The sequence below is a fragment of the Lepisma saccharinum genome, chromosome 16 (assembly GCF_977018435.1).
Source record: "Lepisma saccharinum chromosome 16, izLepSacc3.1, whole genome shotgun sequence".
NCBI classification, from domain to species: domain Eukaryota; kingdom Metazoa; phylum Arthropoda; class Insecta; order Zygentoma; family Lepismatidae; genus Lepisma; species Lepisma saccharinum.
Window position 1 is genome coordinate 47,217,218 of NC_139244.1, and position 65,569 is coordinate 47,282,786.

A 65,569-nucleotide genomic window follows, 5' to 3' on the forward strand; every position below is an offset into this window, starting at 1 on the left:
TTACATGATGTAACAAGTAAGAATGGTGAAATATTATGTGAATTTGCAGCTGCAAATAACCTGATGGTTATGAGCACCCAATTCCAGCATAAACGAATACATAAAGGAACGTGGATATCACCTGACTAAAGTACTATTAATCAGATAGACCATGTCCTGATTAACAGCAGCAAAAAGGATTTGATAAATGATGTAAGATCTTTAAGAGGCCCAAATATTGACTCTGACCACATATTGGTGCGAGTAATCCTAAAACAGACTATCCCTGCAATGTATATGATAAAATCTTCGCCAAAAAGCAAATGGAATAAATCAAACCTACAAAACCCGAAAAAAATGAAGGAATATCGAGCAGTATTACATGAAAAATTGAAAAATCTCCAGAGAAGCAAAGGTGTTAACGAAGATTGGGGTAACATGCAGACTGCGATAAATGAGGCAGCTAAAGAAGTTATACAAAATGAAAGAAATACCCCCAAAAATGAATGGTGGGATGAAGATTGCAGAAGGATTATTCAAGAAAAGAACAAAGCAAGAAGGAGAGCAATGCAAATAAAGACCAGGGCCAGCCAAGAAATATATAATATATAAAGGAAAGAAGCTAATAAAATGTGTAGAGAGAAGAAGAAGAAATGGTTGAATGATAAAATAAGGCAAATTGAAATTAATCATAAGAAAAATGAGACAAGAAAATTTTTCAGAGATACAATCCTTTAAACAACAGCAAACAGTATCGCCAATGATGTGTAAAGATACAGAAGGCAACATCATCTCAGAAAAAGCACTAGTCCTAAATAGATGGAAGGAATACTTTAAAAAGATTCTTAATAATAATGTAACAAGTATGCAGGCACCAATAGAACAGAATGACAATAATCAACAAGAACTACATCCTCCATCGTGGAACGAAATAACCCACATAATACAAAATCTAAAAACAAATAAAGCTGCAGGATCAGACAACATCCCTCCAGAATTAATTAAAAATGGAGGAAGAACATTGAAACAGAAGTTGCACAAGCTGATATTAAGTGTATGGAATGATGAAAAGTTACCAACTCAATGGAATGAAGGTATAGTGTGCCCAATTTTCAAAAAGGGAGATAGATTAAATTGTGATAATTACAGGCCAATTACACTCCTAAACATTGCATATAAAATACTTGCTATAATACTAAATAAAAGGCTATTGGAATGCACTGAATACAAACTTGACGAATATTAAATGGGATTCCGAGCCAACAGATCAACTATAGATAATATATTCATAGTAAGACAGATTTTTGAAAAAAGCTATGAATTTAATATTGGACTCTACAACTTGTTTATAGATTTTACCCATGCATTTGACTCAGTGCACAGGAACAAAGTAATAGATGTTTTAAAATCATATGAAGTGCCATCTAAACTAATCAGACTAATTATGTTAACCTTAACCAACAATAAAGGAAGAGTCAAAATTAACAGGGAACTGAGTGAAGAATTCGAAGTAGAAGGTGGAGTCAAGCAAGGTGATCCCTTATCTGCAACTCTGTTTAGTATAGTGATAGACTCTGTATTGAAACAGATGAAATTGAGAGGAAACATATCAACAAGATTAAAACAATGTATTGCATATGCCGATGACATCCTTATAACAGCAAGGACAAAAAAGACATTAATAGAAACATTTGAAGAACTAAAAACTGAAGCTTTGAAAATGGGGCTCGTAACTAATATGCAGAAAACTAAATATCTCAGATGTGTAAAAGGTAAAAGCAGCTTACAAGACCTAATTATAAACGACGAGAGAATAGAAGAAGTGAGATCTTTCAAATATCTTGGATCAGTTGTAAATGGCGACAACACAATTGAAGAAGAAATTAGAGAGAGAATTATTCTAGGTAATAAAGCATATTTTGCCAACTTAGCTCTATTTAAGAGCAAACTAATATCTAAATCTGCGAAACTGAGACTTCATTATAGTATAATAAGACCCATAACCACATATGCATGCGAAACTTGGACCCTCAAAGACTCCTGTAAACAGAAACTCTCAATATTTGAAAGGAAAATCTTAAGAAGAATTTATGGCCCTCTGAAAGAACCTGATGGAAATTGGAGAATACAAACCAACGAAGAACTCAACAAGTTAATCAGGAATGAAAATATCATAAATTTCATAAAATCACAAAGACTAAGATGGTTTGGGCACGTAAATAGAATGTCTGATGAAAGATTAGTAAGAGAAATATATAAATGGAAACCACTTGGGATACGAGCTATAGGCAGGCCAAAGAAACGGTGGGAAGATGAAATAATTCAAGATCTGAAAGACATGAAAGTAAAGAATTGGACGAAGAGTATCCAGGATAGGAAAAATGGAGAGATGTTGTTGAGAAGGCCAAAACTTTCAATACATGAAGTTGTAGCGCCTCAAGAAGAAGAAGAGACAAAGCGCAAGGAAATGGAACAAGATGTGAGAATAGATTAGAAAATAATAAAGAGGAAAACAAGAAAAGGAAAGGGAAAATAAGTTAGAGGAAATTCGGGAGTGTAAGAAAGAGGGGGGATACATACACACATATACTATATATGGTCTTACATTTATACTGCCCACCCTAATCTATCAATATGGAGCATCTGCCCACCCGGTCGAAAATTTCTGGCGCCGCCCCTGTACGTAAGGTTGGAATAAAGAAAACATATGCTTGTATCCTTGAATTTTTGGAAAGTTCACCTTGAAAACCAGGAATTATACTTCAATTTTATCATGGTCCTAGTGACCACCATAAATCTTTTTGCGTTATCCACACTCAAACTCCACGTTTTGTCTGTGAGGATCATTTCATGTGCTGGAAATTATCTTTTAACAGAAACATAGTCAGTGGTGCTAATTTGAATGCTGAAATATTACTTCGCTTGTTTCCCACTTAATTTAAAATAATTAATTTCTTAAACAAATTGGAAGAAATATAAAATATTTTACATTTAAATAATTTGAATTTAATACAGGAGTCCTACAAATAATTTTCCCGCAATGTTACCTTATCCGGGCAAGCTATTTTTGTAACGTGTCCGGGCAAGCAGTGCCTGTAGGACAATGCATTGTTTTAAGTGAATTTTGCCCTTCTAATGCAAGATTTTTATGTTTCATCGCTGTGGAAACAAGCGAGTGACATGATATTTTACTAATCATCATTGTTATTTTTATAATTCTTGTATTCATCATCATCATCAACGTAATTACATATTTTGCAGCATAGTATATGAAACATGTTAGGCTAGAAGGTCGTGTGAGTAAATAGTTTTATTTGCTCATATATTTTTCATTTTTTCTATTTTAGTATTAATAATATTTTTATGTGATGTCTTATTAAATACTTTATTTTTTATTAAATATTTGTTAATACATATTCAAGTAGACTTCTTTACATATCAATTGTTCACTGTGTGCGACAGACACTGCTTGCCCGTTTACGTGAGTGAAATGGAAAATATTTTTGTACACCTGACCCTCTTTATTAAACAAAGTCAAATATTGTGATATGAGAAAAAAAAGTGAAACAAACAAAGTCAAAAAATATCATGTTCGCAGGAAGTATCGTTTGGAGTATGTGACAAAAAATATAAGCAAAAGTGTCTGATAGACACTGGTTGCCCGGTTAAGGGTTCATAAAATTGTCGTTTTCCCTCTTTACCTAAAACTGGACCTGGACTTCCCTGCACCAAGGGGAGTTTCCCTTCATGTAGCAACACTGCCTCTGCCAAGCGAGGCATAGTAAGCTAGAAAGAACAAGCAGTTTTGTCCTGGCAACATTGTTTGCAGCGATTGAACAGCTTGTAGGTTGCGATTTGAAAGAGGCACTCGTGTGAATGCGGTTTCATTTCTTGCTCCCTCATTGGTTGTTAGAAAGTTACGGTGCTATGATTGTGAGAATGTCTTATTTCCTACTTTTTAGCGCAAATTTGCTGCTTTCGAATCTAATCTAACCTAACCTAACATAACATAACCTAACCTAACGTACAGCGCAAACAAGATATTTTCACAATCACAGCACCGTAACTTTCCAACCAATCAGAGAGCAAGAAATGAAACCGCATTCACAAGTTGACTGGAAAAAAATGCGCAACCGGGTCGTCAGCGCTCTGCGTTGGAGGCAGATCAGTGGCGTACATAAAAAATCTAAGTTCTTTGAATAGCTTTGTTTAAATTCGGCTTTATTTTAATAGCTTATTATTTTGCATATTATATAGTACAAAAAGCAATATTCAATATGTTAAAATGAAATGTATAAAAAAGTTGGTTTACCGGTGGTAAACGCAGTAACATGGAGAATACACAACTGCCCAAAATGCGTCTCGGATGTAACGTGTAAGTTCATATTTCAGGGTTTGTAAAGTACGTACATTTAAAGCCGAAATGACAATAAATTGGGCCTTTGTGAAAAATTTAGGGGGTGTTGATGAAATTTAAAGGGCTGTTGGGGGGGGGGGGTTAATGGCAAAGCCGTCGCCTTGTAATCAAAGGGTCCCAGGTTCGATCCCCGGTGGATGCATATTGAACGGTGGTTCGGGTCATACTTTCAACTGTAAACCCAGTCCCGATTAGCCTATTTGAATAGTGGACTCAAAGCAAACAAACAACAGATTGGTCCTCCGAAGTCCGAGGAATCTTTCTGCTTAGGAGATTTCACCCCAGAAGTTCCAAACATTGAAGATTGCCTCCCTCCCACCTTACCCCTCCTCAGACACACATATATTCATTGGAGCTCTTGATTACATTATGATAACGTTATTGCTATGATAATAACGTTAATTCACACCAGCAGACAGTGGCGGCAATACGAGTATTGGTTTTGGGCCGCCAGTTCAGTACAGGCCCGTAGCTAGAGGGGGGCAACTGTCCCCCCTGAGACCATGCCTTGCCCCCCCCCCCCCAGTGAAAAATATAGAACACATTCCTATCTGGAATTCTCACTGTTCTTTACAATTATATCCTATATTGCTCTAGGAACTTAACAAAGACACTTATGGATTTGGTGATTCATTAAGGAACGTGTGTTGGATTCCATAATGTCGTACCAGAATTGGGAAAAAAAATCTTTCCAGATTCAGATTTCGGAAAATGATTTCACGATTTTCAGTATCTAGACATTCTGAGTGGCCTTATATTATTAAAGATGCGTAATGTGTTTGGATATGTTTTCTTGAATGTATTTCTATGGAGTTTGAACTGCTTAATTTTTTGTTTCCCACATCTACCTTTTGCTAATAGTGATGTATGTGGTAGAGAGAGGGAGAGAGAGAGAGAGTGGATATTTTATTTTATTTACTTAACGTCTCTTTTCTGCTACTTCTAGTTAATCGTGACGATGAGAACGAGTGATGATATGAAATTGATTTAGGGGCACTCATAAACAACATCCATGCCCAGGCTGGGTTTTGCACAGCGACGTCGCAGTGCGTTGTATAACCACTCCACCATGGAAGTCGGCTAGTGAAAGATGTAGGACAGATTACTGGGTCAGTTATCAAACATGACGAAAATGTGATAGTGTTTCATATTTATTATTTCTGTTAGAAAGCAATAAAAATTGTGGTGTGATGTCGGTTACACCAGGTATCTTTTGGAGTGTAAATAGAAAAGGTTCTAGGAAAGTTTTGCAATACACCTCTCATTTTCAAAATTTTTGAAAATACTTTCCACCACTTCTTCAATCTTCAAAACCATTCGTCGAACCAACTCTTCCATATTTCCTGAGGGAAGTGGGTACACTCGTCATCCCACGGCCTTAGAAGGTTCTCTTCATTGGAAAACCTATTCCTTTTAGCCTGTTATTGACGTGAGGAAACAGTGCAGAGTCGCATGGCCAGGTCTGCACCGTAGGGAGGATGCTCCAGCACTTTCAGTCCCGTAGGTGCCAAATACTTGATGCCAACTAAGCGTCTGCCTTCGAACGTGGACGAGTGTTTTTGAGAGCTTGAACTACTTGGGCAGGCACTCCTCGGTGTACCACTTCGCGGTGACGGTCTTCTGTGTTAATAGCACCACGTGCTCCACAACTCGCCTTACAGTATAGGCGACCACCATCCTCTTCTTTACTGATCGAGATTCTTGCACAGACCTTCTGATTAGGAGGGGCAAAAGCCTTGATGCAAGTTCAGTCGGGAAAGAAAATCCTCATTTTATTCTCTGTTTAGTTTCATTTCATTGGTGGGTATATATAATGCAGTAACATAGAGGCACCATAACGAATAAATAAATTATCTATGAAATATGCTGCCCTCCTTTTCCTTCAAATAATTGTGTTCATGCATTTAAGACAAAATAGTTTAGCAGTAAGAGTGTCAAGTACTTAGTTATAACTTCCTTCTCTGGTAATTTACAATGCATTAGAGAAAATAATAAAATTGCGAGCGAAGCGAGCAAGAAATCTTTTACATCCAAATTTTTGCAAACTGAAAACAATATTGATTTAATATGGCACTAAAAATTCCATGGGGCGCCATGGCATTCTCTTTTACATTTTTTTTTCATTTAGATCGTTCGGCACCCAGGGCCAACTCCCGCCTCCCACTAGCTACGGCTCTGAACTTGACAAAACTGCAATAAAAGCAGAAAATTTTACGAATTGTATCTTTATCTCTATAAAATTTGATATCGAGGGGGCAATTGCCCCTTTGTGTCCCCCTGCAGGTGCTCTTGGCCGCCTGGAAGAAATAATGTAAGAAAGAGTATCTTGAGTATTATTTTGTCCTGTTACTCTTAGATTCTCCTAGTCTTGCTTTCTTCAACCTCAATGTTTGTCCCCCTAGAATTGATTTCTGTCCAAGGTTGGGGAGGGGCAATGCCCTGTGGTTGCGCCACTGCACCCTCTTCCCCCGTAGTGCTTTGAACTTTAATCGCTTGAAAATACTTGATTTTCTTTAAGAGTCTAATGTTGTCTAATATCGGTGATAAGATTCCTCTACACTAAATTTCTAGGTGAAAGTATAATAATGTAGGGACATGGAAGGGGGGGGGGCAAAGCCACCACTCCCCCTTAGAAATCAAATGTCAACCTAAAATAATATATTTAACACGTGTAATTTGATTTTTCATAGTAATTTACATTAATGCGATGATTTCAAATTCAAATGGAGTTTTTGAGGGGGCAAAATATGATAAGCAACATGGGTGTGTGATATGATAAATGTATTTTATAAAGGAAAGGGTAAGTGTTGACTTCCTGTCGGCATGCTATCATTTCCATAGTATTCTATTGCTTTTAGAATTTTTAGCGGCAGTAAAAATAAATGCCATTTGCAACCGTGAAGCTAATTGGGATTGCATACATTAAGGATGGCAGATGATGCCATTTTTCGATGGCTTGTATTGTAGCATCGAAACAAGAACTGGACGAGCAAATATAAGAAACGTTGTTCGCCTTGATGTCCTTTACACACTGTGAAAATTGCCCTGCGTATATAGGTTCAAGAAAATGACGCTGCGTTGCCAGAGGTCCTGGATTCGAATCCCGGTTTGGACATGGATGTTTGTGTTTGTCCAAAAATGTAAAAAATGACAACATGAGAGAAAGTGAATAACAGGGCATACTACCGCTTAGGGGTATTCCTTTAAGAAATAAGAAAAGTCGGTACGGCGTTTGTATGCCACGTGGGAGACCGGGGTTCAATTCCTGGGGTGGGTGATCTAAGATCGGAATTTTTCCGGTCTTGACCGGCATAAAACAGCTCTGGGGCTCATCCAGCCTCAAATCAATGGGTCCCTGGCGGTAACTCTGGGGAGTAAAGGCTGCCGGAGCATGGTGCTGATCACATCACCTTCAATGTTTGTGGATCTATCCCCACATCCCCTAAATGTGTCTTCATGGCACGGTGCTATATACAGGAGACCTTGCCTTTTTTATAACCTAATTTTTTGCCAAAACATTCTGTCAACTCTTCTGCTGTGGAGTGGATTTTCCTAATTTTACTCATCTTAAGCCATTCTGTTTTTCACAGAAACCAGTATCAGTATAAGAAAACCCTGATTTTTGGGGTTTGTACGCTTTGGTGGTGACAGGTATCCGTGAGACCTCACTCAGCAAGGATGGAGTAAGGTGAAGGAGGCCCCTTATACACTGTATAGTTGATTTCATATTATAGTCATAAAGGAACATTTTTATTATAATGTAAAGAGGATACAAAATTCCCCTGTATGCAACTTAGTATGAAATGACACCGTAATTCAAGAAGTCATTGATCAATCAAGGGGTTCCCATTTGTTTGTCGTGTGTCAAAGAAATGTGTTTTCAACAATAAAATAATACAATTCACACAATATTTTGTAAATTGGTTAACGTAACCAGTAAGCCAACATTTTCTGTAGTGATGTAAGAGTCTCCCCTTTGAAGCAAATAGGATCCGTGGTAGTCCTAAGAGACCCATATTTTAATGTACAAAAAATGTAACAGACGTTGTACGTTACAAATTTTTACAGTATCCATCAAAGTGTAGATAATATGTAACCACTATTATTCACTTTATTCGATTTTTATTGCTTAACACAACACATTGGTGTTATTGAATTCTTGTTAGATCCGTTTATACGTAAAATTCTTGCATACTGGAATCTAGAGGGAAAACTTATGAAGCACGTTTTATAAAGTTGGTACGTGTTAATCGACTATTAACATTATCGACCTGCAATCTAGTTGCCTCAGATTCGATTTTCGGTGGCAGCACACTTAAATTTCAAGTAGATACAGTCCTGATTAGCCTATTTATCTTAAATTTTGTCCATATTTGATGTTAGACTTTTTTTCATTTGTTCGTTGGAGTTTTACAATATCATCCCTTTCCGGTTAGTAATTGCTTTGTGTGGGGGGGGGGGGGCAACGCGTCCTCCGATGTACAGTGGGATCCATGAGTATTGCCGTGCAAATTGTCCATCACCATGTTCGTGCACTTTATTTGACCCAATAAGACCTTCAAGAATTAAAAGAAAACTCAAAACAAGCTTTTGACAACTTCTGCACAAGCATACATAAAAATCCATCGCTTAAAAACACATAGGATGTAAGAGAAAAATTAATGAAAATAGTCATGGACAATTTGCAGAGCAATACTAGTGGATCCCACTGTACCCCACTATATCTGCCAATGCGAAATAATATATTAAAAAATTGCCCCCTCAAGAATTGACTTTGCCCCCCCCCCTACTAAGAATTCCTGGCTACGGGCCTGAGTTCAGAACTGAATACGAAGTACTACCAGAGTAGGCACTACTATGTATACATATACATAGACATTCTGAACTGTTACAAAAAAGGGGCTCTTTCCCGGTTACTATCTACAGTATTAACAACCACATTTAACTTATGACTAACGCAATTTTGAGGTGCAAGTTGGGTCCTTCTCGTACTACATACGTATTTTTATAAACAGATTTTCCGGCCATCGTTGCAATCCTTACCTAATTGTTTAGAGCCTTCATAATTTTTCCCCGCTCGCATTCTTTGTTTAGCATGGTGAATCGTGGCATAATTACTGCAGACGTGCAACTAGACGAAACCAGCAGCTTTGGGCCTCACACGTCACTATAAACTGCAGCGGGCCAGTCTAACAAAAACACAAGTCAGGAAAATCACAGTCTTCGGATTTTCGGGGCTCCTTTACCTCGTGGGCACAGTCCCGGTTGCCCCAGCCTAGTTACGTCCCTGGGAATTGTTTACATGCACTTTACATTTTGGAATATACGTTCCTTAATGACTGTGGTGTGAAAACAAATTTTTAGAGCCTTAAACCACAGGATCTCCCGTACCCTTGCCGTCAGCATTGAGAAGAAGCCCACAAAATCTCCGAAATAGCAAGGTCTTGTGTAATTGGTGTTGATTCTGCCGGTCCGAGAATGAATTAGGATTAATGAATATAAATATGAGCATCCACTTCAGAACAGAAGAGTTGCAAGGCCGCTCATAACGGTAGAGAAGGGGAGAAAGCGAGTGGGCAGAGCAAAGCAGTGTGCACTGCTGCAAACGACTCGTAGCGTTCATTGGTCGAGCCCTCTCGAATCACTACTTGCGCCGTTCGCTTTCTCCACATACTCAGACTAGAACAGAGAAGTTTTTCGTCATAAATTTAAGAGATTTTGGTTGAAGTATGATTTATCATGCACATTTAAAATACACGATTTGACATGAATATAAGAAACTTAGCACGAATATATACCGAATATAAGAGACTGTGTCATTGGGAATTTATTTTGCTGCAACTTTTTCGCAGAGGACATCAAGCGAGCGAACCCTCAAGACTCGTCTCGTCGTTTCAGCAGTAGACGATTGTCACCTAATCGTGTTTTCTTTTTTTCCATTCCACCTCTATTTTGAAACTGGACTCATCGGTGCAGCACAAGCACACTTACATCAATGGCATTTGCGTCGCCAGAAATTTCTGTAGGGCTAATAATAAAACTTGAATAGTAGATATAATAACAATAACAATTATTTTATCATGGTTATTATTATACAATAATAACTGTTACAAACTGTAAAAATGAACCAATTAAGTGTTAGATTATTATATCCTGGGGAGACTTTTCCACTCAATTCACTATTAGAGTGAATATACAGTGCAACTCATTTTCTTTATAATTTTTTTTACATTATGTACAGTTAGTGTACTCAAATGTACAGTTTAGTACTGTCTTTAGACTGTACATCAACAGTAGGGCTGCTGTACTGAAAAATAACAACTTGTGAATAATAATGCATAATACTTGTTACAATATGTTAAAAAATCATTTATTTACTCCAGGAATAGATAGTTTTCTTGATACCACATTTTCAGTGATTTAGAAGTGCATTGGATTGATTGATTGATTTAGTTTATTTTTCTTCGTGTTTTGTGCCTCTTGGCTAATTTGCAAAGATGGGGATGAGTGATGAAATGATGAAATTGATGATATGATATGATATGATATGATTTATTTGCATCCAAGGACTACAATTTTGTACAAATAGATACATCTGTAGTATAGGACATGTCAAGTAGAAGTACATGATAATAATATTTGGTAATTTTAACATAAGATACATTGCATATAAAATATTATACTTGAAAAATTTCAGTTTGATGTGCAACAACAAGCTCTGCACGTATGGTAACTAACCTAACCATACCTTTTAAAATTTATTCTGGTTACAGATACACAAGACCTTCAAAAGATGAGTGTTGCCTCTGTATATTCTTGTATGCTGTAAAATGAATGTTTAATTAGCATGGTTTTGATTTTGTTTTTAAACTTTTCCACTTTGGGTTTGTGTCTTAACTCTCTGGGCAACTTGTTAAACAGGGCAACTGCTGAGTTCACAAACAACGAAGCCCGAGCGGGATTCGAACCTGGGACCCTTGGAGAAATGCATTGGAAAAACAGTACATGAACTGAATTTCTACTGTTTTTTCTAATGAATACTGCTAAAGTCAGATATATCTTAATGAATAAGTTAATATAATTCTTTCTTAAGAAATAACTTATTCTTAAAGCAGCTAGTAGCAGAAAACAGTAGAAAACATTAGTAGTACAGTTCAGCTACTGAAAACAGTAGACACAGTTGGGCTACCAAAAACAGTAGAAGACAGTAGCAGTACAGTTCATATACTGAAAACAGTAGACAGAATTTTCAGTAGGGAAGGCACACAGACTGTAACAGCATTGATGTTTGGACCTGCTACCAGTAACCTACAGCCAGCGGCGGCTGCTTAATACGTGCTACCGTGCTATAGCACGTTGCTAAATTTGTTAAAATGAAAAGAAGAAAAAAGCAAATCTCACAGATGCAAGAAGTTTAATGAAGCCCCAAAGTGAAATGAAACTTCTCATGTTAAGAGCCTCAACATTTACCAGCGGCGCCACGTATTTCCCTCGCGCTGTTGGGGCTATAAGGAATACCGCACCGTGCTAGAATCTCAACAGCACGTTTTCGCCCCTTTTTCATCACTCCGCGCATTAATACTGTACACTCCCACTCGTCGATTTGTACGGGGGATAGGGTCTCGGCTCGAAAAAATCGTCTGCTAGCGTGCTACAGGAAGAGACAGCACGGTAAGTGTGCCATCTCAGGATAAGAAGAAAGTCTACGACAACCTATTGCCTCTGTCAGAACAACGTTTCTTAATGTCATTTTCAAACGTTCTGTACGTTATCAGTGTAGACTTATGCAATGTTTGTAACATGTCGTATACATTAGCAGCACCTGCAAAAAGTTGGAACGCGAATTGACACTACCCCTTAGCGTTTTATCTATTTCGGTGGTAAGTTGTAAAGATTGCAACTCTGAAACTATAGTCCGTGCCTTTTTTGCTTCCGAAAGTTGATTCTGCTATGTAATTTATGTTTAGAAAATTCTAATTTTATATTTTATCTAAATTACCTGTTTTTAAATGCTAGAAATATATTTCCTTGTGTTCATGTAGCACTTCAATCGTCAAGAAACACGTCATTTTCCCCTGGTTTCCAGACCCGAAAATTTTCCGCGCGGTTCATTGTGTTAAAATCGCGTGGCGTGTGAAGGGGTGGTCATTGTTGTGAAGGATTAGCTTTTTGTTGTTGTTAGAAGTGAAAGTGAGTGTGTGTGTGTGTGTTAGTGTACCATGAATTCGGTGGATTCTTGGTTGCAGCGACCTTCCTCTTCAAGAACACTTGAAGAAAAGTTGGAAGTAAAAGCGCTAGGACGGCCGTTGCCAGATTTGGATCTATCGCAAAATGCAAAGGGAGGTAAGAACGCTACGCATAAAAGGCGATTTAATAGAAAACTGTACGATAGTGAACCATGGCTTTGTGGGTGTCAAATGGGTATTCTTTGTAATACTTTGTAATAATGAAATTAATGAAGGAGCATTCACAAAGAATACCCATACCCGGGCCGAGACTCCAACCCGGAACTTCGATGGCGAGATCGAAAGTCGACCACTTAACGTTCGTGGCCACAGAGCCGGCACGTATGGGTGGGTGGGGGCGGGGGTAGGGGTCATTATAAGTACATGAAAAACAGCATCAGTTGTAGCACGCATCTTTGAAAAGTCACGAGCCGCCGCACCAGTCATGAGAACATCATCTGACCATTCAATTGTAAGCTTGCCTCCTGGTAAATATACAGAACCTTCTCGAGTACTGACAAAGTTATGAAGAACAGCTGCAACGAAGGTTGCACAAGCAGCACTACCACATGAGGCAGTAATGCCAGTGCCTCGCTCCCAAACTCGTAGCATTATTTCCGTAGAACTTTTCACATGCGCAACACTGACATTTGCCTTCTGAGGAAATAGTGGATGGTTTTCAAGCTTAGGTCCCAACACCTCAAGAGGTATTTTATCAACATCATCAACGAAGAAAACCATGTGAGGATTACCAATGTTCACTGCAACAGGATCCATCAAACCTTCAAGATCTATTGGTAAGTGAAGAGTGTCACATTCTCTAGAAAGAGGAATCATGTCCCATTTTGTAGATGGCTTGCCCATATTGACTTTTACAGTTATATCCCCAACTTTTAAACATTCTAGAACACGTTTATTTGCTGTTTCTATGCTCGCTTGTTCCAGCTCCTTTTCTGACATCAGCAAATGTCCAACGCAACGTGCAGCATTTCCACACACTTCCCCTTTACTTCCATCACGATTGTACACGTGCATAAAGCAATCTGCTATATCAGAGTTGGCTGTCACTATCACCTGATCACAACCAGTTTGTCTTGCCAAACTTTTATAATCACAGTCTGAGTCATTTGTCACACGCGAATCTATGATGACAAATTTATTGCCAGTTCCATGCATTTTGATAATTTTTTTAGTAGTTTTGTTTGCCATAGCAACGAATAAGAGTTTACATTTATATATTACTGTTCACTTTTACCATTTGAATCACTTGGCAGAATCTTCATATATATTTCATTATTCCAGATCATTACCCTAACACATATTATTAAACATCAAGTATGCTGAGAACATAGTTTATTCACATAAGTTGTAGTTTGTTGCTATTATCCCAGAACAATAGATGTGACTAAATCATCGTAACACCTTCCTACAAGAAAAGAAAACACTAAAAGTTTTATCAACATAGAAAAGGATGTTTCCACATGCATATCAGTAAAAAATTTATATATACCTCAAAGGGAAACAGTTCACTGTACACTGAAGCTGTACATCACTATTTTTTTCTTTATAAAAGTAACCAATATTCCATAAATTCTCTGTTGTTCCTCATACCATCCCTCCAATTCAGAAGAAGTCATTCTAACTCAGCTGTTGAATGGACATAGCCATCTCAACCATGGTCACTTGCTGCAAGGGCTAGACCTTCCAATGTATTTTGTCTGTAATGTCATTTTAAGTGTTCAGCATATTTTTTCAATGTGCTGATTTTGTGCTCAGACAGACTATTACGAGGTGTGTAAATAAACTAATGAGACTGGCAAATCTGCGCATGAAACGGCGACACTGGTGACGTGGGACTTGGAGGGGAGGCGAATGAACATGTGACCCCATCAGTGCAAGTTGGAGCTCGCTAACGTCACGTTGGTTGTCCGTAGCGATTGTTTTAGTGAAGCAGGTTTTGCTTGTGCGTTCGGACAATGAGTGACATGAACATCGAGCAACGGTAAGGGATGAAGTTTTGCTTCAGACTTGGACACAGTGCAACGGAAACTTTTGCAAAACTGCAACAGGCCTACGGAGACATTGTTTTGTTAAGGGCCCAGGTGTTTTGTTGGTTTAAGGCATTTGCAGAAGGAAGAGAGTCAATTGCAGATGAACCTCGCAGTGGAAGAAGTCCTTAGGTTGCAAGAACTGATGCAAATGTCGACAGAGTCCGGGAGCTTGTGCGTGCCGAGCATCGGTTGGTTCCGAGAAACCTCACGCAGTAGCAAAAGGACATGCGGAGGGACAGGTGTGTTGATTTTTTGGATGCGATTGCAAATGATCCCCATTTTCTGGAACCTGTCATTACGGGTGATGAGACTTGGGTGTTCCAATATGACCCGGAAACCAAGCGCCAGAGCATGGAATGGCACACTCCAAGCTCTCCAAGGCCAAAAAAGCAAGAATGACCAAGTCAAAGATCAAAAGCATGCTCATTTGCTTCTTTGATAGCCAGGGAATCGTTCACAAAGAGTTCGTGCCTCCAGGCCAAGGGGTTAATCAACACTTTTACCGAGAGGTTCTGGAAAGACTGTGAAAAAGGGTCATGCGTGTGCGACCAAACATCAAACTGAACTGGGTATTGCATCACGAGAATGCACCTTGTCACACAGCAATTTCAGTAAACACTTTTTTGGCCAGTAAGAACATTCCTGTGGCTCCTCAGCCTCCTTATTCGCCTGACTCGAGTCCTTGCGACTTTTCCCTATTCCCGAGATTGAAAACACACCTGAAGGGACGTCGGTTTGACAACGTGGACAACATTCAAAAGGCTGTAACCGACCAGCTGAAGGCTATTCCAGTATCCGCGTTCCAGCACTGCTATGAGGAGTGGAAGAACCGTCTCCAGCGCTGTGTGGCTTCCCAAGGCAATTACTTTGAAGGAGACAACGTTGCATTGTAATGTTCTTGTAAAACAGGTAAAAAAAATCAGTCTCATTACTTTATTTACACACCTCGTAATCTTCCCAACAGTTTATCATCCATGTTGGGAGATGGTAAATAAAAAATAAAACTTATGAAAATAAGTTCCTTTCATAGTTACCATTCTAACCATAGCATAAGGCATAATAATATAATACAGGGTGTTTCAAAATGTTCTTCACAGTTACAATATGTATTATACAGGGGTACTGACCATGTGCAGAAATAAAATGAATCCATATGACCCCATTACCAACCGGAATCAAAACGTGACAGTATGTAGTGAAAGCACTCAGGGTCACCCAAACCAAAGAAATGACGGCAACAAAATCAGCCAGCAAGATCATGGTGACCGTTTTCTTTGATGACCGTGGTCCCCTGCTAGTGGAGTTCCTTCCAAAAGGACACACCATTAATGCCAACACACAGCAATAAAGCATAAGCAACCTGGCAAGCTCAGTACAGGCATCATTTTACTACACGATAATGCTCGTCCCCATGTCACCATTTAAACACAGGACCAGTTGAATTCCTTCGGTTGGAAAGTGCTCGACCACCCTGCTTACAGTCCTGACTTGAATCCATGTAATTTCCACATTTTTGGCCCAATGAAGAAACACCTCAGAGGACACCGCTATGTTTCGGACGCAGAACTGCAGGCTGCAGTGACAGAATGGTTTGCCTCACAACCCAAGGACTTCTTCTACCAAGTCATTCATCAGTTGGTACCCAAGTGATATATGATGAATATGTGTAGTCAATATCAGTAATAAACTCTGTACATGGAAATTGACCTTTTCATTTAATGGCACCTTATAGTTCATAGTAGTACATTGTGTTAGTATACTGTGCAAGGGAAAATCAGAGAAAGACGTGAAACGTGTCCTAGTATGTTTTCAGTGCAAACCATAGAAATGAACACAAACTGCAACTGTTAATGTCAAAAACACTGGTGTGGAGGGTTTGCCATAAGTGTTAATGTTTCATAGTTTGTGTCACCACAACTGTGTCATTACCTTTTAGTTACTGGGCAAGGTCATGTTGTATAATATTTGGCAGGATTGTGGTTTGGCATCCCCTTTCCCACACTACCAAGCATCGACATTTTATGTGCAGCCTTCGATATTTTCTTCTTATGCCATGGTTTGTGATATTTATATCCTATAAATTTTGAATTTTGGAAACAAAGGAAAAACTAGTTAAAAAATAATATAGGCTATATTTAAAGATTAGTAGTTTGCATTTCTGATTTTAAAACAAGTTTAGCGTATTTAAGAAGATGAAGAACATCTTTAAAAACGTATTATTACTACTACATTGGGAAACGGAAAATTCCAGTAGTGTGTTAACCTGAATACACCTCTGCCAAGTGCAAACTTCTCCTTCTCATATTCTGACTTTGTAGTCTTAAAAAAAGTTTTGAGGGCTTCAGCCCTCCTAGCCTACCCCTTGCTACAGGCCTGGGATTGTGGGTCAATACTTCAACATGCTCATTCACAGGGGTGGGTAGTGATGGATGGAATTCTTTCTACTGGTCACCTACTATGCACATTGAAGATGGCATCTTATTCTCATATTTACTCAAGGGAGTCAGCACTTTTTCCTGCTCTCTGAATCCACCTATGGAAAACCTTAAAAAGGCACAAAAACATACTTGGGACATTATTTGTCCCGCTTTTTATGAATATTTGGCACTAATAATCAAAATAAACACTAACAGTTGAAGCAGGAGATGTATAGTGGAACCACAAAGAAAGAACCTGCGCAGAACCTCATCGCACTGGCGGATGGGGGAAAGAACAGGGGGAAGGAGCCTTCAGTGCAGTTCACGTCAGTGTTGCCAGATCTATTGATTTCTCGGGAGAATTCCTTAATAAACTATTACTATGAAACCTCCAACGGCCTGCTCAAAAACACGTTTCCTGTTCTTACTTGAACATGGAGGGGAGAGGTAGAGTGGATCTCCACTCAGCCATGAAAAGTGCTGTTTGAACTGTGTAATTATGCCAAACGCTACTCAATTGTGCTAGGACATTATTATTATTTTATTACTATTACTACATTACGATTTTTAGATGGTTGTATTTTATCCCACCCAAAAATCTATTTCTATTTTAGTTATTTTACGTCGCTTTTGTGCCTCTACGGGTAAGTACGACAATATGGATGAATGAAAAACTGATGAAATGAATGAAGTGACACAAACACAGTGAAACGTCCTTGCCTTACTAGATAAAAACACTGACTTCGTAGCATGGGCAAATTATTTTACACATGTGTGTGTGTGTTTCTAGCAGATGGGGAGGATAGGAGGCACCCTAGCATAAGTGTTGCTATCTTCAATTATTGAGGAAGACATGATGTGTAATTCACCAAATATATGTTTCACATACGTAATGCATTTTCTCATTATGGTGCAGGACGCATGCCCACCCCTAACGATAGCTGTACACCGAACACCAGCAGAAGGCAAATTAATTTGTTATTGTTAGCATTCGACTTGAAAGATTGTGGAAAATGAATGTTGACATAAAAGTACCTATTATTTCAGACGTATGAGTTGATTTCAGTCACAATAATTAACATCCATTATTATAATAGGGATGTAGAAATGTGATTATTTCAAACTCAAGTGGTGTTTTCTGAGGGGGCAACAATATTATGGGGTAATATGCCTCCTGTACCAGCCTGATAAAAATACATTGTTTCCCCCTTCCCCCTCGCTGGAAAAAATCTGTGGACGTCCACTTGACCCCAAGTGTGCACGCCTATGCCGCCGCCGCCCTTCCATTCCCCGAGAGCATTGTTCATCAGCTATTAGATCATCGGATTTTGTAGCAGATCTGGTTTCCCAAGGAACAATCTCCCGATTTTTTCAAGTCTAACCTGGCAACACTGCCCCGAGCACCGATAACGGCAGGGAAGATGTGCAAACGCTTTTGACGGAAGGTTTTTTTTTCCCTTATGGTCGAGCTATAGAATTTACACATAATGATTGTAGTACCCTGAAAAGTAGTTCTGTATTGAACTACTGTATTGCCCTAAAATAGGTCTTTAAGGCAAGAACCAGGCTCTATTAATGCCACTTACATCATTAACACTATGTTGCATCATTGATATGCTTACCTTTACATGTTCACCCATAGAAGAACATATGGGAACAATACTACTACTATAATGATGGAACTTGACCTCTGCTCAAAGCTTCTTTTATCGTTTGTTTAGCTCTGCTTTAAGATATTGCTCCTTGATGATATCTTATCTATATGATAACATATAATTTTAGATTGGGCAAAAATCCATCCTGTACTGATACATACAGCCAAAGGCAAAGGTAACAGACAACAACATCTGCTTCAGTATCAAAAAAAATAAAAAAAATCCCTAAAACAACATAAAATGTGTTATAAAAAAAAGAATAAAAATTGTCATGGAAAATTTGTCTCCTGTTACCTTAGATGCTGATTGTATAGTACAACATAGTGTGAACTTACGAAATTATCATCTTGTAGTAATCAGAAAACCTCCTGCAGCTTTCATTTGATCTTCACTTGGCACATATTGCCCAGTTGCTTACAACTCTGTACCAGCTTGTCAAGAGTGCCACATTAGTATGTAATGTAGTCTGCATGAATTCCAATGATGCTTTGTGCAACATGTTAAGGCTAAAATACTTGAACAAGTGTTCTTGGGTTACCATGAAAGGTTAATTCGACGTTAGCATCACACGTTTCAAGCTCATACATTGCTCTCATGATCAGGGAATGTTGAATTGGAAACCAAGAATAAGTTTAAGTACGTTAGTATGAGAAGAAGACTTGAAGAAGCCGTGGTAGCTCAGTCATTACGGTGTCTGACTCCCATGCGAGACACCTGGGTTCGATCCCCAGCAGGGGAGAACCAGAACTTTTTCCACCTGTACAAGCTGCTCCGGTGCCCACCCAGCATCGTATAAAGTGAGTACCTGGAGGAATCTTTGGGGGGTAAAGGCAGCCAGGGACATGGTGCTGATCACATCACCCCCACCTTCAGCCATCATCAAGAAAATTTGGGGCCCTAACTCCATGCACCTATATGCTTTCATGGCATGGTGCAAAGAACAGGGAAGCACTTTACCTTTACTTTCTTTACGTGAGTATGAAGCGACGAAGCTTGGACTCTGTCCTGCAATTGGTTCGCTCTTGATCCCTGCGTTTTATTTGCAGATGTGGTGCTTTTACAGAGAAGTGGGTCCCAGGCATGATTGAGTTGGAGTCTCACATCCTTGTTGAGATTGGTGCTTTCTTGGGCAATAGCTATGGCTTCCTTTATTCTTCTGTCCCAGTAACTGGTGCATTTGGTAGGGATTTTGGTGTTTGAAAATAAAACTGTGTGACCCCCAGTAATGCTGTGTTCTGCTAGTCCTAATTTTTCTGGTTGGAACAGTCTGTTGTTTTGATGTTCATTTAGTCTCCGTTCAATGGTGCATCCTGTTTGTTCCACATTCACACGGTATGTGTTATACTCCTGGAATAAAGAGTTCCAGGTCATCTTTGACCGAGCAGAGTAGGATCTTGGTCTTGAATGGTAGTCTATGGATGGTCTTCACCCAGTGCCTGGCAAGAATTCTGTCCCGGAGCTGTGTCTAATGAATAGTTCCTCTCCTGTGTTGCTACAAGCAGACAGGCTGTGCAGTGAGGAATCAGTACTTGTAAGGGCCACGTCCTCATGTTTGGCTGGTCACAGTTGTGAAGAACTGGCCAAAGGGCCACACTTTTGTCCGTGGCTGGTCTCTGCTGTGATATAACTGCCTTGGTGAGCACCCTGCTGATAGCTCTGATGTGGTATCAATTCTGTTGTAGCATGGTTCTGAGATGGTTGAATTCTGACTGTAAGTTTTCTGGTCTGAAATGGTTACTGTCCTGGATGCTAACGTTGAATTAACCTGGCTGGTAACCCGAGAACACTTGTTCGAATCACATTGCCAGGAAAGCTACAATTCCTACTAAAATACATATTGCTATCAGTGGTGTAACCAGTGAAGGCTCATTATCTCTTGCTGTTTGACACAGTTTTCTTAAGAAAAGATTGTCAATTGAAGAAAAATATGGTAAAATGGACTGCTAAAAGAAGTCAATAACCTTCCCTTTGCAAAACATCTGCTCATGTCCAGTGAATACGATGGCAACAGGATTCAAACTCACAACTTACCAAACAAATACAGTGTCATCATTTTGGCATTGTGCTGCTCGTAGTAGGCGAAACCACGCTGCTGCCCTGCAAAACTGGACATGCACAACCCTTCAACTCAAGTGCATAATTTATTTTAATTAAAATGTTTCAGTACTACAAGTAAAGTAATCACATACTTCTGTAACAGAAGATGTTAGAAATATTTTCCATGTATTGCTACATTTTTCACACCTTTTGAGAAAGTTCATTTAAAAATTGCCTCCACACTTCTGCATGACTTTGTTTTCACAAAATAATCGGTCATAAAAATATAAAAATTCTTTGTTCTAAAGTGTACTTAAGTTGCAGGGTTATAAGAACACTAATAACACTTATCACCTTAGCTAAATACACAGAAGGAATATAAATTAGGGACAGGACAGACTAAACAATACTGTATTGGTATTGGCCAATATAGTCATATCAGTGTATTGGTAAAATTACCGATAAATTTACCAATCTATCTAATAATTTAGTCCAATATTGTGTAATTTTGTTATAGTTCTTTTATGGATATAAACATATAATCTACACTTCGAACTTTATTTAAAGTAAATGTCTAAATATGCAGCTTCTTTTGCATTGCAAATGCTTGGTTCATCTGGTAACATACATTTATTAAGGAGGTCAATGAATCAACTGGAAGGGTAGAATATTCGTCATCAGTATTAGTAAATTTCATATCAGTACTTTATCAGTATTGGCCAAACTTTCATATTGGCCCATCCCTAATATAAATCCAGTGCTATTCCTTTCTGGATAAGAAATAAAGCCAAGTATTCATAAATACAGGTAGTTAAGTTCCAGTGACAGAGACTTGGCATATGCAGTAGTAATAGGGTAAGGAATATCAAGGAAAAACTAAGGGGTCCCGGGTTCGATACCCAGTGGATGTACAAGTGGTTCGGATCCCACTTTAAACTGTAGGTCCAGTCCCGATTAGCCTTACTGTGCATAAAGTGGACTTAAAACACCAAATTAATCAAATCAAGAAAAAACTGTGACCTTGGAGTAGAATTTGCTTACAGTTTTCTTTCTGTTATTTTCTAATAGTATGCTACAATCTTGCAATGTGTAGCACAAATAGTTGCCATATATGAATCATCAAAATTTGAAGTGAATTTGCAGTAAATTTAAATTCTTAGAGAGATATTACAATGAAAAAAAGGACCCTGATTATCATCTCTAACAGAAGCTCAGGCAGACGACAGAAATTGTCTATGTAAACAAGTTATAATCCTACAATTTATCAAGAATAAATTAACTATTTTCTTCAGATAAAGTTTCAGAAGTGATAGAAAAAATCCGTAACTAGGTATTATATATTTCAGCAGTTCAAAGTGAAATTCCTAGGTGAGGAATGTTTGTTCAACCATTGGAAATAAGTTGAGGAGGGGGTGCAAACATGTATGTGTAATTGGCCAGTACATACAATTATAAAAAAGGAAATATTTAACCTTTAATAGATAAATTGCAATTATAATAATTATAAAATACAACAGAATCACTGCACAATCGTAAGGTTTTTAAAGGATTTTAAATACTATGTTCAAAGTTGCATATAATATAGTAATATCATGATGGTAGTTTTATTATTAATAATATTATGATTATTACCATCATTATTATTACATATCTATGTGAAATGGAATCATTCAGTTGCTTGCCTAACCCCAAATGTTGTTCACACCAATGTATAATTATAATACATTTTTGCACATGGTAGGAAAAAGAAAAGAGTCTAATTGGTTCAAATTTCCTTGTATTAACATAATATTTACCTAATCACTACCGATACATACAAAAAAGTACAAAAATATTATAAGTCATATTTTTTGGCACACAATTCATTTGTTCATTTACACAATAAATAACAAAGCAATAGGAATTTTCAAAATATTCATACATCAAACCCATTGCATATTTTATTAAATTTTAGTCTGGTTTCAAAAAATGGCTTGTCCACAAAAAATAAATATTAAATGTACTAGAAAAACTTTTTTTCATCACAAGTTTAGACTGCTTGAACCCATATGCTAGTCTCTAATTTAAGGTACAGGTAATGTATTTGCTCATTTAAAGATAGTGGATGATTTTTTTTAGAAGTAAATACAATATACAGTGGAACCTGGATTTTACGTTTTTCAGGGGACTTGAAAGAACTTGAAATGCGGGAAAATGTAAAATCCAGGAAAATATAAAACCAGGGAACATACAATCAGTACACTGTATTACTTTCAGTAACCTTGAAAAGCACAACACGAAAAATATAAACTTTAATAAAAAGATCTCCAATGTTCCACAAATTTTTCATTTGCATCTTCAGACTACGAAGAATTTAAATTTGAAGGAAACTAAGTCATTAGTCAGTGAGACCTGCACAGTTTGACATTACACTTTGAACATTTTCGTAACAATTTAGAAATTTTTATACATGTAAAATTGTATATATAAGCTGTTGGATACATTAAATAACAACTATTAAATACCACTCAATCAGCAGTAGTCAAGTGTGTACACGTAAACTGTTGCATACATTAAATAACATGATTTTTAATACACAACTATTAAACACAACTTAATCAGTAGTTGTTATTAAATTCAAACAATTATATCCAAATTTAATTTCTAAAACATCCTTTAAACTAATCTATATGAAACTGGACAATAAAACACACACTTTTTCTCTACACATTCCATATAAAATATTACACATTTACCAATAAACATTTTATTAAAAAATCTTCACAGCGCTTTATATTTTTTTAAAATGGCACAATAAATACTTCTGGTTTATCTTCATACATTACTTCGTAACAAAAACATTTTTGCAGTAATGGCACATGATATAAAACTGACAAAAACTATACAAAAATACAAGGTGCATTTTCTAGTGCATTTTCAAGTGTTTACGCAAACTATACCTATAAGCAAACTTAGAACCACACTCGTCACATGAAAAAGGTTTTTCATGAGTATGGACCTTGGTGTGTTCCAAGAGATGGGCCCTTTGCATAAAAGTTTTGCTACAATCCCCACACTTGAAGGGACGCTCGCCTGTATGGTTTCTCATGTGCCGTGTGACGGTCACTGCATCGGCAAAAGCTTGAGAACAAACGCTGCACTTGAAAGGCTTCAAGCCTAAGTGCGACTGTACGTGACGTTTGAGTGAATTATGGTAAACGAATTCCTGCATGCAAATATGGCAGGAATATGGCTTCTCTCCAGAGTGCATTTTAGAATGAGAGTACAGAGTCGTCTTGGCAGCGAAGCATTTCCCGCAGACGTTGCACTCGTAACGCTTCACTCCGCTGTGGAGCACCATATGAAGGGCCAACCCTCTCTTGCGAGTGAACTTCTGACTGCACAAACTGCAAGAGAATATTTTCACTCCTGTGTGTCGCTGCATGTGAACATCAAGACTAGATCTCACCCTAAATTCTTTAGAACACACGTTGCACTTTATCCTCACCTTGGAATGTACCAGTGCATGCTGGCGTAGGAGTGATTTGGCAGAAAAAGTTTTGTCGCACATATGGCATTCGAAGGGCTTTAATCTGAAAAGGAAACATTAATTTTTGTAGACCTCTGAAATTCAACTTTAACACAACTTTCATTTTGATGTACCAAATTAGATTTACAATTTATTAAATTCTGACACAATTTCTTAACCCTAGCTTACCTGAGAGAGGGGGCTGTCAGGCCCACCACCTCTATTTTTTCAATTTTTCAACTGTGAATTTTTTAAAATAATTATAAAAAACTACATTGTTCCCTACGGTGTTCCCAATATTTCTGTAATACTTTTGTTCATAAAAACATAAATGTAATGCAAATAGGAGGCAAAATACACTTGGTGGGCCTATCAGGCACCATTTTTGAATGCACATCATTCAAGACACTCATACCAGTGACAGTGTACAATTGGTTGGTAATGATGGTAATTATTATATTTAATAAATAACTGCAGATATATAATCAAGAAAGGGCAGTGATTCAATAACAAAATAATTTCTTGAAATTTAGTGATAAACAAAAGAGTGGGCCTGTGAGGCCCCTCCCTCAGGTAAGTATATGGCACGGGTAAAAGCAAGGCATATACCTTGTGGCAACATTATTAACTTTAAATAATAGATGCATTTTAAACTAACTATTGATCTTACTGATACATATTTGTTCATGAGTGAGTCACATCATCGCATAAGAACCAGAGGAATGCAGTTCTCGGTTTTGTTTAGCATACCTTCCGTGAAAAGCTCCATTTGAAATCCGATCAACATTTCTCCATTTCTAATCCTCAGCAGTAAGATGGAGTCATGTATCTTTAATTTGCTGACATTTTAAGAGACAAGCATGTTCCTAGTAATACATAATTTCTTCTCTCCTGTAAATTTGATAAATTGGAGTTAATTCCCTCTGGTTCTCACATGACGACATCAAGGCTGCATATACAAGTATGTAATATATTTATCTCATAAACCTGTAATGATAGAATCACTACATGATCCTTTTTTTTTATTTGTTTTTGTGTATGTTCGATATTTTTTTTTATTTAGTGAAAGTAATACTTTTTTAATGCAATTCCAAATGTAATCTGCTGTAGGACTGGCCTACGTGACTGTGAAAGCCAGCTTGCAGAAGGTGGTTAGTTTCAAATACTTGTACCTTCAAACCTGTGAGGGTGGAAAAGTCCAGTTAACTGGTCTGTTTTTGAATCACCTATATAAAGAGACCCGACTGAACAGTGGGGTTGGCATTTCTTACAATTTTTTGGGAGGTTTTCTCGGTGCCGGTAGAGTGGCTGGGCTAATCATATGGCTAGCGGTCACAGATAAACCATTTGCTTTCATCGAAATACATAGATAAGTTCACGCATATTTTTTATTCATTTGGTGACAACCAACGCTTAGTTTTCGGTTGACATTTGTTATTATTCTGAGAAATGTCGTATCCAAGGAAATTAAGAGACGTGTTTAATTTCAAGTATATGTCTATCCGTTGGTGAAAAAGGCAAGTATCTTGTTCCGCGAAATTATCAGTTTAAATTTGTAGATTCGACAGTCAAGGGTCTATTTTTTACTTAATCTGGGATTAAAGGGACAGTGACAGGGTGGAAAAAGAATCGTCACAGTTTTGTTTTATATAATTTCAAGAATAGTGCATAATTTGTTGTAATTTCAAACAAGTTTAGTCTCTTTTTGTGTGGCAATTTTCATTATAAGCAAGAAGGGGAGGGAATTAGAGAAACATGTCATGTATGCAAGTGACAAGCTTGATACATTTTTGAACTAGTACTGCTGAACCTCTCTTATATTTATATTTCAGAAAATTGTTTCAGTGTTTTCCTTAAAGAGAATCAAGTCATTTTTTATGTGGGGGTTAATTCTTATGTAATTCTTTGTATATATTAAATCAACGAAATAAATAGTCTTTTTATATATTTTTAAAATGAACATCTGAGCTAAGTCTGAGTTTTTCCTTAATATCCATGGTAAAGAATATGATAGTTATTCAATGTCTATTAATTTGATTGAACCACATGTTTATTTTTTAAGTGTTATGCTAATTATTTGCCTGGGGAAGTAACGAAAACAAGTAACACGTCGAGCCAAGGCAGGTTACTCTCCCCTGAAGAGTAAATAAAGCAGAACAAACCACAAAGAAATTTTATCTGGCACTGCTTTGAGGATCACTCTAATTGCTTAACTATAAAAGCCCTCCCCTAAAAGAAACTTATATCAATCATTGAGAATAATGAGCATTACCAGAAATTTTCATAAGGGGACTCAAGCCATTGGTATTACTTGAGTAGGAATAACAACAAAAATTATGATTGTGATAACGGTTATTATTACTCAATAATAACTATTATAAATAAAAATGTTATTATTACTATTATGTTGTATCTTATATCCTTGGAGAAGTTTCCACTAAAACCACCAAATGAGTGAATATCTATTTTTCATTATTTTTTTTTACATTTCATACAGTTGTACATAGAATTAGCATACTGAAAAAGCTCTAAAATTCATGTTTCTTTCATAAAAATCTCTCTTTTAGGATTCTGAAAACTGTATACCCATTTATTCTTTGGATTCAATTGTAGAATATGAAAAAACCATAACCTAGTTCCAGCATTTTACACTTTTTTTTTCTCGATCTAATGCTTTTTTACTTGATTATTCTGTTCCAATACTAAGTGAACTTTATTTATGTTACTCAGTATAAAAATAACAAACTTTGTGCTTCTTGAAACTTGAAACAAAGTATTCCAACTTCCAGGGGGAGTAAATGTATCCATTTGAATCCCTCCCACTTCCAAAGCCATTTTAATAATCTTTTAAAAAAAATTACAAGTCTGTCAAAAAAGAACCTGAAGTTTGTGGAAAAACAGTTTTATTTGATTGTATACATCTTAGTCAGATTTATCTCATTCAAAATACGTATCTTCACTATTAATAAATCACTTTCAGAATTTCTTTACACTGTTGGAATATATCCTTGTATGTGTTTCCAAGATCAGTGTGCAGGTCTTGTAGCAAATTTTCATGAATATATTCTATCAACTAAAAACGTCAACCTTTCGAAGTGGATCTCAACTTTGTGGAATAAAACATGTCTGCAAGAACCAAACCAGGTAAAATAAAGGAGGGAGTGATGAACAACAGTTGTTCCATTTTGTGCAAGGACATTGTCATGGTGCAGCAACTGTGGTGAGAATTTTACAAATCAACACAAGTTTAGTGTTTTATCCAAATCTTGACACCAAATGTTTCTGATTTCTACTGCTGCTATTTTACAAGGTCAAGTGATGATTTCCCCTCCCTACAACATGCAATTTCTCCACAGAGGACACTCATGGTTGTGCAGATCTTGCATCATCTTCAATGATTCTACTGTTCAATGTAAAATGTCTATACCTAGGAATTGTAGCTTTCCTGGCAATGTAATTCGAACAAGTGTTTTCGGGTTACCAGCCAGGTTAAATTGGAGTTGGCTTCCAATGTTTCAAGGGCATGCATTGCTCTCATCTTCAGGAAATGTACAAATGGAGACCAGTGTAGGTTAATATACATGACTATAATGTGGCGCAGTTTGGATTCTGTCTTCCTATTGGCTCTCTCTGGATCCTGGTGTTCTCATTGGCTGGTGTCTTGCTTTTACAGAGTGGGTTCCAGGCGTGACTGAGCTGGAGTCCCACGACCCTGTTGAGATTGGTGCATTCCCGTGATATGGCTATGGCGAAGCCAACTCCAATTTAACCTGGCTGGTAACCCGAGAACACTTGTTCGAATGTTTATACCTGTCATACAGAACGTTGCTCTCTTTATATCTGACCATGTTTGACGGGTACTCACCTTAAGAGATACCGCGCCGCCACCAGCAATCATGTTCTATTGGACCCCCAGCATTGTGGACTATCACCCGGCATCTCAGTTTCCATTGCAGCAAGCTCCGGCGCAGGACAGGCATGGGAATTCTGTCCCACTCCTCCCTGCAAGCTTTCCATAGACCATCCAGGGTGTGTGGGTGGCGATTTTGAAGACCTTTTTTCAACAGTCCAAATGCGCAAAAATCCATTGGACTGGCATCTGGGCTTTACACAGGAATGTCTTCAAATGGCATGACACGAATTCCTAATTCCTCTGCCATTTCCTGATAAAAACGTAGTGATGTTCTGGCGGTATAACTCAAAGCCTTGTCCATATGGATCATCACCTGGTTCGCGTCCATTCCATACAATTTGGGATGTCTCTCCGATAGATAGGTGTCAGAATGGAGTCTTGGAAGTATCTGGCATTCACCTTCACGTTTTTGTCCACCTTGCGTATCATCAACTTACCCTCATATCCCAATCCCGTCAGAACCATAAAGCCATGAGGGAAACTTTCCCTGCACCCCTTAGAACTACGGGTGACACTTTGCTTGCAGCCCTTCTCCTGGTGGTTTTCGTGGGTGAATGTTTCGCAAGGAGAGCCTGTTGTGTGTAACAGGCCACAATAGCTTTCGCAGTAGTCACCCCGAGTGTTAACCCATTCTCCCGACACTGTTTCACAATGCGTACGTATGAAAACTTAGCATGGAAAAGGGCCATTACGTAACCCTTCCAATACCGGTTGATTTTCGGCGCCATTTGATAACATTCACTATCAACACTCATGCACCTACAAGGTCAGACACAACACTGCTCCAGCCAACAGACCCATAGTTCCAGCATGATACGCCAGGTGGCAGCACTGAATCGACAATGGTCGGATATAAAGCGAACAACCTCTGTATTACTCATATATTTTGCCTCGCATGCTTGTTGCAACATTTCAAGATTTCTGTAAAAGTTCTCCCTAATCTGAAACAAAAATTACAAACTATTCTTTCTCAACCTTCATTAACACATTAACTGTCATGTTGGTCATGGTGACCGAAACTGGCGCATACCAATCACGCCATGTTGGTAATTATGACCGAAACATGCGGCTTGACTTTGTTGTTCCTAGGGTGCTGTTGATCATGAGTATAACAATGATGCGCATAAGGCATGACCGACAAGGCATGGGAGTTAAATGCACATTAAAAGTTTTTTGACTGTTCTATTTTTTACAGAAAAAAAGGTGAAATTTTTGTATTTGTGAAATAAAGTCCAATAACCACTTTGGCGCAGGAGGCAAAATTGGTGAAACCACGGTAAGCCAGGGCCCAATATTGGGCTGTAGCACTATAGGGTTACCCTGGCAGTTAACACGTTAAAAAAGAATTATGAGAACAAAACATAATTTCACATAAGCAGCTGTAGCTTATAGTACATGGAGAAATGCAACAAACAAAAAATTAATGTTAAAAAATTCCAGCACACAATGTCACAGTATTTACACATATTACATTGGTGCAGTTTCAAAAATTCAATTTCTTTTTGGACAGACTTCATATTTCTATAATACAGTAATCTTGTTCTAAGATGTTGTTCTTTAGACTCCCACCTCCAGTGAGAAAAATTGTCAAAATCCTATCTGAACAATCTCAATCAACAGCATGTAAATAAAAGAAAAGCATAAACAAATAATGTACTTACTTCCAATTTGGAATTGGTTCTCTTTTCCTTACAAGTGGGCACGCTTCTTCTTTTTGAGTTGGACTGAGAGAAGAACAAATATTATCTGTCTTCTTCTCCCAAACATGGCTAGAAATCAAGTTTTCATTTCTGGATGGATTATTACAACTATAAACTGTACGAAGAGCTTCAAGATCCACCATTTCACGCACAGGCAGCTCAGAGTTCTCTAACACAATTTTTTCAGGTAACATAAGATTGTCTTTATTTTCTTCTGATGATACTTTCCATTCGAGTGGCATATTGGTAACCTTCAATCCTGATGGAATGACCAACTTTTCTAACTTTACTACTGGAGAAAAGATACTTGACGTACCCTTCATAATAGCTTTGATATTACATTTATCCAACTCCAGATTCGAATCAACTGCATATGTATCCTCCTGTCTCATCTCTGTACAAGTTTTTACAATTTGAGTTTTATGCATGTTGTAATTATCAACCTGCAGATCGTTTAACCTTCTTAATTTCACAATTGGTGACAAATTAGTGCTATATTTTGGTGATTCATATCTATTGTAATCTTCAACGTAGTTCTCTTGTGCCAAGTCCTTATGTTCTGTTTCTTGTTCCTGTAAATAAACATAACATTTATAACATTTTCAGTCAAAGTACAAGAGAAGAGTACAAAAACACAGAACATAATGCAACCACACTAACAATCATTTTGCATTATTTTCATCTGTACTGTCAAGGACAAGGGAGGTTAAACATGTATGCACATTGAGGATGAAACGTCACAGTGTGAAAATATTTAAATAAATATGGGTTACAATTAATTTATCCATTTTTCCATTTTTAAAAATTGTTAAGCTATAATGTAACATCACTTTCAACCTCTTTAAGTTAATGTATCAATGAAGATGAATGATGATTAGATAAAACAGATAAAAGGATCCATCTTAGGCAAGTGTACAGGAGGGGGGCAATTGCCCCCCTAATCATGGACATCCACAGATTTTTTCCACAGAGGGACAAGCAAGGTATTTTTCCATGCGGCATATTATCCCGATAATAGTGTTGCTCCCTCAAAAAACACCACTTGAATTTGAAATTATTACATTAATGTAAATTACTACGACTGAAATCAAATTACATGTGTGAAATATATACATTTAGGCTGACATTCTATATCTATGGGGGGGGGGGGGGGTATGGTATTATACTTTCACCTAGAAAGGGCACTGGCCCTCCCGAACCTTGGATGGAAATCAATTCTAGGGGGGGGGGGGCAAACACTAAGGTAAAATAAAGCAAGACAAGTAGAATCTAAGAGAAGCAGGAAAAAGAATACTTAGATGGAATTAGTTTTCACCTCTCTCTTGCATTATTTCTTCCAGAATAACAAGAGCACCTGCAGGGGGCACAAACGGGCAATTGACCCCCTCGGTATCAAATTTTATACAAATAAAAATACATATTGTAAAATTTCTTGCTCGCTTCGCTCGCAATATTTCCTTTTCTTACAACCTTGTCAAGTTCAGAGCTGTAGCTACGGGGTGGCAGGAGTTCGTATATTATTTATATATATATATATATATTCTACGAGGGTCATCCAGAAAATAAAGAATGTTTGGTTATACAAAATGAAAAAAACACAATGTTTATTGGAAACAACAATTCTGTTACATACCTCTAGCTTCCTTCACTTCTCTACAGAATCACCTCCTACATTTAAACATTTGTTGTATCTGGGCACGAGCTTCAGAATTCCCATGTTATACTCTTCTGCCGCCAGTTCATTAAGCCAGATGGTCACTGCATTCTTCAACTCTACATCACTTCCAAAACGTTTACCACCCAGAAACTCTTTCAGCTTAGGGAAAAGGTGGAAATCGCTAGGAGCAAGCTCCAGACTATAGGGTGGATGATCAAAAATTTCCCATCCAAATTGATCCAGCAATTCTTGAGTTGCACCAGCAGTGCGAGGGCGGGCATTGTTGTGCAGAAGCACAATTCCTCCAGAAAGCATTCCTCGCCTCCTGTTTTGGATGGCTCGCTGTAGTTTTCTTAGAGTATCACAATAACAATTTGCATTGATCGTAGTGCCTTTTGGCATGAAATCCACCAAAAGAACACCTTTACGATCCCAAAAGATGGTTGCCATGACCTTAATGAACTGGCGGCAGAAGAGTATAACATGGGAATTCTGAAGCTCGTGCCCAGATACGACAAAATTTTAAATGTAGGAGGTGATTATGTAGAGAAGTGAAGGAAGCTTCAGGTATGTAACAGAATTGTTTTTTCCAATAAATATTGTGTTCTTCATTTTGTATAACCAAACGGTCTTTATTTTCTGGATAGCCCTCATATATACGTATGTATGGTATGATATACATATACTCATCAATGCAATGAAATTAAAACAGTCTTTTATTTTCTGGATGACCCTCGTATATATATGGTATGGTATACATATTGAGGTTTTTCATTCCCGATTCGATTTTCATCAAGGCTTTTGCCCCCCCCCCCCCCCCAATCAGAAGGTCTGTGCATGCCTATGGGACCCATGCCATGGAAAGGACTAGACTCCAGAACTTTGATCTCTCTATGGTTGTGTTCTCGTCTTAGAGCTGACTTCAATGGTAGCGTGGTTAGGTCAGCCAGTAGTCTCAGATTTGAATCCTAGCCTGGGCATGGGTGTTCTTTCAAAGTGTCTCTTCATCAATGTCATCATAGCATCACTAATCCTCATCTTTGAGATTAGCCTAAAGTGGCAGAAAAGTAAAGTAAAATAAACCAAATCAAATCAATCATTTGGCAGACTGAAGTGCTTCAGAGCAGCTAACAACATGTGATTTTCAGGATATTCTAAGCTGGGCTAAAGAAGAAATGAAGGTCACAAGTATCATGAATAGGCAAAGTATGTACGAGGGCAAATCGAAAAGTCTTTGCACCTAATTTTTTTCTAGATTGCTATAAGTGTTATTACAAAAGCAAGATATACGCACGATGCAGTAGGCTTTTATTGGAACGGCCCTATTGTAACTCCCGATTTCTTCCACAGCACGATGCTGTTATCAGTTGGCAAAGATGGCCGGAGTGCTCAGGAAGTCCACGCCATATGAGCAGCGAAGTGTTATTAGTTTTTTATGGTGCAAAGGACAAACAGCCACACATGTCCACAGGGAAATGGAGCCAGTGTATGGGGACAAGCTACTGTCGCACACTCTCCCATCTGCGAGCAGCCATTAGGAAAAAGCGTCAGCGTCGGGGTATTCATGAAGTGAGCAACGTGGTCTTCCTCCATGACAACGCGAAACCACACGTGGCGAAAAAAACAATCGCCAAACTTCAGTCATGGTAGTGGGAGATTATGGAGCATCCCCCGTACAGCCCAGACCTAGCTCCCAGTGATTACCATCTTTCTGGTCCAATGAAGAAGTTCCTGGCAGGACAGAGGTTCACAAACAACACCGAAGTGCAGAACGTTGTTCGTCGTTGGTTCCGTGATCAGCCGGCCACCTTCTATGCAACGGGCATTGCGAAACTTGTGGTACGGTGGGACAAGTGTCTCAACAGGTGTGGTGAATATGTGGAAAAATAGCAAAAAGTACGTACAAGATTGTGTATATTTTGTTTTTTCTTTTATTGTTTGTACTCTGGCAATAAATAGTAGTCGCAAAAAACTTTTGATTTGCCTTCGTATTAAGTCTGATTTGTGCTCAGATAGACTAATTGGGATTGGACCTATATTTTTCCCCCACACTGAACATTCATGTACAACACGATTTTATAGTTTAATGTACAAACAATATCCACATGAACAAAGTTAATACCCAGTGGAAGATTCACATCTCTATCACTTTCCATACAAAAGTTATGTACGTTCAGTCTCGGTTGCGTGACCTTTTCGACACCCTGTAGAAGAAATCACGAATATGTGTCTTTTGGCTACTACACCATGAAACAATATTTAGCTAATTCGAAAATACGACATTATGAACCTCTAAACTCTTTACTAACACCGCAAGTGAAATTGGTTAGCCGCAATTGGTTAGCCAAAATTTCCACTTTTTTCCAAACAAGCTGACACTTTATCGGAAAACAAAAACCTCTTAGTACAAGTGGCATTACCACTACACTGTCGTGGAGGCACAAAAACATGAAAGGGATGTGAAATTTTGCGAAGCTTTCACTATGATCATTATAGAATGGCATGCAGAATGGGCCTGCATTTAGTACAAACAATTATACTTTGCAGGTAAGAAATAGTGGATATTGTTCAATGAAATTTTGAAAGCAACATGGACAAGAATGATATTCTAGCAACTTTCCATTCCATCTTTAGTCGAGTTTGAGTTTATTGTTTGAAGTCCACTTTATACACAGATAAGCTAATCGGCATAGGACCTGCAGTTTAAAGTGGGATCCCAACCATTATGTGCCTCCACTCGATATCAAACCAGGCACACCTTGATTGAATTAGGTTGATTGTATGTTGTTTTTCTTCCACTACTGGCTAATCAAAACAACGGACATGAATGGTTCGATGCTGAAACAGATGAAGGGACTGTCACAAACACATATGGAGGACACAACACAATTCCTACATAGGATTATCCTGGCTGCAGGTCCAGGTGTCACGAGCCTTGTTAGTTTGCAAAGGCAGTCCAGGGTGTACTCCATGGAAGGCAGACTGACACTGATTACAAAGCTAAAACATTACTGCAATGCCAATGGGAAGGAGCCCAAAATGTTCATGTAAGATATTATGCACAAATTCAGAAGAAATATCACCATCTCTTGACATGCACCTTTAGACTTGAATGTAAATGTCCTAAGTTTACTGATTTCCCATCATTTCTTTACTTAACATGGCAAGAAATCACACCTACTTAGATTACACTAAGATTTACGCATGTAGAGAAAAATATATGTGTTTGACTATCACAAATAACACAATTCAGATATGTTTTCAATTTTTATCTTCCTCGATGTAAAGAAATACACACTTCTGCAAATATTAAGATTTATCAACGTTAATCGCATAAAAACACTGAAAAATACGTAATATGTAACTTATAAATTGTTACATTCAATATTACTACCTTTTGCAATAAACCAATATCTTCATTATCACGTTTTGGTTCTTTCATAACCCAATCTTATCACATTTCTTTTTAGGTTAACATAAAGGTTGGTCGTCAACCACAAATTTATTTATTGACAGAATTTCAGATACAGCATCTAGCTATTTTACACTGAAATCATTCAACAATGAAAAGAACAAAAATAACAAAATAACAAAGGATTAACATCAATAAGTCAGAAATGCATCATACTGTCAGGATTATTGACAAGGCCGTTACACTGTTATCTCACACAGTTTCAATCACTGTTAACCAAAACAATTTTACGAATTTTTATTAAAATTTCTCGCCATCAATTCCAGAGCAGGTTTTCACAGCTTGTTCAACCACAGCTCAAAGTATGCACCATATTTATAAAATAGAATCTCCAATAAATACTTCTGCCTTGGCATCGATCTGCAGGCCTTTCAAAACATAGAATGAACCTCGATTTCATCAACATTTAAATCTGTAAGAACATCTACCTTAGTGAGCTGTTACACACAACGCTGAAAGTGATGGCAAGCCTAAACTTGCCATATGTTGTTCAAAAGAATAAAAATGAAAATTGTCAACAAAATAAATCTGATAATACAGTGCATCTTTTCAGATACTTATCAATTTTCCATCATGTGACTTAAAAACTGTTATATCTAGTACTTCACGATCAATGATCCCTGTTCCCCTTAAAGAAAAAACAGCATGTGATATTAACTGGACATTGTGCAACTTAGGACATCATTCAGCAGCAAGAAGACACTACGAAGAATACTATCGAACACAGAGAAGCCCATACGAACTACCAAAAACTGCATAGACAACATACCATATGAATGCAGGTGAGCTTACATAGGACAATTGGGATGCCCTCTACAGAAAAGAATAGATGAACGCAAGCAGGCACACACAAAGGTGAAACATGAAAATAACTGAACATGCATAAATGAATCAATATAATTCCATGGAACTATATAACAGTACTACTTATACAATCAAATTTGAAACTGAGAAAAATCAAAGAAGCAACCTTCATATCAATGGCCAAAAACCCTATAAGTCATCCCAGTGTCCACTCTCCTCAGAGTAGTTGTTAGCGCACCTTGATTTGTAGTAAAATCACGTCTGTCATAGGTTTTATCACCACCAGCAGCAAAAAGAAATCTGTTCACCTTAAGACGAGAAAGGAGGTTCTCTTTCCAATCGTAGTGTTAGAATAATAATAACAAAAAACACCAGACAATGGATAATGTCCAATTAACATTGCATTCTAAAGAAAGAAGAAATAATTAATTATTGAGGTCAATCGCAGAAAAGAAAAATCTGCCAGCATGGTCGATCATGGGTTTTGAACGTACTACATGCCAATCCATCACCTTAACCAATCACCTGAGCTCGACTGATAAACATAACCTGACAAATGTATGTTCTATCATTTATAATAACTACCCTGTTCTCATTTCGAATATCTAATTAACACAGAAATTACTTACAGTTACGGATCCTTTCCTCCGACTTCTCAATGCATGGGGCATCCAATCTCGTAATGTTTCTTCTGCTTTGCAACAGTTCACCCTGTAGTTATAAAAATCTTCTATCCTTGTCATGCACTGGAGGCATATATATTGTGGTAAACCATCGTCTTCCCGTACCTGATGAAAAATGATTGAAACAGATAAAGTACAAATCAATACTTTGCAATGGCATACATACACAACACAAAAACACCATGCCCTCCTAAATTGATTCAAATGTAAACCAATGGTAGATTAAAGGGGGGGGGGGAGAGGAGGCGATGTACAGCTGGAATGAAATACAATGAACACTGTGGCATTTTAAGACACATACAAGAATGAACTAAAGAGGTGCATCCACACTCCACCAGGAACTTGAACTGGGACCCCACACCTCACCATTTTTCAGCAATTGATAATTTGCACAGTTGGAATGGAATAAAGCATACATTGAGGCATTTTACAAAGATATGACATGGCCCACGGCCTCGTTTTATTTTCCAGATATTGATAAATAGTGTACCCAGTTGGGATAAAATAAAACAAATGGCATAGTCCTTATCAATTCAGTCAGGGGGGTTACCTTCATAGTCTCAGATGTTATTGAATTAAACATACGTTAAAATTCAGGACAAAGTAAGAAACCCGTATTTTTTTGTTTTGTCCACAAAAATTCCTGGCCCAAGATACAGGTTGCCAAAGATGGCACCTCCGGCATCATTTCTCACGTGCGATTTTCGGCAAAATATTAAAATGCTCTATCTCTGGAATGGTTTAAGATATTTTGTTGCTGTTTTTGTATTTGAAAGAGAATACGTTTCTGATTAAAATGATAACCTCAGTTTGAAAATATGTGTTGTGGTGAATCGGGACTGTTTATCCCATTTCACCACATTCTTCGGCCCACCCCGTATAAGAGGAATTAGACCCAATGCTTAGGATTGCTAATTCGCTGAGAAATTTCGTGTCTCCCAGAAGCTCACATGGGATCGACGATACTGCCACCTAGCGAGTTTCTCGGAGCAGAGGTTTCCTTGTTAAGCGAGGCAGAGTTGTCTCCCAGCTGCGACCGCGATAACATCAACTCCAGCAACGGTGTTCCATGACGTGATAGCTGCCTGAGCCAATGTGGGCGTGACTCAGCCTTTATTTTCCCGTACACCTGGGACGTCGACAAGAACGTGGAAGCTTACGTGACATGGAGTTAAGTATTTTACCTAAAGGGTTTAATTTACCGTATTACTGTAATTGATAAATCTTGAATCATTTTCAGTCACTTTTTCCCCTTTTTTTAAAACTCTAGAAAACATCGCGAGCTAAGATGCTAGAATTTCCTATCGCCGGGGTTAATTCCTGTACATGTGAGAGTGGTTAAGAGAAAAAAAGAATATGTAGCATATAGTTTTTGTAAGGATAAGTGTTTGTAAGAGATAGTGGAACCAAAAAAGAAAATGAAAATAAAAAGAATAATCGACGTTGATCGTCGTAGTAAATATTTTGTGAAATCTGTCAGAAGGGGGGGGGGGGGTAATTGTTAACAGATTCTTGTTTGAAGGGGGCTTATTTATACAGAACACGTTGTTACGTAATGTTATGGTAAGGAATCAAAAACTGCACTTGTTAAAGAAATAAAAAGTATATTGAGAAAATACACAATCTTACTTGTTCAGGTACTGAAGGAGGGCGCAGGGTGCCGTTCAGGATAAGTTCACCTTTCCCCTGTATAATTTTTGGGTAGCAGGTATTCTTTTGGAGGGGCAAAAAGCAGTTGTATATTTTCTGAGTCATATACACGTTAGTTCGTCGGGAGTGGGACTTGACGAGCCCACAACAAAACTCCCGACCAGCTGGCGGTACATGCGAGAAGGAATTGGAGTGATGCACCATTTGATGCTTTGAAAGACTGGGTTTTAGTAGTTTGACCTTTGCCCATTTTGATTTGTCTGATCCTTGGTTTTCTTCCTAACAGCACGTGAACCACCCAAGATAGAACAACTAAATATATATATATTGTTGTAATCCCGTTTTACCTGGGATCTGAGGTCACAGGGAAGTTTCAATTATACATTTTGGTAGAGCTTAATTGTATCTGTTGGCTGAACCTGCTCCGATTAGGAGGGTAGAGATATGGAACGTTGATGTAAAGGTTATTCACGCTTGTTCATACCTGGTAGGTGTGTGATGTTCTTGTCCTGATGCTTCTTGCAGACCGAATCGAGACAGGTGCCAAGGTTCTATCCTTCGACCCTTGGCTCACCAAACAGAGCGATCCCTTGCGACTTGTAGCATGCTAGGCAGCCGTAACTCCGTGTTCCATCGTCGTAGTTCAGTAGTGTTAATGTGTTGTAGAGTATTCAGAGACTACTTATCCATGTGAGCGTCGATGATAGGTGTAGTTCAAATGAGCGTCAAAATCCAAAAAAAAAAGAGAGCGAGCTCCGGGAGTGAGCTTGCTTTTATAATCTTAGGCTTCAAAAGGTTGTTAAACCTTTTGAACGTGCTAGATCTTGTTTTGATCCACGCGTTTGCCTTTCAGTTCCTTGTTTAACGGAAGTTACAAGTTAGCGCATTCTTGGGATCACCCGCTGGTCGGACAATTCTAGGAAATAAACAAGCGTGAATATTACCATGACGAGGTTTTCTCGGTTTAATAATCTCCATATCTCTACATTCCCCTTGTTGAGTTAATCGAACCAATCTGTGATGGTCGACTACCTTCTCCGGAGGAGGTTATATTTAAAAATTATCATTTATTAACATATCAAAATCCGTAGAAAACCAATACATCAATCCATTCATCATAAGATTCACATCACCATAAAAAAAAATTGAGATCACCAAAATAGTCATATCAAAAAAAATCGTAGCACCAAACACCGTTGAGAAAAAAATTAAAAGAAACACGTAGAAAAAAAATTAAAACTGTAGGTCAAAGCCTCTTGTGTACTCACAGAGTACGAGCATCAATAACGAAGTCTTGAGACATGGATAGAAAATAATCATATAGGTTTGACACTGAACTAGTTTTGAATTAACGATGACAACACGATAACAGAAAAACACATGTCAGCACACTGTGAAGGAAAGCCGCATAACGCACGTGGTTTTATTGACTGTTTGTGGAGTTCAAAGTACACACTGAATAACACACACGAGGTTGGGCGGAGCATTGAGGTAAAGGTACCATGGCAACGCTGTAGACTGCACGGCGCTATTGGCTGAGTGTAATCTGTAGTAGACGAAAAAAAACACAAAACAAAGAGACTTATCTCTAATCCACTAAAAGTATGGGCAGCACCCATGGTCACAACCCTGGCACTGTAAATGACATATGTGTGTACTAAATGTGTGTGCCTGACGGTAGTTGATGGAGGCTGAACACTGGAACACACTTTCAGCCGATGAAAAACGACAATGCGTATCATGTGATGACAGTAAACAAGGGCAACACAACACGCTCTCAGTGGGAGGGGCTTTGCCGATGTAGCTCGCCGTGACGTCATGGAAGGGCAGTCTGGAATTCAAGCCTACGATGTCGGTTCGGGTCGGTAGACGTCCTGAGTAAAGCGCTCCACAGCTGGATCGCGGCCGGGAAGATGGGAAAATCAGCCATGCGGTCCAGACAGGATTGGGTCCTTTTGGTGCTGGAAGTCCACAAGATCGTCGTCGTTCTCTGTGATGAGCCTAGATCTCTCGCTCGGAAGCACAGGCAGGAGGTCGTCATGATGAATCCATCCGGTAGCATTCGTGGCGATGAGAATGAAACAAGCGCAAAAAGGGAAAAATTAGGAAAAATGTAAAAGGTAGTGGAGCAGAGTTACAATAAATGATGGCGGGTGATAAAGTCGACAGAAAAAGGACTTTCATATAAAACTTGGGAATTATTTTGGGGGGAAGGGGAGGTAATATCTGATCGTAGTGACGGCGAAGGGGCATTGTTGCTTATATGACGTAGAGTTTTTAAGGGGACCTGTTTATGAGTGACAGGTTTACATGAGGGAAGTTCGCCGGGGGGGGGGGGATGGGGGGGAATAGGTGGAATAACCGGACTAGCCGGAATAGGGGTCGGGGGCGGCTTCACTTGAGGTGCCGGAAGTCGGCGTCCTTTCGAAAGAATGGTGGTACATTGAGTTGGAGTATTTATTTGTGTCGTACCAGAGGTGAAAGGGGTCGGGGGAAGAGGGGGTGGTGTGGGAATGACTGTTGTCTCCGGGGCATGCGAAATTGATTGTAAAGCAATTGGGGCACTGATGGAAGGTTTCTCTAATCGTTTTTGGGGTGTTGTGACATGTGATTTGGGGGAACAACAGCAAGATATAATTAATAATACCAATATAATAAGTATGCCGAGAAGAGCTATCACGATGAATGCGATAATAGCATAATGAGCGGGAGACATCTTGTTGTAGGAGTCTGAAATGAGAAAAGAAAGGGGAGTTCAGCGATAATAGAACGAACTAAGTGATTACGAGACATTTCCTTCTGTAATATGTGTAAATGTCGTATATAAAAACAATTGCAAGTAGGTTTTAATTTCATGGGACATAAGCTATACCATGTTGTATGCTATCAATAATTGAACTATAAAATTAAAGGAGAGAGTGGGAACATTTGCCTATATTTATTATATGCTTTGTTAACATATTTAGTGCATTGCAGCTTTCAAAGAAGCAGTTCGCGTTACACCTAAGCGTAAATAAAAAAAAAATTGCTATGGCCAAAAGCCAATAAGTTCAGCAAGTTCTACGCAGTTCATTTGTTCTTTAAATCATTCATCTTGTTCTATCTTAGTTCTTTCTTTCTTTATTTCTTTGTACTTTTTTTTTTCATTTGAGCGTATATGTACCAGCAAATGGGGAAAAAAAATGTTTGCTAGTTAGAATCATAAACGCGCTAAGTACTTATTAGTCAAATCAGCTAAGTGATATGTTCTGACTATTACTATGCGTTTAATCGCAAATTATAAAATAACATTAAAATATCAGTAGAAATTAATTATTAGGCAAGAGATGTATTATAAATGTTCCGACGATTGAGATAGCATTCTGTAATCCTGGTCTTGTTAAAAATAAAAATGAGTTCGTTCTAACGAAGAAGTGCAGTGCGAGCACGGGAAGTGAAGAAAAGGGGGGGGGGGGGGTCGATGAGCGTGAGAAAATGCTGGATCATGGGATGTTAGCATGTGCAATGTACGTAGCGAGGAGGCTAAAGAGAGTGATAATGGAGTGGAGTGGTAATGAATGTTAGCGTATATGTTAGTGGGGTTTTTATGGCACTAGTCGTAGCGGGCTTTGAGTCTAGAAACAGTAATCGTGTCAGTCTTTTGTTTACTTCTGCCGTCGATGAAAGTGACTTCATAGGAGTTCTCGTTAACTTTGCGAAGAATAGTTCCTTTATACTTATAAGAGGACGCAAAGGCTTTTGACACGCCTGGAGTCGGAGTGGCATCTAGAATCCACACATGTTGACCTGGTGAGTACTGTATTTGCCTAGAAGTGCGGTCTGCGTACTTTTTCTGCTGTTCGTAATGCTTATGTAAGTTGTCGTGAGCGGTCTTACGTATGGATGTCAGGAGTTCAAGTCTCTGTGCGTTCGTCTGGGAGATATTATCGGGGTTCGAAGGAAGGACTGCGTCTGCTAAAATCCTTGGGTTGTATCCAAACAAAGTAAAATACGGGCTCTGGAGGGATCCAGAATGGATTGTAATGTTGTGGCTGAACGTCGCACTAGCTAAATAGTCACACCACGAAGCCTTTTCTCTAACACAAAAACTCTCATAACTTTCTTTAAGTAACTAAATGAACTCTCAACTAACCCATTTGTGAAATGTGCACAAGTATCTACATATTTTAGTTGTACGCCTGTAATATTAGCTAACTCTCGTAAGAGTAAACTTGAATTGGGTGTTGAACGATCTAAATAGATCGTTTCCGGGATGCCATGGACTAAAAAGACTTTCTCAACTAAAGCTGTTGCTATGTTTTGTGCATCATGATTAGCCAAAGGAGCTGTAATGACGTATCTTGTACAACTATCAACTACTGATAGAAAATATTTGTATTTGTGCGTTTTAGAAGAGACTAATGGTCCACAAACGTCAATATGAATTCGTTGGAAAGGAATTTGGGCTGGTTGAAATATTTGCAGCGTATGTGGTTTAGAACCTTGTGGTTTCTTTGAGATCTGGCAAGGGATGCAATGTCGAACTTTATCGTACAAAAATTTCTTCATATTAGGGAAAAAGTAGCGCATAAGCATTAAATTATATGACTTTTGTGCACCTTGGTGACTTCCATTCATTTTGTGTGCATGAATAAGATCGAAAACTTGATTTCGTAATGCATGGGGAATACAAAGTCTATCCCGATAACCAGTTTTGATTTTATTAGTCCTGTATAAGACTCCATTTTTGAGTACATAAGAATACGAAAGTTTTTCTAGCTTAGGATTACTAGCTTTGTCTTTGTTTTCTAAAACGTCAATAATGTCTCTGAAATAGGGGTCTTTACGTTGTTCTGAACTAATATCAAAATCTGCTGCTTGTGCATGAAATACTTGATGAAAGAATAGTGCATCATCATCATCATCTTTCTTGTCTGGATTAGTCTTTTCTAGCGGTAAACTTGCACGGGAAAGTGCATCCGCAAGTTCATTTTTACTGACGCTGAGATGCCTTATTTCGAAATCAAAATTCTGAAAATAAAGGGCTCTTCTTCCTAAAACAGAACTATGGTGTTTAGCTGAACGAAGATAGGATAAGGCTTTGTTGTCTGTGAGAACCACAAAATGTTGATTCATAAGAAAAAATTTGAAAGTTTTCAAAACATAATATGCACCTGCAATTTCAAGGGAAAATGTGTCAGCTTTTTTCTCTGTGTCTGTTAAGGCTCGTGAACAATAAACACATGGATGTAAATTTCCTTCTTCGTCGGGCTGTAACAATGCTCCACCGATCCCAATTCCGCTTGCATCAATGTATACATATGAGGGGCACTTAGGGTCATAAGGGCGGAGGATAGGGGCATATGAAAGTATGGTTATGCAGTTATTTATGTCATTAATATATCGCTTGTCAAATAAGTATAAGCAAGTGTTCTCATTCCTGTGTGAATGATGCTTGAATACATGTTATGCAGAAGAACTAGATTTTGTTGGGGGGGGGGGGAGACTCGGCATAAAAAGAGAAAAGAGGGGTGGTATTCCATAGGGTAACATACAAAATTGTCACTGGGTCTGACGCATCTTAAGCGTACTGTGGGGTATGAGTTGGAATTACTAAAAATTAACATTAAAAAAATGCTCCCAAAGTGGGAGGGGGAGAGACTAATTTAATTTAAAGCAATGCGTACAGAAGGGCACTCAATTGCAAAAAGGGCCTGAAGCACCTCCACCATGTTGTAATCCCGTTTTACCTGGGATCTGAGGTCACAGGGAAGTTTCAATTATACATTTTGGTAGAGCTTAATTGTATCTGTTGGCTGAACCTGCTCCGATTAGGAGGGTAGAGATATGGAGCGTTGATGTAAAGGTTATTCACGCTTGTTCATACCTGGTAGGTGTGTGATGTTCTTGTCCTGATGCTTCTTGCAGACCGAATCGAGACAGGTGCCAAGGTTCTATCCTTCGACCCTTGGCTCACCAAACAGAGCGATCCCTTGCGACTTGTAGCATGCTAGGCAGCCGTAACTCCGTGTTCCATCGTCGTAGTTCAGTAGTGTTAATGTGTTGTAGAGTATTCAGAGACTACTTATCCATGTGAGCGTCGATGATAGGTGTAGTTCAAATGAGCGTCAAAATCCAAAAAAAAAAGAGAGCGAGCTCCGGGAGTGAGCTTGCTTTTATAATCTTAGGCTTCAAAAGGTTGTTAAACCTTTCGAATGCGCTAGATCTTGTTTTCAGTTCCTTGTTTAACGGAAGTTACAAGTTAGCGCATTCTTGGGATCACCCGCTGGTCGGACAATTCCAGGAAATAAACAAGCGTGAATATTACCATGACGAGGTTTTCTGGGTTTAATAATCTCCATATCTCTACAAAATATATATATATATATATATATATATATATATATATATATATATATATATATATATATATATATATATATATATATATATATATATATAGTATATATACATATGTATTTTTTGGGGGTGTTTTTTTTTATTTCTATTACAGGGAGATATCCAAGGGAACGCACGTACTTACAAAATAATAATAAAAAGGAATGGGTTGTGACGGATTGCCAAGAACAAGAACAAATTGGAACAAGACGTCACAGTGTCCAAGTTCTCTTGCTGTAGTCCTCTGATTTTTTTTTTTTTTTGAAAAATCAAAAATAATATTTTTTTCAAAAATGCCAATTCCCAAAATTTTGATTTTTTTTTACTGTTGATCAGTACAATACATTCCCTGAAAAGGAGAACTTCCACTTTTGAGTTTAACAGGTTCTATAAACAACTGAAAGTTTTGCCATACATTAAACCAGTTTCCATTACTACAATCTCACATATTGGTCTCATGAAATCAAAATCTAGTCTTATTTGACATGGCATTTTAATTCTTCATAAAGATAAGTAACAGACACAGCTTTCAAAACATATTAAAGCTCCCAAAATATATGTGCAAGTTCCAAAATATATTACAGGTTCCAAAGCATACCACTTCTATGCACTCTGCTTAGAACTGAAATTAGCAATTCAATGAACTAAAAATTTGTTCAACTGCATCAGTATCTTCCTTTGATATTGAGTGATGCCTTCCTGTTGAACCAATAGGAACTGGGGCACCCACAATCTTTAGAACATCGCGAATTGGAAGTGATTTCTGATGGTGCCCTTAGTCACTTCAAAAATTGTTATCAACTGTAACAACTGTAATTGACTAAGTCGCTTGTGCCAATGGAGTGTGTATAGAGTGCTACTGGTCATGGAAAGGGGCCTTGCGATGATGTAGGAGGCCTGCTGAAGCACCACGCTACAAAACTTAATCTTTCCACCCCTAGTACAGCTGCAATTCAGAATGCCGAGGATTTTACAAGAGTGGTGAAGTCATACTCATCAACAGCCTCATCCTGTTGCCCAAAGAGGAAGTTGAAGAATTCCGCCAGCAGAAAATAGAAGAATGGTCCAACCAAACAACCCCCATGAAATGAATTCATAAGACTCATGTCTGGACTCACAGTGATGGGCGAACCTATATTGCACAAACTTTAAAGAGCAAGAAAGAAGAAATTTCATTTGTCCAACCAAGATCTCAGAAACGGCAGGAGAATATTCAGATTCACAACCTACAAAAAGGGATGTTTGTGGCCTGTGTGTATGACTGTGACTGGTGGATTGCGGAGGTTATAGATATCAGTTGTGAGTTAAATGAAATCGTCGTGAACTTTATGCTACCACATGGACCAGGTGCTGGATATTGATTTCCTACTGCAAGACAGCAACACCACCACCAGTGGTCACTTCCAATTCGCCATGTTTTATTGTGGGTGTCCCAGTTCCTATTGGTTCAACAGGAAGGCATCATTCAATATCAAAGGAAAATACTGATGGTGTTGAACAAATTTTTAGTTCATTGAATTGCTAATTTCAATTCTAAGCAGAGTGCACAGAAGTGTGCTTTGAAACCTGTAATATGTTTTGGAACTTGCACATATATATTGGAAGCTTTAATATGTTTTGAAAGCTGTGTCTGTTACTTATATTTATGAAGAATTAAAACGACATGTCAAATAAGACTAGATTTTGATTTCATGAGACCAATATGTGAGAATGTGGTAATGGAAACTGGTTTAATGTATGGCAAAATTTTCAATTCTTTATAAAACCTGTTAAACTCAAAAGTGGAAGTTCTCCTTTTCAGGGAATGTAGTACTGTATGGTACTGATCAACAGTAAAAAAAATTAAAACGTTTGGGATTGGCATTTATGATATTTCAAAAAAATATTTCAGAAGGCTACAGCGAAAGAACTTGGACACATATTTCCAAACGGAGGTTATCATTTTAATCAGAAACTTATTCTCTTTCAAATACAAAAAACAGCAACAAAATATCTTGAACCGTTCCAGAGATAGAGCATTTTAATATTTTGCCGAAAATCGCACGTGAGAAATGACGCCCGAGGTGTCATTTTTGGTGGCCTGTATCTTGGGCCAGGATTTTTTTTTGGACAAAACAAAAAAATACGGGTTTCTTACTTGTCCGGAATTTTAACATATGTTTAATTCAATAACATCTGAGACTATGAAGGTAAGATTTTTCTTTGCCTGCCTGAATTGATATGGACTATGCCAAATATTGAAGCATCCTTAAGCACAAATGGTAAAATAGCGATGGCACCAGTGAGTGGAGTGGGGGGAAAATATCTATACTGGTTGTTTACTTCACTCCTCCTACCAATGAACAAGAAAATTACATAAATAAATACTTTGTAATCTCAAATAGGCATTTTTGTATTACTGATTGAAATGCTTTGTTTTACTTCACTTTTTTTGTGTCACTTTTGGCTACTTTGCGAAGATGGGGATGAGTGATGGATGGACATTCACAAACATCCAGGCAGGGATTCGAACCCAGGACCCCCAGCATTGTAGAGCGATGTGCTTACCACTCCGCCACGGGGCCAGCCTTTTTTGTATTATTAAATTTGACTGCCATCCCAGAAAATATTACTACCACCTCTCCTTGCTCATTATTTCCTTAACAGTCACTGTGGAAAGGCTGTAGCCAAGAGAAGAGAGCAGGTGGCATGGGGACCAGATACAGAAAGATAAGGGTAATGAAACAAAATTAGGTGAACTATAACTACTAATTTTAGTACCTTGCTGCGAAGGTGGATTAAAGGGATTGCAAGGGCAACCACTTTCTTCTGAGGATTTTGTGGGGAGGGTAAGGGTGCATTCCAAAGGGGACTCTTTTATTTTGCAGATGCATAATTTATATGGTAGGAATGAAACACACCAAGCATCGTTGAGTTTTATGGCACACATGTCAAGGCTGTAGCTGAGGTGGAAGACAATGAGCACATACGCTGGGTGCATAAAGGGCTTTTCATCGTCGTGTTGTAATCAAGGGGCCCTGGGTTCAATACCTGGTGGAAGCACACAGTGGTTCAGATTCCAACTTAAACTGTTGCTCCAGTCCCAATTAGTCTATCTGTGCATAACGTGAACTTAAAACAGAAAATCATCACTAAAAAGGACTTTAGAATAAGCATAGGGAATATTGAGAAATGCAGCCTTTTTCTGCTAGAGCAAATTTTTCCATGTTTTAATCCTTGAGCAGATTAAAGGGTTGTAGTTGATCGCCCTAAGTCTAGGATCTTGGGGGAGTACAGGGTGTAACTGCCATGCTCCAAAAGCCATATTTATTCACAGATGCACATTTACTGCAAAAGTAATACAACTTGTTGCTTCACAAAAATATTTGTAGGAGAAACTCATATTAGAAACTTCTTGTAAACACAAATTCTTCAACATTTTTTTCTTTTAATTCCATTCTCAGAAATGATGATTGTTAAGTTTAAAGCTTTGACAGCACTAAATACAAAGCCTGATATGTAAGTTAGTAAACTATAGATGCATACCAGTATACTCATACTTTACAAAGTAAAAAATAAAATCTTTAGAATGAAATGTAACTTTTGTTGTGCTGCTTTCCTTGCAATGCACCCCCTCCCCTTTTTCAATTGGGGCTGCATAAATATCTATCTCAATGTTACCACCTTATCTCTTTGGGTCTCCTCTCGATTTCAATTTGATCACTTAGTTGTGATATGATCGATTTATGTAATTTCCATTACACTCATACAGAATTAAAGGCAGAGAAATTGTGAAAATAACTGGGAAGGAAGTTTTAAAAATGTGGGTGTTCTCCAGCACCTATATCAGCGGCAAAGACATAATACAAGCAATGCACGCACTACAACACCTTCAAAATCTAGGTTGGAAGCAAAAGGCCTCTCTGCTTTTGGTCACTAGAAGAAAAACCAGTGCATAAGAAGCACCACATGGTGAAGGGTGAATTCACGGAAATACTTGTCACAAAATTGCCAAAAAAAAAAGGTTCTGCACTCTGCAGCTTCTCAGCCCGAAAAACAATGAGTTCAACCGAAGGTAGGCAGATATTGCGAACACACAGGAATATCATAGCATGCATATATGTGTTAACATGATCAGGTAGACGAATAATAAACACATTATTATTCAAATATATTATTATAACTGTTCTAATTCTATGTATATAAACTTCAGAACAAATAGCCGACCATCATAACAGAGTGGTTAGCGCAGCATGCTACAACGCCAGGGATCATGTGGCAATTTCTAGCTATTTCATCCCTGGCACGCACTGCTTCACGACTGGAAATGACATAAGAGATGCGATAAAATGTTGTGTTGCATTGTCATTCATTTACTGTTGTAACGAGAACCATTGGGCCAACTAGAATTTTTTCCATGGGAAAGGTTGGGGTTTACATTGGTTGGCAAATTGAAGTTGGTCTTACGTTGGGCCAAAGGTTGTTGCCCAACCATGGGAAAGTGAGTCAAAATCAATCTTAAAAACTACTATCTCTTGTTAAGACAACTTTCAAGAGTAAGCTGTAAATTCTAGAGTGTAAAATAAGTGACACGTAACAGTGTTTCTTTTCGAATATTTCAGTCACAGCACATAATGCAAATATCAATATTTTGTTAATGAAAGTAGAAGCTATCCTTAACTTGTAGTCACTCACTAGACCTTTGTCAGCCGCCATGGATGAAACATATTTCCATGTTCCATGTTGGGAATTGCTTATGGTTTCTCTATTTAGCTGTAGCAGAACAAGAAAATTTGGTAACACTTTCGTATATCGGAAACACATTTCTTTGTTTTTACAGAAGAAATTACTTACGGAAATGAATTTCTGCAAGCTTTCCAACGTTCGTCGAGGTATTTTCTTTCATCGTGGAATCTATTTGACCAGAAAATCATGTATTTTTCAAGAGAAATAACTTACCGACACACAATTGCCATTGCTTTCGCTACGTGAACTGCATGCTGTGTATGTTTGATGACGTAAGCCCTGGTCAGTGTTTCCAACCCCTTTTTTTCACTATGCTTGCCTAACCGAACCAAACCTAACCTCATCGGAAATGGTTCGTGGGGCTATCCGTCAGATACCGTGCATAATGGTTCGTGGGGCTATCCGTCAGCTACCAAGGCTATCCGTGCATAATGTACAATTTCCACCAGTGACAAACATGATGGTAGGTATTTTTCGGTGAAGAGGGTTGGAAACACTGCATAACCACAACGTGAGTCAAGATGTGGTCGCCATATTGTGTGTTAAGGAAGCGAAGAAAGGAATCAAAAAAATCACTCTGTATGTGAGAAATTGTGTTTGTTTTCGTGCAAAATGCATAATGGCACCTTGAACTATGTTCCGCAATACACAATTGGTAAGTACAAACCATGCGAAACACAAAAAATCCTTACAGGTATTCTTGTGAAGGTGGTTAATTATCTACATACTATATAAAATAATTTAGGACCCAAGTTTCTTTTGTTTTATATTGCGATTGCATCATGCTACGTATGCATTTTTTATATGCTTCGATTTCGATTGAAGTTTGTTTTAGACATATTGCGGAGTTTTAGTGATTACTTATAGCGTGTTTCCTTGTCACTGGTGTTTCACTTCCATATTATTCTGTACTTGCCAACAGCCATTTGTTTACTATCGTCTTGGTTATGAACTGCCCTTCCTAGCTAGGTCGCATGTGTGAGGTACAAATGGGTTTCTGGTATTGATCCGTGGAATCTGTTGATTTTTACCATACAGCGTTCAGATTTATACTTTCATCTTGCCGCCAAAATATTTGAAGATTTTGTTTGCTTTCATAGTTAGGTTCGGTTGGGCAGGTTTAGTCCCATTAGCATCTTAATAATAACCCTAAATGCTTTCATTGTTAGGTTAGAAGGGTCAGGTTTAGTTCTCATACCATTAAAATAATATCCCTAAATGCTTTCATAGTTAACTTAGGCAGGTCAGGTTTAGTTTGCTTAGCTTGGTAAGACTCTAGTTCACGTCCTTTTCCTAAGGAATACGTGTCATATATCGTTGGAAAGGCTTATTTTATAAGGAATTCAACAACGTAAATCCCAAAGCGAGGAAAAATTTCCTGGAGGAGTAAATCGAGAAAAACCGATGTTGCCCGGATATGCGTAATTGAACGTACTGAGGATTTTTTCGATGATGAAGCACATATTTAGGGGTGAAATGAGTGCTAATGGAACCTAACCTAACAGGCCTAACCTAACCTCGTAGGCATATCTTGTCCCCGTGAATGGTTAGTGGAGCTATCGTGAACAGAAAGTGTAAAAAGAAAAAGGAGATGCCGGCTGCAGCACCACGAATGTGCACCGCGAATGCAAAGAAGCAATCACCATGAAGATAAGGATGTAAAGTAGAGTCTAGCCTAGCATTTTAATAATAACTCTAGTTAATTTCTTGCATCATCTGACGTCAGAAGACAATGTAGCAAAACTGTTGTGCAACAAGGAAGACCCAAACAGCATTAGCATAACAGTTGTTAGCATTAAAATAAAATACCTATACGCTTTCTACAACAGATCTTATATTTAGCCAACCATTTTTAGTACGGTTGGCCCAACCACTTTTGGTTAGTTGGGTACTGCTGTTGTAATAAAATATCCCTAAATCATTTCGATTTTAGGTAAGGTGGGTCAGGATTAGGGCACTTAGAATTTGGAAATCAAGCATCTGGGGCCTCATTCTCGTGGCATTTGTAACATTTTCTCTCACCCAGAAACTAATGCTCTTGTACATGAAAGTAACCGTAATTTTAATCTATAGGGCCTACAACCACTGACCAAAAAATCAACTATTTATATGCATCGATAATAATTAATATTATAGTAATATAACATTCTAATTATTATTAATAACGTGTATTCCTACATACTTACGTAAATGGATAGCAGAGACTCGGTTTTTACCAGAATTTCAAGTTCTCTCGCTCTTTTTTCAAAAACATTGAGTTTATCAACACTATCAATCAAGCAAAGCCTACACAGGTTATAATATGTGTTGTATGATGGTGCTGTCTTCTGCACTGCCATTGTAAAATAGAGCGAACGACAACAATAATATTTACGAACCCACAAACCTAATCTGTGCCACAAACAGCATGGTCTCACTTATCGCACAACACTCTAGCAACATTGTGTTCTGATGTCACAGGAGCTTGCATTTTAATTTTCAGCTAAATGCCTACGTTGTTAGGTTAGGCTAGTTATGTTTAGTTCTCTTAGCCAAAATAATAATTTTTCATTGTATTTATGCTAATAGAACCAAGCCTAACAGACCTAATCTAACCTCATCGCTAGTTATCATCTGACGTCAGAAGACAATGTAGACGGTTGTGCGACAAGGAAGACCCAAACAGCATGAGCATAACAAATGTTTGAACATAAACAACACAGTGTACCCCACTGGTCCAACACCGAAAGATATGTCCTTCACCGTGGAAGAACCAGTGTGATTCTGACTTCATAATTTTTCTTTATTACACAAATATATTTATGACGACAAATTAGAGTGGACACTCATTTTACCATCGAGTGATTTACGAATTTACTGTGCGATGCAGGACAATTAGTCACACCACACAGAACACTAAAAAAAAATTCTCCTGTGATGCTAATTGCTGCCATACTCAACACCAATAGTTAATAATAGGGCAAACTAATCACAGTTCTATTATTTTCTTGTATAGGATTATTTTCCTGTTATACTATAAATGTTCCTTTATGATGGCGAGCTAAATCAATCAAACTTAACAGCAAAGTCCATAAACAGTAGAATATGAAATGGGTGTAAATTAGCTTTCCTACAGTGTCTGTTTGCATAATGTGTAGTCTGTGTGAAAACTCAATCAGAGTATTCACTGAGAGTAGTATTTGTTGTCGAAAAATTTACAAATTTAGTTCTAGATATTTTATATTTCGAGATAAAGCATTTTTATAAAAGGAACTATGACTGACCACGGGAGGAATGAAATATCGAATGGAGCTTATCAATTTTGCAGTGAAAATAGCATATCATCAGCTGTGATATGTTTGACTCGGGAATTGGATTTATTAGGATTGTGTACTTCCAAAGATCAAGAACAAGAAAAACCAGACTTTGTAGCAATGCTTAACGGTGCTTGGAAATTATTGCATACTTATCGCAATGCACTACGCTGCCAAGAGGAACTAGAAAATCGCCTTCGCAGAAATATAGCTGACCTTACAAATCTCAGAAGCAACCTGGAGAAGGTAAAAGACGATTTGAAATCCGCAGAACAAGCAGTAGTTGAAGAAAAGGAAAGAGGAAGGGAGCTTGGTGTTAAATGTAAGCAATTACAGCAAGATTTGAAGCGTGAAACTGAAGAAGTACGTCGTTTGAAATCTGTAACACAACAAATGGACGTTCAATACAAGCATGACCTGCGCAAGAAGGATAAGGAAATGAATCGCTTGAGAGAGAGATTAAACCAGGTAATGGAACAGCATGACCGCAGTCTTCGAAGAAGCTTTGAAGTAAGTAGTTCTATTCCAAGACCAGGTAACAGGAGAGGCAAGTGGGTTACAACATCTACTCTGGTGCAAGAGGAGAAAAGTATGTTTAATCACGTTTTAAAAAAGTGTGACAATAAACAACAAGAACTTTTGCAGGAGAACAATTGTTTGAGGGATACGATTACTTCAATTCACAACGAATTAGGAAATGTAACTCTACAGTATGTACAACTAGCAAAAAATGCTCACAGTGTAGGTGGTGATATCCAGCAGCTGACAGAAATTGAACAGCGTATACTTAGCATTCAGCTCGTGCCTCAAAGTTTGTTTGAAATGTCCTTTGATATGGTTAAAAAGACTGTAGAAGAAACATGTCACAATTATTGCAGTTTATTAGTAACTTTGAAACGCTTTTTATATCTTGGCCCATCTCACGCCCCGAAACCTCCAGTTGAAGACAAGCAGAACAAAATAGTGGACAAAGGCATGAACACTAGTATGGTATCTGATGATGGAGGAAACATTTCGTTTCTTATGGGTTGTCAGTTCCTTGAAGAAAATGAGAAATTTGAAAATGACAGAAAAATTCTTGAAGAACAAAAGTTGAAGCTAAAAGAGCAACAAAAGATTTTGGTTGATGCTGCAGTTAAACTAGCAGATGAAAGACAAAAGTTTGAGGAACAAAAACTAGAATTTCTAAGGAGTTCTTTTCATAGTTTCTTGCCTGAGAAAATTGACAGGGAAGAGGATAAGATGAACTTGTGTTTGCCCCGTGCATGTTTCACCCCAGTGTCTTCACAAAAAATTAGGCCATTCTTTAGACAAAGTGTAAAGGAGGAGTGCTCACCTTCCAGTTTAGATCTGTTAAATGAACTTAAGCTCTCTCCTGAAAGCAAAGTTTTCAAACAGAGATTTGTTCGATCTGCTTCAAATCTGGAAACTAGTCCAAAAAGTAAATTACATACCAGGAGTTGTGTGGGTTCCCCAGTACCAAAGGACAGAAACAGATTAAGATTTCACAAGATAAGCAGTCCTACTTTTGGTGGATCGTTTCGTACTGTATGCAGTTCATCTGAACAAGTTTGTGATAATATTGCCGGTGAAGTACCCAATTGAACAAATGTTTGAAATAATGTTCTGTGGTTTTGATTTGTTTTTTACAAATATGTCCTATTTGAGTATTTTCAAGTTGCCTTTCGAAGTCTGTTGAGAATTTCATTTAAGTTGCAATGCTTATGGTACTTATCAATGAAATTTGTATATTGTACTGAATTGATGATTTGAAGACTTTTTGCATAATTTCAGACTTATCACTATGATACTAAGAAATGAGATGCTGGGGTTGTTCTGCATTGTTATCGACATACCCAATTTACTAGTTCGTTCTGCGTACAGTCTGTGATACAACTAGTCAGTGCCTTAATATTAACCCCCCCACACCATTACACTTTACAGAAAACTCTACGTGCAGAATATTTGAATTGCTTTCTAATACATTTTAAGTGAAAACTAGATTTTATGTAGTTCCTTTAGATTAGAAAGTCCCAGAGGTGAAGCTGCATGCTTTTGCCTAGACAGTTTCTTGGTTACAATTTATTTTATACTGTAATGCGTATTTTTGCTATTGTGTATAAATATTAGTTTGGTATTTGAATTTTTTTTTACATAAAAATGTTTTTGTTTTTGTTTGTGTATGAGTGGAGTGAGTAAATGATGTCCAAGTCTCATATTTACACAAGACCTTTGTAATTTTAATAATTTTTGTAATGTGCATTGTTAATATACGGAGAAAGGAGAATGAATTTACTAGTAAAATCGGCTTTTCTGTTTCATGATGTACTACAAAAGTGAGAAGGGATTGCACATTTACTTGATCATTCAGTATGGAGTGTATAGTTCTTATTATATTATTGCAAATGGACAGATAAATGTTACGAGTGCCTTACATGATTGGCTTTGATAATTTGTTCCTATGCTAACAACAATTTTAATTTTATCAAGTTCATCTCATTCTTACCTGCCCTGCTTATAATTTTGTATCTTTTGTAAATCCATCCAATCCTTGAGGCTGAAATCACATCCTGCATGAGTAATATGATTGAGGGAATTGATGAATACATGCATGTCAGTAACCAAAAATTCTTGACTTCTACAATTTCATAAGGATCTTTTGTTCCCCATCCATGGTGCCACAAAAGATATGTAGCTTCATTTGACATGCAATTGTTCACACACGCAGGTGACATGGTAAGGCCCATGCATTCAATTTCAAAGCTTGGAAAAAATGCATTTCATTATGGATAGATCACTTTCAGAGATTGAAAATTTGTTCCTTTTCCTATTCAGTTAGTAGTGTCAATAGTAAAATGCCATGTCATCCTATCTTTAACCTATGCAAGAACTTTAAATGATAAGTGTAGGAAAGAAATATGCAAAATATAGATTGAAATATTTGGGTTGCATTTTACTTAATATGTGCTATATATTGAATTATTGTGCACTAACTTACATTTTATATTGTGATATTTTTCCATATAAATGTGTGATAGCAAGGTAATGTGCATGTAATGCATGAACAGACTGTGCATCTGAAACATTAACAGCAGTTCTGTCAGATTGCAATGGTATTAAGATGTGTCAGAAGCAATGATGTAGTGCTTGTATTTAATATTATAGACATTTGTGAGATTTTTGATACAGCCATGGAAGACTTTTCAAAATGTTCTTATAATTATGACTCTTTGACACTTATGAATGAATGGAAATGATTTTTGCCAATGTTCTAAACTGATATCTAGATTTGTTATCATTAAATTTTAATAATAATAAAGTGAGTCAGAGATTTGTTGCGATATATCACCACACACAGTTAATTTGGGTCAGAAGCATTGGTAATTAATGTGGACATTTATGTTGTTATACTAATTCTTAAAATGCTTGAGTTATCATTAATAATTCTTAATAGTTCTTCTTCACTTTTAATTGATTTATTAATGCACTAAGCTGATTTGAGGGTACTAAGTGCTGGCTGAAAAAGCAATGAAAGTTCCACACTAAATGTTGACTATTACCATACACTTACCACTTGAAAACCCATGCCTCCACTGTAACAAGAAATCCTGGAAGATTTGGCACACAGGAGATGTACTATGTAGAAATTTCAGCAAGAAATTCAGGCTCGACCAGGGGTCTGGCATACCATGCCATTTATCTACCAGTCAAAGCCAGAATCAGGGAAGATGAAAAACTTATGCTGCAGCAATGAACCTTCAGGTTTAGAAATGCCAGAGTGTAGTTTTCATATTTTCACCACAGCTTCAACAGTGACCTGATGGATGTACATCATCAGTTGTAACATTTTACTCCCCTCACACAATCCTTTCTCTCCCAACCCACTTCCAGATTCACCATTTTGGTGAATTTCAAAGGGGGAGGGGGTGTTAGTTTAATGCGGCTTAGTTAGTTTTTGGAATATATTGTGTAGATTTGTTTGTCTTGAAAGGCGGCACGTGAATTTATGGAAACAGTTATATTTGTGAAGTGATTTGCAGTCATGAAATGGCATTAATTTGGAAAGAAAAGTAAAATATAATTAAAAATAAATAGCATGCGTACCACAAGAAGAAACATCGCAATGTGATTCCGGACGTCCGGTATTGGATTGTGTGCTAGAGTTTATTTTTCTATGTTATTAGAATATAAATAGTATCCTGAGAGATATTTCATACCGAAGCGACAAACCACAAGTATCACTTGGAAGTGAGCAGTTGGTATTCAAAGCAGCCTTTCGAACCGTAGGGACACAAGCTCTGACTGCACAGTTTCCTCAAAGAGATTTTAGGTCAAAGCGGGATGCGACAAATGATACAGGGATTTCACACCACAGTGACACAGATCCTTCTGTCCAAGGCAACTTTCATACCGAAGCGACACATGTCACTTGGAAACGAGTCAAGAGCAAAATTTCACACCGTAGCGACATGACGGGCAGCACAGGCCAGCATTCGGTTGGTGAAATCCTCAAGCAATAAGTGTCGCTTGTCACTTTGGTGCACAATCTCCCTAAAGCAAGACACTCATTGCATTGCACATGCACAAACAACAAACCATGGCAACACGTTGCAAGCTATTTAAGAAAAGGGCCCAGTATGAGCGACACGTGTGACTTATCGTGTCGCCTAGATCTGCTGTTCGCACAATTAGCAGCAAACACTTGCTAATAGACTGAAGGCACCATGTAGCTTGTCACTTAGTTGGGAACTCCCCCTGTGGCACATCCCTTCGGTCTAAGAACCCTTCCTTTAAGGAGCTTTCAAACCGAAGTAAGTACAGCATATGAACATGTCACTTGCTGTTTGGGCCCCTCTTGCGCAATGAATGCTATTTTACAGTCTGGAAGTGTCTGTGTCACTCTGAACGCCACTCCCAACTGGCGGCTGGGAAACCGCAACTCTGTGATCAGTTGAATTTTCTTCGACTGAGGTCGGGCATTTTCGAGTCGCAAGGTACCGAATGTTGTTCGCAGGATGAAACAAATGAGCGGTGGGTCCACCACATGTTGCCAAACGTACCGCAAGGCGAGAAAGAGTCTTCACGGGCAATGGTATTGTCAGCACCGGAAATCACCGGGGGTTAATGGTACAACTGCACACGCGGTCCTAAACGATGAAGTTTTTGGAAGGACCACCCACAGGTCGGAATGCAGGAGGACACACAGTCATATAAAGACAACTGGCAAAAACAGAAGTACGCTTGGCAACTTTGCTTTGGGAGAGCAATGTGATGCCTTCGGCTTTTACTTCGCAACTGAATTTGTTGACACCCATCGTACCACACGCCCCCGAAAATGATTGAGGGACACAAAGGGCCAGAAATAGCCTTCAAGGTCAGCTGCCAGTTGGAGTTGCCTTCAGTATAGTCACATCAGTGTGAACAACCCGTGTTGCTTGTCCCACTGGTCTCAAAGTTTCCCTTCACTCATGTTGATGGCACTTAGGAAGTTTTGTGGGTTTCCCCTTGTCGTTTTATGCAATCATCATTATCATCATCGCCTCAATTAGTTTAAAGCATAAGAAAAGAGACCAAAAAATACAAATGCTTCAGTGTGTATATCTTTAAAACAAATGATGATGATAATAATAATGAACCTATTTCATAAAAAAAATTTAGTTACCGAGAGCATTCCACACGTATTTTTTCTCCCATATTATTAATGAAAGTACCGTGCGTTCATTTCGATCTTCAGCCGAGAGATCGGGAGAAGCGTGGCGGGCGGCGCTGACGGAGATGCCGACATTTGCGGCCTGTAATGCCCGCATATTTTTATGGACATATGCAGACATTTATATAAATATTGCAAAACGAGCACTAACCTGTGTTATAACACACAAAAGTTCTTCTGCAAGAAGTTCTGCCCTTATATACACAAATAAATACGCTTTAGAAGCGATGTTAAGAGCCACAGATAATAAAACATTTTAATCATAGTTTTGACCAGTAACGTCCTGCTTAAGTTTATATCCTTGAAAGAGTTTTGTGTCGACGGGGATCCTTTGGAGGTTTTGAATGTGCAACACTGTATCAAGATTACGCTGCAGACGAAACCATTAAATATCAATGGTTTTCGTGAGCTTCCTTGCAATACGAAATCTCTGAGCTCGAATTCTTTGTTCCTTTGCGACTAGTTGAAGACAAGAGCTGTGAATATAGTGGCGAGCAGAGTGGTGTAAACCAAGAGCATGTTAATTTCGTACTGTACGCAAGAGTGTTATTCTTGGTTACTTCATTGTGTTATTGCAGTGTGTATGTGTGTTGCGTCAGTGAGGCGATTGGAATGCCAGCCGCAAGGTTCATGTTGGAACAAAGAATTTTTATGTATGACACTTACGTGAAAACATACTCGTGTCAAGACGTGTGTAGGCAATTTGTACAGAAATTCCCAGGGGTTTCACCTCCACATAGAGATACGGTTAGACATCTTGTCCTTAAATTATGAGAAACTGGATCGGTAAAGCAAAACTCGATGAAATTGGTGCAGCGTTAGAACGTTCTCCAAACAAACCTCTACGCCGTGTTTCACGGGAGATGGGCGTGTCAAAATCATCAGCACATACAGCCACTAAGCTACTAAAATTAAAACCGTACTCTTATAACACAGGTTAGTGCTCGTTTTGCAATATTTATATCAATGTCTGCATATGTCCATAAAAATAAGCGGGCATTACAGGCCGCAAATGTCGGAATCTCCATCAGCGCCGCCCGCCACGCTTCTCCCGATCTCTCGGCTGAAGATCGAAATGAACGCACAGTATAACGATAACAGGATGTGGTCGACTGTCTAGAATGTTCGTTAATATCTTTGGGACCACTGTACCAAATATCATGGCAATTATCACATTCATAGAAATGGTTCATGTAAAAGAATCAGACGTTGCAGCGAAAACTCCATTTACTTCCATTATAAGCAGACGAATGCCATGCAGTTGTACTGACACCAGCGCCTCTAGCGGAATCATATTGGAGTGGAACCAGCCAGAGAGCCCAGAACAGTGGCTTTTTCCACACTATGTTATTCAAGGCGTTGTAGTAACGGTTTGAACATGTCTTTTCTGGTTATTGCCTTCAGTAGGGGTGTGCAGGCTGTAAAAATTTTGGTCGGACGTAATTGGGGCAAGAAACTTTCAAAATCTCATCATTCAGAATGGGAAAACATAGAGAAATTTTTAAAATGCAAAATATTTGCAATTTCCGAACATTGTGAAAATCTCAAATTCTGCACACTATTTTCCCTTCAGGTGATTATTTTTACACTTATAGTGCAGAAAACCTGGAGAATTAGCCACTTTAGGCACAATCATTTTGAATATCCCGACTGTTCAGGATCCTGAAAAGTCTGGATGGGAAATTCTTCCTTCGTGATTGGAATCCCGCACATCCCAAGTCTTCAGTGCCACAGGTCAGATTCAGATCGAATCCCCCCACATACACACACTCAGCTTTAGTCCAGCATCTTCTGAACAATTGATGTCAGTTAAAAGTATCTTTAGGAATCAGTGCATTGACTTATCCCATGGAGCTTATAGCACTTGCATGATTTGCTATGAAATATTCTATTCCATCTTTCTTCCAAACGGATACTTTTTATCACATTGTAATGCATATTCAGATATGATGTACACCAGTTAATTCAAAGTAAAGTGTACTGTTTATATTTTGATACTGCTCAAAGATGGGAAGAAGTGATTCATCCATCCTCCCAACCTAACATTTAGTGTGAAGTGGAACTAATTTTCTAGGAAGAATTTGTAGACTGAAATCGAGATACAATAAACCACACATATAGAAAAGTGTATGAAAAAGATGTATGCACCATGCTATGAATATAGGTTTGTAATGAACATAGCTCATATATTAATATAAATTATCACTGTTTAGCTCAGTATTGCCCCTAGCATTTTAATGGTGCTGATTTATCCGTTCTCGATCCCCTGTGAAAACAAAGTTAATGTAAATAAAAATACAACTTCTTTTCTATGTAGTGTCTGGTGCTATTTTGCCCATGATTATATTGGTCATAGCTTTAGAGCTAATAAGATCCCACAAGTTCAATATAGAAGCTACATTGAGTGGTGTGGCTTTTGTCAGATATACTACATTCCTATGTGCAAGATTCCTGCATCACCATCACTGGCATCCATTTTTGCATTGTCTTTGTAGTCGCAGCGAACAAAATAAAATGCAGAACATGTGTGTCATCGCAATGACAGATATTTGGTTAAAATGCAATTTATAGAGTGACTTATTTGTAAGGACAGTTTCTACTATTTCATGCCCTGATATACGTACAACCATGGTAGAAACCCAATATAAGCCGCACATTTTATACAAATTCCAATTGTGAGAAATTAGGATGAATCTTATATTCGCGACCTTAAAAAAAATTATGGCATTTCGTCAAATCATATGCTGTTTAAAATGTGCTATTTCTCATTTGAAATAACGATTATGCAACAATAGCATTGTTGTTTCTAACTGGAACAATAGCAATGTTGTTTCTAACTGGGCATTGTAAAAACTGTACATTTTTGATAACATAGTCTTTGATTTTATTAAGATTGTGTTCCTTCTTTTCTAAGCTTATACAGGTATTCATCTTGTTTAATGGTTACCAGTATTTTCTTTTCTTCCCTCGGCTTATATTCGGGTATCATCTTCTTTTTCTTTTTGATCCTTCAAATTTTAGGGTGCGGCTTATATTCGGGCCAATTCGGTAATATGTGGGATGTTTCATATTTTGTAGGAATTGTAGCTTTCCTGGTGATGTGATTCGAACAAGTGTTCTCGGGTTACCAGCCATGTTAAATTGGAGTTGGCTTCCAACGTTTCAAGGGCATACATTGCTCTCATCTTCAGGGAATGTAGAAATGGAGACCAGTGTAGGTTAATATACATGACTATAATGTGGCGGAGTTTGTTCTGTCTTCCTATTGGCTCTCTCTGGAGAGAGGAAGACAGAATCCTATTGGCTCTCTCTGGAGAGAGGAAGACAGAATCCAAACTCCGCCACATTATAATCATGTATATTAACCTACACTGGTCTCCCATTTCTACATTCCCTGAAGATGAGAGCAATGTATGCCCTCGAAACGTTGGAAGCCAACTCCAATTTAACCTGGCTGGTAACTCGAGAACACTTGTTCCTTTCATATTTTACTAGACATACTTTTACAAAAATTCTTTGGTAGCATTAAGTCCCATATGTTCCTAATAGTGGTAAACAATCTGCTGGTTGTCTTTTACTCAGATTCAAAGATCTGATATAAAATGGAAAGTGAAATATAAAAGTGCATGAGAAATGCTAAGTTAATCTGAAGAACAATGTAAAATACAGTGCACATGAAGAGAAACCTGTCATATACAGTGGAACTCAGATTTTATATTCCACGATTTTGAATTTTCCCACATTATACATTCAATCTTCATGGTCCCAGCATAGCAAAATTTTATAAACTTTTCCTCGATTATACATTTTCCTGCATTTTTTTTTCAGCGGATTCCCTGAAAATCGTAAAATGGAGGTTCCACTGTATATAATTTCAGGTTTCTTAATAGTGTTTTCATTAATAATGAGTGAAAGACTTTATTATGCATAGCAATGTTAATATTTTAAAATATTCAGGAAATTCAGTTGTCTTAAGTGGATGAATCTTATCAATATCTGGTTTCTTTCAGTCAGTGTGTCTGAATGCTCAAATTTGCTGATTTTTTTAAAAAAAAAATAGCAATGTACAAAAAGGGTCACTGCAAGTCCAATAGGATAGTTCAAATATTTTGTGCCATTTTTATAGTTAATAATATTCACCTGACTGATTACTATGTTTATTTACATGTAAGGATGTTATTTTAGTATGTCCAAAGTTATATTATGTTTATATTGCTCTTATTTTTGCCTGAATACAATTTGCAGTAAGTGTTAATGTCAGTTGTATGCTCAATGCCCCTTACATGCAAGATACTTTTGTTTTACTGCAGCTATTGAAACTAAACAATTCTTTGAGATTACGAAAAATATGTAGAATTGGTTTGGTTTTTGATATAGTATGATTTTACTTCCTTTAAAAGATATGTATTTTTTTTAAACGTTAGACCTGTGAAACAGTTTTTTTTTTTTTTTTTTTTTGTGTGTGTGCGTGCACAATTACGTAGGTTTATTATTCTAACTGATTGTTAACCTGTGGATTTATACTTACTTATCCTGCCTGGAAAGTCTTATTGAGTGATATACTTAAGGTGCTGCTGAACATTTGATCTATGTAGGATTTTTTCTTTTTTTTTTTTTGGTAGAAAATTGTTACAATATTCTGACTTCTAGCAAATGAGATTTTGTTTACAATTCCTTCTAGATTATTCAAGTGGATCTTCATGTGACATATATGTCAGCGAATAAGCTTAATCTGTCACAAAACTATCGCCAATGTCTGCAGTGTGTATGTACCACATGGAGATTTACTTGAATGCTTAAACTGATGTAATTTGTCAGAATCCACAATATTGTAGTGGTTTTGTGGAATGCTGGAAAAGGCAAATGCAGCAGCATGTTAAGTGTATAAAATGTTCCAAATATCTCAATCCCACCATGCTCATGTTTAGACACAATATCAAAGATTTATGATATCTAAATTTTATTCAGCAGCTTTGCAGGTTATCAAATATTTTTTCAATTTACTCAGTCCTGTGTTGCTACAAAATATAGGTGACTGTAGTAGCATTCATAAAGACAATAAAAATATTTTGTGGGTATTTAGGAAGTTATTGAAATAACCTGCAGAAGCATAATCACTTTTTTCTGAAGCAAGTTTTGTTATACATATTTGTTAAATAATGTCAAGTGTAATAAGTGTAAATTTCTTTATAACAAGTAAACTGTACACATGCTGTATAATAATGAAAAATTCAGGCACATACATGTACTTGTATATTAAAATGTGATATTTTGTTTATTAGTCAAACACACATGATGCAAATCACAGTAGTCTGAAGTAAGATTCAGGATTTCTGTTCTTCCACATCCACATTTCAATGACACACGGTCATAGGGTACGGACACATAGAAAGCTTGGAATCATAAGGTTTAGTGCTTAGCATGCTAATTAGTATCCACATAGAAAGATGTAAACAAGCAGATAACTTCCCATGAGGAAAGATGTCATCTGCAAGTGAGGATGTGCTGTATCTAGTCAAAAATACAGAAATTAAAACTATAAAAATAGGGAATGCATGAACTTAATTGCAGGCAACAAAAAGTTTTGTTGGAGAATACCACATTTATTAATTCTCAAAAAAAGTTGGATAAACTGGCACTAATCCTCCCGAAAGAATGATTTATTTGTATGTCTGGTTGCCTACAAGCACTAGAAGTAATTGTTCAACAAGCTTGGACATGTTTCCTCTGTGTGCCTGAAACAACAGTACTTTTTCTTTGACTTGCTGCCTCATGTAAGCACTGGCTGACAAGTTCTTGAAACAAGTTTTCTACTATTCCGTACTATAACGTGAAATAACCCATTTCAGTCCATTGTGTTATGTGTTAACAAAATTAATTGTCTGTATGTTTATATTTACATAAACTGTTGCACAAAAAGTATCTTGATAGACTTGGATACAAGAATAAAAGAAGATTCAATTTTCAGATGGAAAATTACTTTTGTATAGCCCTATTTGATACCAAATATAACTTTTTTCATAGAACAGAATATAGTGCCTTTTGAAAACCTAAATTTAGGGACAGTAAAAGTGATTGGAGTATGGTGCTCATCACACCATCTCCACTCATATTTGAGCAAGAGAAAGTATGCACCTTTCACTTATGCACACATCTGCATATTAACTTTTTCTTTTCTGAAGACTGTATCAGTTAAGCAATACGTATTATTGCAACTAATTTTATAAAGGATAGTTTGTATGAATTTTTGAAAATGAGGTTTGTGATATTGTATTTTAAGAATGTCTTCAATCAATCTCATTATTGTCAGTTTGTTAATACCATAATAAATTTTTTTTTTTTCAAATAACTGCCTTTTGTATGCATAGTGCACTTTTGCTTTCCTTGTAACACTATAGCAATTATTGTTGATCTAGCATTTTGGATATTAACCTTTAGCGGGCGTAGCCTTGCGCTCCTCAAAAGCCTCTGCGGCCTGGACCTTTCAAGCGTGCGCTTTTCAAAACTTCCCGCAGTACAAAACAAAATAATAATAATAATAATATCAGCTCGAGAACTAATTGTTGCAGGGAAATGAAATTGATTTTGTTTTCTTTCTTAAAGACAGGGCTGCTAGCGGAGATAAAATCTATACATTATGCCTCCAAATAATTAGTGTTAAATGAAGAATAATATTTTTTTCTTTTTTTAAATGGCATATGGCATGACCTCCTCAATAGGCCAAAGTGAATGGAAAAAATGTGGAATGTAGCAGTGGTACAACTGTGCAAAGTTTCGTTGAAATCAGACTGATACTTCTTGAGTAAAAAAATAACTTTATATAAAGTGGCAGTGTTGCTAACTTCAACAATAATTTTGTTTCCAGCGACAGTCCTATGGACACTTGCTGGACCAAATTTGGAGGGAAGCATGACAAGAGACCACTCACTCTATGAGGATATGTAATGTGCATGGTGCAATTAAAAAAAGAAAAAAAAAATGGAAATTTCGGGGTTCAGAAATTTTGCGTAATTACAGAAAATTTCGAAATTTAGCCTTTGGCCCTGGACCTTTAATTGTGGGATGTTATTTAAAATTTTGGTTTTTACTGACTCTTAATTTAAAATGTTCAAAAAGATGCAGAAGTTTAGGAGTTACAGCCTTTTATCTTCAATATATTCCATAGTAACAAAAGTGAAATAAAGGGCTTTTTAAAATGACGCTCGTTAATAATAGTAACAATGACTCTATTGTTTTGTAATTCGAGTATGTAATACCTTTAGAGGTAAACTAATGAATAAAAAGACAGAACTGAA

General features: G+C 37.7%; 2 protein-coding genes across 3 annotated transcripts; one reads left to right on the top strand and one right to left on the bottom strand.

The window, feature by feature from the left end:
• Window positions 1-22,560: 22,560 nt before the first annotated feature.
• LOC146000059 (uncharacterized) lies at window positions 22,561-51,663 on the bottom strand. Of its 2 annotated transcripts, none has more exons than XM_083137384.1 (4): window positions 51,458-51,663; window positions 36,465-36,623; window positions 29,864-30,474; window positions 22,561-24,353 (listed from the first exon to the last, which is right to left on the bottom strand). In XM_083137384.1, the coding sequence occupies exons 1-4, from the start codon at window positions 51,608-51,610 to the stop codon at window positions 23,687-23,689; spliced, it is 1,590 nt and encodes a 529-aa protein (XP_082993510.1). In that variant the 5' UTR covers window positions 51,611-51,663; the 3' UTR covers window positions 22,561-23,686. The 2 variants fall into 2 exon arrangements, with proteins under 2 accessions (XP_082993510.1, XP_082993511.1); XM_083137385.1 differs by lacking the exon at window positions 22,561-24,353 and adding an exon at window positions 25,085-25,180.
• Window positions 51,664-52,394: 731 nt separating this feature from the next.
• Window positions 52,395-57,404, top strand: LOC146000465 (afadin- and alpha-actinin-binding protein A-like). Its single transcript, XM_083138123.1, has one exon. It carries the CDS (start codon window positions 52,526-52,528, stop codon window positions 54,167-54,169), a length of 1,644 nt encoding a protein of 547 aa, XP_082994249.1. The 5' UTR covers window positions 52,395-52,525; the 3' UTR covers window positions 54,170-57,404.
• Window positions 57,405-65,569: the final 8,165 nt, after the last annotated feature.

Excerpts from the sequence above, each read along its gene's own strand:
- LOC146000059 (XM_083137384.1), bottom strand. The coding sequence starts at position 51,610 with ATGGCAGTGCAGAAGACAGCACCATCATACAACACATATTATAACCTG. Across the intron at positions 30,475-36,464 it reads GGAGGAAAGGATCCGTAACT|GAACAAGAAACAGAACATAA; the intron begins GTAAGTAATTTC and ends GTTTATTTACAG. Across the intron at positions 24,354-29,863 it reads GAACCAATTCCAAATTGGAA|ATTAAAGCCCTTCGAATGCC; the intron begins GTAAGTACATTA and ends TTTCCTTTTCAG.
- LOC146000465 (XM_083138123.1), top strand. The coding sequence starts at position 52,526 with ATGACTGACCACGGGAGGAATGAAATATCGAATGGAGCTTATCAATTT.